Raw genomic sequence first — 72089 nt, 5'->3', positions numbered from 1 at the left:
AACCCTGTAGGGATAGGAACAGGGCATTAGGGCTGCCCGTCGGTTATTCCTTGTTGTTGCCACGTGACCAGCCCACCTTTTTCCCCATCCTACAGGTGTATCTGATGACATCCTTCATGTTGTGCCTCTTGCGAGATTCTTTGTTGGAACATGTCACAGCTTCCAACCACATATGACCTACTGAACTCTGGGTAATCTTTCCTTTAAATTCTTTGATGTGGAGTTCTCTGAGTCTCCATATAGCATCACTGGAAGGCAGGCAGGCAACAAATTGTGAGCATTTTTAAGCACTTACTGTATACCGGCATTGGGATTACAAAAATAGCCTCTGGCCTTAAGAAGCTTATGTACTAGTGGGAAAATATCACGTTATAAAATGGAGCTGAAGGGCCAGGAGATCATTATATACTTGAACAACAATACTATATGATGATCAATTCTGATGGACATGGCTCTCTTCAATAATGAAATGAACAAATCAGTTCCAATAGAGCAGTAATGAACTGAACCAGCTACATCCAGCGAAAGAACTCTGGGAGATGACTAAGAACCATTACATTGAATTCCCAATCCCTGTATTTTTGCCCGCCTGCATTTTTGATTTCCTTCTCAGGCTAATTGTACAATATTTCAGAGTCCGATTCTTTTTGTGCAGCAAAATAATGGTTTGGTCATGTATGCTTATTGTGTATTTAATTTATATTTTAATATATTTAACATGTATTGGTCATCCTGCCATCTAGGGGAGGGGGTGGGGGGAAGGAGGGAAAAAATTGGAACAAAAGGTTTGGCAATTGTCAATTATGTAAAATAACTTGTAAATAAAAAGCTATTAAAAATTAAAATTAAAATAAAAAAATAAAATAAAATGGAGCTGAAAGGGTTTGAGATTGGTGGTGGTGAAGTTTGGAGTGTCTGAAGGACAGTCCCCCTTGGTTTGGCCTCCAAGTGAATGCCTCTTTACAAACTCACCAATGGGAGAAGGAAGCAGGATGGCAGAGAGACCAAGTGGGGTGGGGAGGGGGAAGTCTGGGCTCTGAGGCAGGTTCCAAGATCATAAGGCAGCTGAGTCAGAGTGATGACATCCAGCTGTCAAATGGCCAGGAGGGAATGAACCATGGTTGTCTAGGAAGAATATTGTTGCTAAAAAAAAACCCCAACTTTTTTCCCCTTGGGAAAAGCTTGGAATCATTAAAAGCATTGTACAATTTTTCTAAAGGTAACCCGGTTCACCCTTGTCTTTTCTGGGTCTTTTCAGAAACAGAGACAGACACACATACAAAGAGAGAAACAGAGAGAAAGACAGAGAGACAGAAAGAGAAAGGAGAAGGGAGGGAGGAAGAGACAGAGAGAAAGAGATAGGTAGAAAGAGGGAGGGAAAAATAGAGCATTTATTAAGTGCTTACTTTGTTCCAATCTCTGTGCTAAGACTAACAATGGCTTTTTCTTTTTCCTCCATTTTGGAGCCCGGGAAGCCTGCCAGAAACAGGACTCTAGAATAACAAAATTCCTGGAAGACTATGGTCCAAAGCCATTTTTGCTTAGAGAGAGTAAGGGCTGACAATTTTGTGCAACTCTGCCTCACTTAAAACCAATTCACATTGGAGAAGGACAAACAATAACAATAATAAGTAATAATTTAAAAAGAACAATTTTAGGACCAGGGTTTAATGGTCCTAAATGATTTACTCATGAATATGAAATTCCCCAAGACAAAAACATTTCTCTCTCCAGATGTTCAAAGTGCCTGAAATTCATTCATAATCATGTCTTTCCTCTGAAATGTAGATACCATAAAGAAAAATAAAATAAATAAATAAAATAGGGTTGCCCAAAGAGAAAGACTCCTGGGAAGGCATCTAATGGACAGGAAGAGTCCAGTAAAGAAAAATGCTGATGAGGCACCCAGTGCCTCAATAGAGAAATAGAGGGAGTTGTGTAGAGATTTGGAGAAGACCATCCTTTCATGGACAAAGGGAGCAATAGGCTTCTTTCTGAGAATGCTTCTAAAAAGAGGTAAAGTGACATCATTCATTCAACAAGCATTTACTAAATACTAGTTGAAAGGCACTGCTTCAAGTGCTAGTGATGGGGCAAAACTCATAAAGATAGGGAGTCATCCAGAAAGAATTCATAGGCTCAGATCATCGAGTTGAGAGGGGCAAAAGCTATATTATGACACCTTATGGCAGACTAAGTTCCTTAGTGGAACTCACAATTTACAGGGGGAAAGATGGGCCACTTTATAGGAAAGGACTCAAAGCAAGGTACTCTAAACATCATAGTTGCTTACTTCTGAAATTCAATTGGTGAATTTATTCCAAATTGGTCAATTTATACCAAATAAGCTCGGGGTTGACAGAGACACTGGGTTGCTACCAGGGACATGGCCCTTCACTGGGGTCTGTTCACCCCATCACTAAGGATTCAGAGACAAAAACAAAACAGTCTCTGCTCAAGGGGTTTATATTCCATTGTGAAGAGACATATATATTATATATATGTGTATATATATAAACTGTGTACAAATTTGGGGTGGGGATGAAGTCCAAGCAACTGGGAGTGACAGATGTGGGGCTAAGGACACAGCTTTAAAGGCAGCCAAGGGTTCCAAGAGGCTGAGGGAAGCACTACCTTATGCTAAAGTCAGGAGCCTCTCCTACAGAAGTTCCCTGAGGGAGGGGATTGTTTCAAGCTTTTCTTTCTATCCCTGACACCTAGCATAATGACTTGTACATAATAGATGTTTAATAAATGCTTGTTGAATTGGACTGAGTTGCCCAGAGTCCCACAGCTAGTCAACAGAAAAAGCAAAATTAGAATCTGATGCCCCATCTTACATTTCACATGGCCTTGGGTTCCAAGGACTCTGGACATCTGAATACAACCCTGATTCTCATCACATTTTCAGACATTTTCCAATACATTTTTAAATTCTTTCTGAGTCTTTCTTTTAAGCTTCCCCCACTCAAGGTTGAGAGGTTGGGAGGACAGGACATACAGTTTGCTTATTATGTAAAACTCTCATCTTTATTAGCTTCCATGATACTATAGACATATTCTTGATTCTCCTCCTCCTCCTCTCTTTCTTCCAATGACTGATCTTCTCCCTCTTGTCCCCTGAATATGAGTATTTCACTAGATACTCTCAGCAGCCCTCTGCTCTCAGATAACTCATTTCTGATGTCAACTCATCTTTTTCCTTTGCCCTTACTCACCCCTAGTTTTTCTTTATTACTGACGTCATTGTTATTCCAGTCTTCCAGGTTGATGATTTAAGAGTCATCTTTGACTCATATCTCATCAAAAAACAAATAAACAAAATTTCCACCAATGTTTTCTTTAAATTTCTTTCTTAAATTCATATTTTTCATCCCAGTCTAATCTTCCTTTCCTCTCCCTCCCTCCATCCTCAAGTCCCGGTCCTGTGGCCATAGTCCATAGTTACTTGATGCAATTGGCTGCTAGATGGTCTCCCTGTTTCCAGCCTGATCCCCCTGTCTCCACATCATATTCCTGTTCAAGAGTCCACTAGGAGAGTGGAGGAGCAAAGCCAAGATAGTGGAGTAAAGGTCGGAATTTACCTAAGCTTTCCCAAATTTTCATCCAAACAACTCTAAAATAATGCCTCAAAATGAATTCTAGAGCAGCAGAGTCAATTAAAAGATGAGATGAAACCATTTTCTAGCCCAAAACAGCTTGGGTTGACAGGAAAGGTCTATATCATTGGGGTAAGAATAAAGCTCAATCTAGCCCAGATAGTATCTAAATAAACCTGCATCAAGACTATGTCCCAGTAAGTCAGTAAGTCCCAAATAATGTTTGGGAGGCCCAAGACCCTTTCAGGGGGGTCTGTGTGGTCTAAACTCTTTTCATACTTTCATAATAATGCTAAGATATTTTAATTTCTAATTTGGTAAATATCAATAGATAATTACTATATAGACAAAAACTCTTTTGGGGAGAGCTCAGTACTTAAGCAACTTTATCAACAACAGAACTTCCAGGGCTCTCTGCCCACAGATGGTAATAGGGCCAGGCAACTGGTTAGAAGGATATTACAGGAACACTTTGTTGGCACTGAATGTAGGACTCTGCTATATTACCCATATGGGAATTCAGACACAGGTCCAGATCATAGGCTCACGGTTAGAAAGAAGGAACATTAACAGGAGAATGGGGATCCTGGGCATAGTTCCCACAGTGTAAAAAAATGCTTATGGTTGCTCAAAGACCAGACTACGGTCAGGAGAACAGTGACCATAACTCACTTTAGATCATATCACCTTGAAAGGACTGAAAGCTTCCAGATTCCCAGTTAGCTCTGAAAATAGCATCATGAAAAACCTGAAAGTTGAATAGTGCTTCTTATGCCTCTGGAGCAGAGCCCAACTTTAACAACTTTATGTTAACTTTATGTTAAAATCATGAAATAGGTTAGAAAATGAGCAAAAGAAAAAACAAAAGAACTTACCCTAGAAAGTTACTATGATAATAGGGAAGCCTAAAACACAAACTCAGAAAGAGAACAATGTCAAAAAGGCTAAGGTAAAGCTCGAAGAAAAATGTAAATTGGTTTTAGACCCCAAAAAAGAATTCTAGAAGAGTTCAAAAAGGATTTTAAAAATTAAATAAGAGAGGTAGAAGAAAAATTGGGAAAAGAAATAAGAGTGATGCACAAGAATCATGAAAAAAGTTAGTAGTTTGGTAAAGGAAGCATAAAAAATGGAGAAATACAAAAATTCACCGAAGAAAATAATGCCTTAAAAATTAGAATTGGGCAAGTAGAAATTAATGACTCCATGTGACATCAAGAAGCAATAAAACAAAATTAAAATAATGAAAAAATAGAAGAAAATGTGAAATATCTCACTGGAAGAACCTACCATGTTTTCCTACTATATAGCTCAGCATTTTTATGTTTTATCCCTTCTGACTGGTTTTCAAGGCTCAGGCCCACTATTCAACCATTCATCAACAAACTAAATGAAACAAAAGTCCTCCTGTCTATTATATTTAAGGCCCTGTGAAAAAGTTTTACACATAATAGAAATTTAAACCTCACCTCTTCCCTAAAGCCTACCCTGTAGTTTCAGCAGACCCATATGGATTGAAAAATATCATTTCTGGATGATGCAACCGTGGGGGAAATAGAGGAAGAAGGCATCCATGACATAATAGAAGGAATGCTAAGCTGGAAGTCAAGAGACTGGGGTTAAATTTCAGTTCTGCTTCATACAAAATCAATGATGCTAGGCAAGTTGTTTTCTCTTTCACTACCTCTTTTCATTATTTATATAATGAGGGGATTGGATTAGATTAATGATTCTCAAAGTGTGTCTGAATAATGTTTGGGAGGCCCAAGACCCTTTCAGGGGGGTCTGTGTGGTCTAAACTCTTTTCATACTTTCATAATAATGCTAAGATATTTTAATTTCTAATTTGGTAAATAGCAATAGATAATTACTATATAGACAAAAACTCTTTCGGGGAGAGCTCAGTACTTTAAAAAAATAGCTTTTTATTTTCAAAATATATGCAAAGATAGTTTATAACATTCATCCTTGCAAAACCTTGTACTTCAGATTTTTTCTCCCTCCTTTCCTCCATCCCCTCCCCTAGAGAGTAATTCAATATATATCAAACATATGCGATTCCACGATACTTATTTCCACATTTATCATGCTGCATAAAAAAAAAAAAATCAGATCAAAAAGGGAAAAAATGAGAAAAGGAAAAAAAAAGCAAGCAAACAACAAAAATGGTGATAATACTATGTTGTGATCCACACTCAGTTCCCACAGGGCTCTCTTTGGATGCAGATGCTCTATTAGAATTGCCTGAATCACCTTTGTTGAAAAAAGCCACATACATTGAGTTGATCATCACATAATCTTATTGTTGCTGTGTACAATGTTCCCATGGTTCTACTCACTTCACTTAGCATTAGTTTGTGTTGGAATCTCCAGGTCATTCTGAAATCATCCTGCTTATTGTTTTTTATAGAGACCCCAATCATTTTTATGACTATAAAGAGATCCTACTAATGCATTGTTGGTGGAATTGTGGAATGATCCAATCATTCTGGAGAGCAATCTGGAACTATACCCAAAAGGCTATAAAACTGTGCATGTCCTTTGACCAAGCAGTGCCACAACTGGGGCTGTATCCCAAGGAAATCATAAAGCTGTGGTAAGTGAAGGTAATAGGATATTATCGTTCTATTAAAAAATGATGAACAAGCTGATTTTAGAAAGACATGGAAAGATTTACATGAATTGATGCTGAGCGAAACAAGCAGAACCAGGAATACTTGTTCACAATAACAACAAGAATGTGCGATGATCAACTATGAAAGACTTGGTTCTTCTCAGTGGTTCAGTGATCCAAGATAATCCCAATAGACTTTGGGTAGAAAATTCAATCTGCATCCACAAAAAGTACTATGAAGATTGAATGGAAATCAACACATGCTATGTTTACTTTTTTCTTTTTTTTTTCTCTCTCCCCTGATTTTTCCCTTTTGTTCTGATTTTTCTCTCCCAGCACAATTCATAAAGTAATGTGTATTAAAAATAAATATATTAATTTAAAAAATAAGAGTATAAAGGAGTCCTGAAACCAAAAAGTTTCACTAGGCTAGGTATCTATAATATTCCCTTCTAATCAAATATTGTTTATCTTTCTTACTTGAAGACATCATGATGTTGGAGTTAAGGTACAATATGTTCAATTGTGGCTGATCAGTCCACTGTGAGTGAACTCAGAAGGCTCTACCACAAGTCAGCTGCAAATACTCCATTTGGACATTTGAGGTGGAGATAATAAAATATTAAGTAAAAGAGTAAAATAGTGGATGATGGGTAATGCCTTGTCTTGAATGTGAATTGGATTTAAATGAGGCAGAATTACATGCAGCCTCACTCTTCCAGAGACATTGAAATCCAATGGCAAGACAAAAATTAAAAGGATTGGTGATGGCCCAGGATGTAAAAGTTGACCTTGATGCCTTCAAGGGACCAACCTCTAAGTGCTCCACAGTGCCTGCTTCTGTTCCCTTGGAATAAAGTTCTCTCATCTGCCCCTTTTTCTTGGGGAAGGTCTTCACATGTTTGGGGTAGATATCCCCCTAACTAGCCAATCGATTTGAGGCCCATTTGGCTCATTTGTTGAGATGGTTTTATTGCTGAACATGTTATGGCTTCTGGAGCCACAGGTAAGAATTAGATGATAGGTGGACGTTGAAGGTGGAAGAGCAGTCTTGACAAGACCTCAGTGAGTTTTTATACCAGATGTGCTATTTCTCTTTGAACATACCTACAAGCTTTAAAGCAAAATGATACGTAGGTGGCAAAATGGATAGGGTGCTGCACCTGGAATCAGGAAGCCCTGAGTTTAAACTTGGCTTCAGAAAGTTACTAGTTGCTTGACTATGGGCAAGTCATTGAACCCCTATTTGGCTTAAATTCCCAACTGTAAAATGGGGATAATTATAGCACTTACCTCCCAGGAATTGTGTGGATCAAATATTTGTAAAGTACCTAGCACATAGTAGCACAATGCTTAGTAAATGATTATTCCCTTCCCTTCTGTACCCCATCAAATCTGTAAGGGGCCAATGAACACTGAGGGAAAACCCTTCTATGATATAACTATCAGGGTTCTAGTCTTGTTTCTGCAGCTTACTAGCTTTGTGATCTGAATGTTTGTTTATCTGTTAAATGCAGATAAATAGAACCTACCTTATCTTCGAATGTTGGTATACTGTGTACTAGAGCCTTTGTATATAGCCCATGAAGTGTTATACCCATACTAATGAATTGGTATTACTGCTACTATATTGTAGTACTTAACTTAAAGGAATCTTCTTTCTTCCACTCTGCTTTACCCAGCCTTTCACATCCTAGCTCCCTTCTAGTTCTCATACCTCCCTTTCTATCTCTGCTCCCTGTTACTACAGCATTTGGTCTCTTAGCTCTCCAATTTCTATCATATCCTAATTTGTGTTTGATTGTGTGCATATCTTCACTTTCTTTATTAATCTGTAAGTTCTATGAGAGTAGGGACATATTTTATTTAATTTTTATATTCCCCATAGCACGAGGCACCTCACATCGTCTGATTCTTTGCTGAATCTTTGATCTCATTAGGTATGGATAATTCCTCTAACAATAAGCAGCTAATAGCCTTTCTCTCCCTTCATGATTTGTGAAACTTTTGTCCAGGTCTTTTTGGAAATCCTTCATAAGCAGAAGATCCTTCATAAATTCACCAGATATGCTGAGTGTCTTCCTCGATATCTCTCGACTTTTCAGGGAGCCTATCTATCATATGCTTCACTTTCACACTTTGATTGGTTCATCTCCTTTTCTAGTGGAATGCTTCTTGGGTGATAGCCTTAACACTGCTTCTTTTATACAATCCTTCATTACTAATATCTTCTTCGATACATGTCTTTTCGATACCCTTGGAACAACCTGCACTGAATCTTGTCACATTCTATGACTCAGCCATATTTCATCATTGGGAAAATATTTTGCTACAGGGCGAAACTTGGGATCATTAAAAATATCATGCGGTTTCCCTAAAACAATTTCGTCAGCATCCTGTTCTTAATTTTTTTTATAAGAGCCCGATTAATTAGCCATCTTTAGTTTCTGATTAAGGGATAGATAATAATGAGCCAGTTCTAAGGGCTATTTCTTCACTTATCATAGGGATAAGGACAATACTTAGTGTTTCAGTGATACAGAGAAATCTCAGGTGAGAAGTTTTTTTCCTCTCCTTGCACCTTATAGTCTTAGAGTTGCCTAGGGCATTGAGATGCTTGCAGTAACATATCCAACATATAAAGGACTGCTTGCCATCTAGGGGAGGGGGTGGAGGTAAGGAGGGAAAAAAAATTGGAACAGAAACGAGTGTCAATATAAAGTAATTATTAAATAAAAATTAAAAAAAAAAAAGAGATGCTTGCAGTACACAACTGAGGCAAAATTTGAACCCTTCTTTGTCACGGGAGCCACCTGCTAGTGGCTGCTGGGGATCTAATTCTAACCAGCAGCAGAATAGATTGTGTCCTGTGAGAGGACGGTAATGATACAAGAAGACTGAGAGGCAGTTGCATTCTCTGACTTCTAACCTCTTATCTCTGATTTATTTCATTCCCTATACAGAAAATATATTCTTCTGCAAACAACATCTGCGTCAGTAAATTTGTTTTATGACCTCCAGTGAGTATCTCATTTCTCTAAGTTATTTCAGTCTTTCCCTGAGCCTGTCAGCTCTATTCAAAGAGTAAAGATTGTATAACAAAACATTCCTTTAGTTTCTCTAGTGTGCTGGGATTCACAATGGTGGGGGCTTTGGAAGACAGAGCTGCCCTTGAGGTGCAATCCCCTTTAACCTTTTTATAGGTTTCTGGGTCAATACTTAAGCATGGTTCTCAACACTTCTTGGTACTATCTGGACAATGCCTCTAGAACATAGGGATCTAGACCAGTAGGGACTGGCTTTTATTTTTCCTCTGAGGGAACTGGGATTAAGTGACTTGCCCAGGGTCACTCAGCTGGGAAGTGTGAAGTGTCTGAGGTCACATTTGAACTCAGGTCCTCCCGACTTCAGGACTGGGGCTCTCTCCACTGCCCCATGTGCACCTAGTTGTCCCCCAGTAGGGATTGTTACGGGCCAGAACTCTGAAACTTGTTTGATGAGACAATGGTTATCTAGTTTAGCGTGGTGGTTAATAGTTCTCTAAGTTCAGTATGATGGAGTTAATCTTACAACAAATAATGGTTTCCTTGTGATATGATGATTGGTTTATACTCAGAGAATATAAGCTGGGAACTTCAGCCAGATTCAGGGGGCAGAGAAGGCAAAGGACTGGCAGCGGGAGCTCAAGCTCTCGGAGCCAAGGAGAGAGATTCGTTCCATCTTCAGTCAGGCTCCTGGGGGCTCTCCTGGGGGACCGAAAGACAGATTCATTCATCCCATCTCACACCCTGTGGCGGCTGGTCTGGCCTCTTGCATTTTCTCCACTGAAACCAAGTCCCCTCTGAAGGCCACAAGAAAGGCAAAGGAGATGATAAAGACTTTTGGACTTTAACAACTGGTAGTGATTAATCTACTGAAAAGAAGGCTGCTCCAAGACCCCAGAAAACCGAACTAAGAACACTACAGGGATTGTTTAGGAACTCCTGGATCTCAATGTCGCAAGCACAACGTCATCTGCTACCAGAAACACCTGAAGGATTTTGCCATCTCTAGGGAATTCCTCTTCCACCTGAACTCTGAACTCCTCCCTCAATTATAATGGCAAACATCTGCACCTCACTTTGTTATTAGCAAAACAGAGAGTTGTCAAACTGTTCATTCTACTGGTATAGCCTTTGAAAACCCAGAGTCCACTCCATACCCCAAGAAAGCTTAGAGGAGGAGTTTGTGGCAATAGTATCTCTTTTCCTCCAAAACATTGCTATTCTGTGTCCATGCCGGGATGTGATTGGGTTTTTATTCAATACATAGTAATTGCTTATATATTTATTTGCCTGTTGTCTTCTCCATTAAAGTATAAGCTCCTTGAGGAGAGGGACCATCTTTTTTTCTTTTTGTATCCCTGGCACTTAGCACAATGCCTGGTACATAGTAAATGTTTAATAAATGTTTATTGATTGATCGATTGTTGAATAAATGATTGAATAAATTTTGAACGAAACCTTTGCCCTACCTTCTCCATGAAATCTTTATTGATCTCTTCACCCTTCTATGGCATATAGTATTTATTACTATTAAGTGAGTTATAGATGATCATATTATTTGGGAATAGTTCATTAGTATTAACTGGATTTAAGATCCTTCAGCACAGTGTATCTGTGGGGGTGTGTATTATACATATGTACATGTACACACATACCCATATATGGTATATGGGAATATCTCCCTCTGTCTCTCTCTATATATATTTGCACACACACACACACACACACACACACGATAATTCCAGTTTATATAGCACTTTAAGGTTTACTAAGTATATTTCTGCTCAATAGCTTTATGAACTAATCATTTCAGCCATGTCCAAGTCTTCATGAGCACATTTGGAGTTTTCTTGGCAAAGATGCTGGAGCAATCTGCCATTTTCTTCTCCAGCTTGTTTTACAAATGAGCAAACTGAGGCAAACAGGGTGAAGTGACTCAGTATCACACAGCTTGATCTTGTCCTCAAGCCCTCATTCTGGCTCACACTGTATAGACAATCTGTTGTTGAATCTTGTTTTTATTTCTACATCTCTAGCATTTCCTGCTTGGAGCTCTTCTCATCTCTTGCCTGGAATATTGCATTTGTTTACTAATTAGTCTCCTTGCCTTATGCCTCTCCTCTCTTCCATCTATCTTACACATAGATGCCAAAGTAATTCTGCCTTTGTCACTTTGCTCAGTAAATACTGGTAGTTTCCTTTTACCTCTAGGATCAGATGGTACTTAAAGGCTCCAACCTGCCTTTCCCACCCTTATTTACACAGTACTCCCCTTCATGCATTCTATGATTTAGCCAAACTAGACTTATTAGTTGCATACAACACTTTGTCTCACTACCTTTGCACAAATATATTCCCTCCTTACCTCCTGTCTCTTAGAAGTCCTCATTTCTTTTAAGAGTCACTTCTAGGGACACTTTACATCTTTCCCCACCCTCACTGCTGCTAGTGCAGGGTCCCAGAACTACCTGGTGTCTATTCTGTTTCTAGTTTGAATATACACATCTTCATGTCTTCTTTGACTGGATCAAAAGATCTTTGGTAAAAGGGACTCTCATTTTTGTCTTGTATTCCCAGTACCAGAAACATAGTAAACACTTAAAAAATTTTTTTTATTGATTTATTGATTATTACAGTGGTTAGAGCACCAGCCCTGAAGTCAGGAGGACCTGAGTTCAAATCTGCTCTCAGACACTTAACACTTCCTGGCTGTGGGACCCTAGACAAGTCACTTAAGTCACTTAACCTCAATTGCCTCTTCAGCCAAAAAAAAAAAAAAAAAAAGATTGATTGGGCAAGCTTTTATCTCTATTTTGCAAATCAGGAAACTAAGGATCCAAGAGATTAGGTAGATTGCTCACAGGTGTGAAAAGCTAGGACTTGTACCCAGAATTTTCATATTTTCTGGTCCCATATCATATGGCTGATTTAGCAAATGCTATGGCATCAGGTGATGTGCTTTAAGAGAAGCACCAAATATTGAGGTTCTATTATGTCAAGAATTAACAATGGCCATTCTTTTTGGCAAAAGGTAGTTTTATTTAGAAGAGGTTACAGACAAAATGAAGGGATACAATAGACACCAGGAATAGTAAATATGAAATAGAGTTGGGAGAGCACATAGAGAGGAAAGAGTTTTAATAATTAATGATGGAAAAGGGCAGTTCTTTAGTGGAACTCACAATTACCCAAAAGATAGGGAATACCGGGTTGGGGCATGCCCTTAGATGGCAAACTAAATCCTAAAAAGGATTTAGTATTCTAAAAGAGTTAGTTATAAGGAGGAGAAATGGGGTTGAGAAAGAGAAACACCATAAAGCATAGTGGAAAAATACTACATGGCATGGGGGAGAATAAGGGGAAAGACACTATGAGACAGAGTATCCTGCTGGACTAATCCAAAGGAGTGCAGTAGGATGGCTGATTTATAGGGAAAATTTAGCCTCAGGGACATGACTGGGATTTCTGAGCAAGGTGACACTGCCCATAACCCCCACAGAAAATGGGAATTTGGAAATAAACTGATCTCTATCAGAACCTTTTTCCTTTCTGCCCCTGGGAATAACGTCATCAATTCTCAAGTTTCTGTCTACACCCAGTCATTCAGGACCTCATCACATATCCAGTCCTTTCCAATTGCTAGGTAGCTGTGCAGAATATATATGCTGTTAATATCTTTTTAAAAATAGTATTTTATTTTTCCAAATACATCTAAAGAGATGTTACGGAATCAATCTGCTAGTGGCTATTGGGTGTTGGGTGTTATGGGAGCCACCTACTAGTGGCTGTTGGGGATCTAATTCATGTGAGAAGATGATAACAGTACCAGGAGACTGAGACAGTTGCGTTCTCTGACCTCTCTCCTCTTTCCTCTTGCTTCCAATTTATTTCATTCCCAATCCACAAGCAACATCTGCGTCAGTAAAGACCGAGTTGCAATTCCTTTAGGGGGGTGTTATGATTCACAACTGTGGGGATTTTTGGAGAACCTGCCAAAGACTCCTCATGGAAGCCATTCAACATTTATACGCCCTTAAAAGAATTGGTTAACAAATGATGAGATAATGAATATAGAGTGAGGGGTGGACCAGTTCTAATAAGGGACTGGAAGATGTGACTGATTATGTCATTTACTTATAAATCATCCCCAGCCTTGGGCAATCTAATCAAAGGCTCTACCCTCACCCAAACCTGAGTAAAACACGATGGACTTCCCAATGTGAGATGTGAACAAGATTTAGGAGAAAGTTAATCCAATCTCATTATCTGAAATGTCCTTCAGATGCTGGCTTGGCTTAGTACTAGAGGGCTTCTTAAACTTTTCCCACTCCCAATCCCTTTTCTAAGAGAAATTTTCACACAATCCTGGGTATATAAGTATGCAAAATAGATATACAAACCAAACATTTACTGATAATAAATCATAATTTCATGGCTCCAGCATCCAGTAATGAGATCTCATATAGGGTTACAACCTAGTTAAAGATGCTGGGTTGTAGAGAAAAAGGATTTAAGAAAGCGGAACCTCGATCTCCTCTATAATTGGCTATTTAATAATCCTTTCTCTTAGGGGTTAGGATTAAGGTTAGCATTTCTATTTCATCTAATTTCCTCCAAAACCAAAGGGGCCTAGAAATCCTAAATATGACAATTTGTATAGTAAGATTTTCTTCTTTTAAAGGATCGAATATATGCCAGGCTCTATGCTAAGTGATTGGAATATAAAGAAAAAACAAAACCAACCCCTGTCTTCAAGAAACTTACATTCTAAAATCAGAGATAACACCTGTCCAACCTAGGTATGCAATTCAAATTAACATGTATAAGTCATAGTGTTGGGTACTGTTCCAGATGATGGAGATACAAAGATATAAAAACAAAACAATAAAAAGAAATGGATTCTGCACTCAAGGAGCTACGTAAATGAAAAGTAATTTAAGAGAGAAAGAGTGGGGATAGTTGGGAGTTGAACACGAACCAGTAACCCTGTTACATAGTGGGTAGCAGCTAAGTTGAGCCTTGAAGAGAGCTGAGGATTTTTTTCTCTTTTTTGTTTTGTTTTGTTTTCTTATTATAGTTTTTTATTTACAAGATATATGCATAGGTAATTTTTCAGCATTGACAGTTGCAAAACCTTTTGTTCCAATTTTTTCCCCTCCTTCCCCCCACTTTCTCCCCCAGATGGAAGGTAGACCAATACATGTTAAATATGTTAAAGTGTAAGTTAAATACAACATATGTATACATGTCCATTTAGTTATTTTATTGCACAAAAAGAATCGGATTTTGAAATAGTGTACAATTAACCTGTGAAGGAAATAAAAAATACAGGTGGACAAAAATAGAAAGGTTGGGAATTCTATGTAGTAGTTCATAGTCATCTCCCAGAGTTCTTTTGCTGGGTATAGCTGGTTCAATTCATTACTGCTCTATTGGAACTGATTTGTTTCATCTCATTGTTGAAGAGGGCCAGGTCCATCAGAATTGATCATCATATAGTATTGTTGTTGAAGTATATAATGATCTCCTGATCCTACTCATTTTACTCAGCATCAGTTCATGTAAGTCTCTTCAGGCCTTTCTGAAATCATCCTGCTGGTCATTTCTTACCGAACAATAATATTCCATAATATTCATATACCACAATTTATTCAGCTATTCTCCACCTGATGGGCATCCACTCAGTTTCCAGTTTCTGGCCACTACAAAGAGGGCTGCCACAAACATTTTTGAACATGTGGGTCCATTTCCCTTCTTTAAGATTCTTTGGGATATAAGCCCAGTAGTAACACTGCTGAGTCAAAGGGCATGCACAGTTTGATAACTTTTTGAGCATAGTTCCAAATCGGAGAGCTGAGGATTTTAAAAGGGCAGAGGTGGGCAGGAATTCTGGAGTGAGGACAGCCTGAGTAAAAAACTTGTACAAAGAGAGACAGTTTGCTGAGCTTGGGGAACACCATGTAGTACAGTTTGGAAGGTAGCAAGCTGGACAGAAAACCGTGCTGGTGTCAGGAAGACTCATCTGCTCAAATTAAAATCCAGTTTCAGATATTTACTAGCTATGTGATCTTAGGCAAGTCACTAACAATTATCTGCCTCCGTTTTCTCATTTGTAAAATGAACTGGAAAAGGAAATAGTAAATCACTCCAATATTTTCCAAAAAAACTCCAAATGGGGTCATGAAGAGTTGTACACATATGAAAATACTAAAAGTGTGAAAAGATTGAACAACAACAGCAACAAAAATGAACAAAAAGGAATATTGTACTAGAAATCTAGAATCCAGTAGTGGAGGACTTCAAATTCCAGGTTGAGGAGTTATTTTTCCTCAGGGGCAATAAGGAACTAATGGAGATTTTTAAGTAGAGAGGCAAGATGGTCAGCCCTAGGAAGATGATTTTGGCGGCTTTAAGGAAGCTACATAGATTGGGGGCCCTGAAAGCAGGAAGCTATTTTTAGAAAGGAGAGATCTGATGAGGGAGTGAACCCAGAGAAGTAGCTGAGCCAGTGGGGAGAAAGAATGGATAAGAGAGATAATGGAGATAGACATGATCTGTCTCAGCATCTGATTAGATCTATGATGGTTTCTACTGGGATTATATCCCAAAGAGATCTTAAAGGAGGGAAAGGGATCACGTGTACAAAAATGTTTGTGGCAACCCTCTTTGTAATGGTAAGAGACTGCAAACTGACTGGATGCCCATCGGTTGGGGAATGGCTGAATGAGTTATGATATATGAATGTTATGGAATACTATTGTTCTGTAAGAAATGACCAACAGGATGATATCAGGGAGGCCTGGAGAGATCAGTTCAGGAGAGTGGATTGAATAGGATGAGAGCTACAGATTTGGCAGACAGTTGAATAACTGATCCTGTGAAAGTCATGAGATGATTAAGAGACATAGCCTTGGGAAATATCCAAGATTAGGGAGTTGGAGAAGGATCAGTTTCAGAAGGACAGCTAGAGAAGAGATAGACGATAAAAGGAGAGAAAGAGTTGTTTTTTCTAAAAGCTTGCTGTAAAAGGAAGAAGAAATATAGGATGGTAATTTGAGAGTCAAGTAAAGACTTTTTTTTAATAGTACTTATTTTTTCCAATTATATGTAAAGACAATTTTAACATTTTCTTTTTTTTTTTAATTTAATTTTATTTAATAATAACTTTGTATTGACAGAATCCATGCCAGGGTAATTTTTTACAACATTATCCCTTGCACTCGCTTATGTTTCGATTTTTCCCCTCCCTCCCTCCACCCCCCCCCCCAAGATGGCAAGCAGTCCTATATATGTTAAATATGTTGCAGTATATCCTAGATACAATACATATTTGCAGAACCGAACAGTTCTCTTGTTGCACAGGGAGAATTGGATTCAGAAGGTAAAAATAACTCGGGAAGAAAATCAAAAATGCAAATAGTTCACATTCGTTTCCCAGTGTTCCTTCTTTGGGTGTAGCTGTTTCTGTCCATCATTTATCCATTGAAACTCAGGTCTCTTTGTCATAGAAATCAACTTCCATCAGAATACATCCTCATACAGTATCGTTGTCGAAGTGTATAATGATCTCCTGGTTCTGCTCATCTCACTTAGCATCAGTCCATGTAGGTCTCTCCAACCCTCTCTGTATTCATCCTGCTGGTCATTCCTTACTTAACATTTTCTTAAATAAAATTTTGAGTTCCTATGCCCCAAGGGCTATCAAACTGTTCATACCCTATGATCCTATATTGTCTCTACTGGGTCTGTAGCCCATTGAGATCATAAAAAAGGGAAGAGGATGCAGCTCTTTTTGTGATGGCAAGGAACTGGAAACTGAGTGAATGCCCATCAGTTGGGGAATGACTGAATAAATTATAATATATGAATGTTACAGAATCTTATTGTTCTAAAAGAAATCAGCAGGCTGATTTGAGAAAAGCCTGGAAAGACTTACATGAACTGATGCTAAGTGAAGTTGATGAGGTCCAGCTATGGGACACCTAAATGAAATAGGGTTTAATTGAGGTCTAGTGGCAGGTTCAGGGCACAGGGAGTCAAATAGAGTTCCCCTACAACCCCTTTGAATTGGCACAAGGATACAGAGTTAAATGAAGTCTAGTAGCAGTGCGAGAGTTCCCAATAAAGGAATTTATTGGCCTGAAAAGCTAGATTGATAAAAGAGGTTTATTATGGCATTTGGAAGTAAGGTTAAAGTATAGTTAAGGAAATAGGTGAAGGTAGACATAAGAAGGATATCGGAAACAGGATTTCAGTGGACAGAGATCCCTGCCATGCCAGGCGTAAGGCTGGCATGTTTGGAACCTCTGCAAAGAGAGGACTCCAGCTTAACTCTTTTACAAGGAGAGATTTAGCTGGAGGGCCTGTGGGTGGAGTGCCCAAATTGGCTCAGATCCAGGTGGCACTGGGACAGGCTCAGATCTTCTATTAGAATTCAAAGGGACCAGGATTTGTGAATCAAAAGGTCCTGGATTGATAATACATCACCTAGGAGGGACTGGGAATCAGAAATAAATCAATTCTTAAAGGGACACACCAAAGTGAGCACAGTAACAAGATTATGTGATGATCCATTGTGATGGACTTGGTTCTTCTCAACAATGCCACAATTCTAGGCAATTCCAAAAGGGCCAAGTCCATCACAATGGATCACCACATAATCTTGTTACTCTGTGCAATGTTCTCCTGGTTCTGCTCACTTCACTACAAAAAGAACTGTTACAAAGATTTTTGCACATGTGGGTCTTTTCCTTCTTTTATGATCTATTTATGTTACAGACCCAATAGAGACACAGCTGAATCAAACAATATGTACAATTTTATAGTCCTTTGGCATAGTTCCAAATTGCTTTCCAGAATGGTTGAATCATTTCACAGCTCCAAAAACGATATATTAGTGTCCCAGTTTTCCCACATTCCTTCCAACACTGAGGTGGTACCTCAGAGTTGTCTTAATTTGTATTTCTCTAATCAATAATGATTTAGAGCATTTTAAAATATGATTAGAGATAGCTTTAATGTCTTCATCTGAAAATTGTTCATATTCTTTGACCATTTATCAATTGTGGAATAACTTGTAAACTTATAAATTTGAGTCAGTTCTCTATGTATTTTAGAAATGAGGCCTTTATTAGAAATACTGGCTGCAAAATTTCCCCCCCAACTTTCTTCTTCTCTCCTCATCTTGGCTCATTGGCTTTGTTTGTGCAAACCCTTTTTAATTTGATATAATCAAAATTAGCCATTTTCATTTTATAATGTTGTCTAGTTCTTTTTTGGCCATCAAATAAAGGTTTCTTAAGGCCTGAGAGGACCTGAACATTTTGCTAGAATCAGTGGGTCAGTCAGTAAACATTTGCCTTAGTCAAACTGAGGCCTAGGAAATAGCTTAAAAAGGCCCAGGTCTCCCACTGCATCCAGAGCCATCTCCAGTTGTCCTGATCTATATCTGCCCATTAACACTGATGGCCCTGTAGGGGAAAGTGAGGCTGGTATTTTTGTACAGCTCCTCTCACTGAAATCTAATTTACTGGCATTATGGCATGACCTGCCCAATGTTAAGGTTATCTTCAGGAATAAAGACAAAAAAAAACCCCAAAGATTTATCATCTCCTGCCAGTCAGACACTGTGTTAAGCCCCAGGGATACAAAGAAAGGGAAAAGACAGAGTTCATAGTTTAATGAGAGAGATAATATGCAAACAATTATCTATAAACAAGTGAAAAGGTAAATTGGAATTAATTAAAGGAAGGAAGGCACTATCAAAGATGAAGGAGAGAAAACAAAACTAAGAAATCACATGAGTGAAAGATCCCTCCGTGGATTTTCTTCTCCATTTTAGGAGTCCTTGTAGGGGAACCTAGATTGTATCTCCCCCTGGAGCTGTGGACACACCTATGTAGCATATGTAGCTCCACTCTTACCTCATTTCTGAATAATTAATTAAGTCTAACCTATTAGGAATTGGCAAGCTTTTCCAGACTTTCTTTTTTTAGATAATCATTTTCTCTTTCATTATAAGTTTAACAAAAAAAAATTATATGTTTCAAAATACAAGAGGAACTGAAAAGAGGATTTTATATACAACTTTGAACTCTGGTTGTATATCATGTGGTTTGGGGTTTTTTGGTGCATATTAAAATGAAAACAGTAAGTAATAAAACTGACTTATCCTTTTGTGAATTTCCTTCTGTTCTTTTCTGTGCACTTTATGTTTGGCACCTTTTTTTTTTTTTTTTTTTTTTTTTTTAATATCACTCTTACCAACAAACAGATATAGGCAAGAAAACAATAATAGTTTGAGTTTACAAATATTATCTCGTTTCATCCTCATGATAGTCCTGGGAAGCAAAGTGCTATTATTTCCATTTGACAGATGAGGAAATTGAGGTAAATAGAAGTTAAATTGTTAAGTGTCTAAAGTGTTTTAGAGCAGCTAGATTGCACAGTATTTAGACTTTAATTCAAAACGGCTATGATGTTGGATAAATCAACTTTTGCTTGCCTCAATTTCCTCATGTGTCAAATGGCGATAATAGCATCTATCTCTAGAATTGTTCTGAGGATGAAATGAAATTATAATTGTAAAATGCTTAGCACAGTGCTTGGCATAGTGTTATATAAATATTAACTATTTTTATTATTAAACTAGATATAAAATCAAGTCTTATCTACTGCTACAGACTCAGCACTCTATACACTGCACCATTTAGTTGCCACATTGTCCACATCTGACATGTATCTCATCCTGCACTCTAGTCCAACACATTTCTTCCAAAGGGATGAGTATGTTTCATCAATTATCTTAGGAGTCTTCATTGATCAAATCCTGACTTTGAAGTTATCAGCTATCACCTATCACCATAGCTGATTTTGTGATATGTGCTTTAGAAGAGCAATTCTTAGTTCCAAATGATGTATTTGAGGTTCAGCGTCAAAGGGAGAGTGCTGGAGGCACCAAATGTTGGATCATGTGAAGAATTCACAATGGTCATTCTCTTTGGCAAAAGGTAGATTTATGTAGAAGAGGTTATAGACAAAATGAAGAGATACAATAGACATCAGGAATGGTAATTATGAAAGAGTTGGGAGAGTATATAGTTAGTAAGGAAAGGGGTTTTAAAATTAATGATTCCCATTATTGTTCTGTAAGGAATGACCAGCAGGATGAATACAGAGAGGACTGGCGAGACTTACATGAACTGATGCTAAGTGAAATGAGCAGAACCAGGAAATCATTATATACCTCAACAACGATACTGTATGAGGATGTATTCTGATGGAAGTGGATCTCTTCGATAAAGAGAGCTAATTCAGTTTCAATTGATCAAAGATGGGCAGAAGCAGCTACACCCAAAGAAAGAACACTGGGAAATGAATGTAAACTGCTTGCATTTTTGTTTTTCTTCCCGGGTTATTTTTCTGAATTCAGTTCTTCCTGTGCAACAAGAGAACTGTTCGGTTCTGCACACATATATTGTATCTAGGATATACTGTAACCTATTCAACATGTAAAGGACTGCTTGCCATCTAGGGGAGGGGGTGGAGGGAGGGAGGGGAAAAATCGGAACAGAAGTGAATGCAAGGGATAATGCTGTAAAAAATTACCCTGGCATGGGTTCTGTCAATAAAAAGTTATTTTTAAAAAAATAATAAAATTAATGATTCCCTAGTGGAACTCACAATTAAATAGGAGAAAGGGAATACCCCATGAGGCTGGAGTATGCCCTCAGCTAACAAGCAAAATCCTAAAAGGGATTAAGCACTTTAAAAGAGTTAGTTATAAGAAGGAGAAAGATGCCATGAAATATGATTAGGGTGATGATAGGAGAGATACCTTATGGCATAGAGGAAGGGGGAGAGGAAAGACACCATAAGGCGGCATGTTGTTCTGATATCAGCAAAAATGGTGTGGGCCGTGAACAGATTTATAGGGAAATTTAACCTCAGGATTTTGACATAACTCAGATTTCTGATATATATAGCTAGCTGCCCAAAATCTCCGATGAGATTATAAAGTTGAACTAATCACCATCATGCCCTTCCCTGAAGCAAACAGGGAGTAATCTGCCAACCCCACCTGTTACTCAAGGATCTCCTTTTCACTTCTTTGTAATGGGCCTTGGGTTACATATAATTCTCCAATAAAGCAAGATAACTAAAAGGTTCAATTCCAATCAATTGCAATGAATAATCTTGGTTACCGAGATTCTAGTTAGGGAGAATAGGAGTTAAGATAGATTCAGAATGTAACATAACATCAGACTTGTTTGATTGGCTATGTTTATGATATTCTACAAATTCTTTAAGGGCAGGGATTGTCTCCTTTTTTTGTCTTTGTATCTCCAGAACTGGCACATAGTAGGTACTCTATAAATGCTTGTGGTTATTGACTGATTCACTTTGTTACAATGGAGAGTTAATGGCAGCCCTGTTTGTAGTGGCTAGAAGCTGGAAAATGAAAGGATGCCCATCAATTGGAGAATGATTGAGTAAATTGTGGTATATGAATGTTATGGACTATTATTGTTCTGTAAGGAATGACCAGCAGGATGAATACAGAGAGGACTGGGGAGACTTACATGAACTGATGCTAAGTGAAATGAGCAGAACCAGGAGAACATTATATATCTCAACAATGATACTGTTTGAGGATATATTCTGATGGAAGCGGATCTCTTCGATAAAGAGAGCTAATTCAGTTTCAATTGATCAAGAATGGACAGAAGCAGCTACACCCAAAGAAAGAACACTGGGAAATGAATATAAACTGCTTGCATTTTTATTTTTCTTCCCGGGTTATTTCTACCTTCTGAATCCAATTCTCCCTGTGCAACAAGAGAACTGTTCGGTTCTGCACACGTATATTGTATCTAGATATACTGTAACCTATTCAACATGTAAAGGACTGCTTGCCATCTGGGGGAGGGGGTGGAGGGAGGGAGGGGAAAAATCGGAACAGAAGTGAATGCAAGGGATAATGCTGTAAAAAATTACCCTGGCAAGGGTTCTATCAATAAAAAGTTATTTAAAACAAAACAAAATAAAACAAAAAACAATGGAGGGTTAAGTACTTGATATGTTGGAAACAGCTAAGAGGTTAAAAGAAACCCAAAAGGCAGCAATTAAAAAAAAAATGAAAGCAAAAGCCTGCTCATAGAAAAAGTGATGAATTTGGGGTGGGAAGACCTGGAGTCAAATCCTGACTCTATGAGGTTATCACCTAGGACACCTGGGAAAAGTCACCTCTTTGAAAACTGATTTCCTGATCTTTGGGAATTATGTGGAATTCAGGAATTTTTTTAAAACTCTAAGTGTATGATACTGGGGCCTCTGGTTCCCCAATCTTTGTCCCAGCTGCTCTATGGCGATTTCTTCTCTAAACTTGGTTGTCACAAGTCTAAAGCTCTTGTCCTCATCTTCTTAGCATCATTATACAAAGGAACTAGAAACAAAATCTGGAAGGCATTAATTCCCAGTGAGACTCTCCCTTTCCATCAAATGCTATGTAAAAGGATATTGCATGCATATTATGTAATGAGCCTCTTGGGCTTCTTTCAAGTCCAGCTAAAATCCCGCCTTTTCCCAGAAATTCTTTCTCAGCTCCTCTTAATGCTGGTGTCTTCCCTCTAGTCACTATCTCCAATTTTTCCTTTCTATACTTTGTTCATGATTGTTTACATATTGTCTTTCCAATTAGACTGATAACTCCCTGAGAACAGGAAATATTTTTTTGCCATTCTTTGTATCCTTAGGGTTTAGCACAATACCTGGCTCATGTTTAGTTTAGTTATTTCAGTCCTGCCTGACTCTTTATGATCCCATTTGGGGTTTTCTGGGCAAATATACTGGAGTGGTTTGTCATTATTTTCTCCAACTCATTTTACAAAAGAGGAAACTGAGGTAAACATAGTTTACGTGATTTGTTCAGGGTCACATAGCTAGTAAGTGTCTGAGGCCAGATTTGAACTCAAGAAAATTTCTGACTTTAGGCCCAGTGAATAAAGTACTTTATTCACCTGATACATAGTTGGTGCCTAAGAAATATTTGTCAACTCTTACTCTACTCTCTCTCTTCCCTCTGGGAGTACCCAGTTTGACAGTGAGAAACATAATTTCCAACTCTCAGAAAGCCACTTGTTTAGGAGATGGGTAGGACACCTGACTACTTGGCAAGTTTTGATCTTAGGGTAAGGACCTGAGTTTCAGGATTGAGAAATTATTGCCTATAAGTTCCAAAGAGCAGGATGAGAAGGACTGGCTATACAGAGAATTCACCACCCGATAGGTGTGTCACTTTGTCATCAGTGAGTAATACTGACAAAATTTTTGCAGAGGGCTTTGTTCTACATTTTAGGAACTCCTGTCACAAAGGAGGACAGTTCCCAACCAGCAAATATCCCCATTCTTTTTTTTTTTTTTTTTTTTTGCCATTTATTTTATTTTATTTATTATAATTTTTTATTTACAAGATATATGCATAGGTAATTTTTCAGCATTGATAATTGCAAGATCTTTTGTTCTAATTTTTCCCCTCCTTCCCTTCCCCCTCCCCCAAATGGCATGTTGACCAATACATGTTAAATATGTTAAAGTATATGTTAAATACAATATATGTATACATGTCCAAGCAGTTATTTTTGTTGCACAAGAAGAATCGGACTTTGAAATAATGTACAATTAACCTGTGAAGGAAATCAAAAATGCAAGCAGACAAAAACAGAGAGATTGGAAACACTATGTAGTGGTTCACACTCATTTCCCAGAGTTCTTTTGCTGGATGTAGCTGAGTCTATTCATTATTGAGCAAATGGAATTGATTTGGTTCATTTCATTGTTGAAGAGAGCCATGTCCCTCAGAATTCATCATCATATAGTATTGTTGTTGAAGTATATAATGATCTCCTGGTTCTGCTCATTTCACTCAGCATCAATTCATTAAGTCTCTCCAGGCCTTTCTGAAATCTGCCTGCCAATCATTTCTTACAGAACAATAATATTCCAGAATATTCATATACTATAACTTATTCAGTCATTCTCCAATTGATGGGCATCCACTCCGTTTCCAGTTCCTTACCACTACAGAGAGGGCTGCCACAAACATTTTTGCACATGTGGGTCCCTTTCCCTTCCTTAAGATTTCTTTGGGAAAATATTCCCATTCTTCAAGAACAGCCCACTAAAGATTTTGCTGATCTTGTTTTAAGTTAACCACTGCTCTTCAAACTTAAGAGGACCCAAGAACAGGTTTTACACTTACTTATTCATTTGTCCATTAATTTATTCAACAAATATTTATTTAGTAGCTACCAAGCATTGGGTTAGGTGCTGGAAGTACAAAGATAATCTTGAAAAATGCCTCCCTTCAAGGTATGGATTCTATAGCTTTCCCTATCACCCCTCTTTCTCTTCAGTAAATTAGGAAAAGGAGGGCAAGTGAGCAATACAATATGTAATTAGACGACAATAGTGATGATGATGATTATGGTAGTCAGGGAGTATCACAAAAGAATGGGAATATAGAGTACAAGCTTCATTTTTCATCCCTCCCTACTTCCTCCACTAACATAATGGTGGGAGAAGAGCCCCAGCAGTATAATAGCAGACACCCTCCCATGCATCTCTCCTTAACCCCATGTCTCCTTCCTAGATCCTCTTCCTATCCCAACCCATTGCTCTCCATCCCCAGGTAGAACTCAGGTCTCTGCCTTCACTTCCTAAGGCACACAAGGTAACTTCCTCTGTTCCATAAACTGGCCATAAAAACCAGAGAATGGTATGGGTGGAAAGTAAAACACAGAACAGAAAGGACCTTGGAACAAAGAATTTCAGATTTGGAAAGTATTTTAAATGATCATCTATTTAGCCCAATCCCTCCCTTTTATAGACCAAGAAACTGAGGTTCCTTGGGTCTTTGATCTCAAATTCTCCGGTTTCTTCAGATACATGTCCAGGTTGGGCATATGTAGGCTGGAAATCTTACATAGTTTGGTATAATGCTGTGTGGCTCAGAATGGGGAGTGGTCACCATTTAATAAAAAGCTGGAGAGATCTCTAGGAGCAAAGCAAAAGTTTATTGTACGTTCTGGTGAGAAGCGGGCATCCCTCCTGTTGAGCAAGCAATCGAAAGAAGGCACCAAGTCTATGCTGTAAAATGGTCTCTCTCATTTGAGAAGCTTGGTCAGCCAAAAGATCTAGTGCCTCAGCCGTCTGATTGCTGATCATCTCTACAACTGCTTGAAGCCTAATTATCCTGTTCAACACACATACACACACACACACACACACATAGGGATTCTATATCCCAAACTTCCATCTTGAACCCAGGTGGCTAGCCCATACTCTTTAACTATTCTTTCTGGTATCACCCCAACCATTTGTACCCCCAGTCTGGGTAATGGAGGTATCTAAACCCCATTTCCCTCTTCCCAAATCATCATACAACTGAACCCTAAATATTTGTCTGCTTGTTCAGGAAGAAAGAAAAATTTTGGCCTTATTAGTGCAATAATCCAGTTAACAGTTAGGTGAGTACACTGTGAGGTTAAGGTGAAATTCCTAGGGGAAAATATATCAACTTCCAAACAGGCAAAGTAGTCCAAAATAATAATGAGTGATACATAGATAGTTACAATGCACTGGGTTCAGAATTTGTGTTCTCGTTCAGTAGAAGTTCCCTCCTCAAATGTAAGTTGAGGTCTCGCCATCTTCAACTGTACACCTGGATAAAAGTGGTTCCATAGGCCCTTTTGTTCTGGTGTGGTGTGTCCAGCCTCGTTCCTGGGTGCAAATTGCAGAGTCTGAGAGGTCAGTATCATCTATTTGGGTCCATCCCAGCAGAGTCAGCTTTTCATCCTTCCAGGAATGGACCCAATCTCCAACCTGGATTCTATGAACAGTGAAACCTAGCTCAGAATAGTCTGAGCTATTAACCCTTTTTGTTGTAGTTCTTGTAAATGTCCTAGCAATGATTTAATATCTCTTGAGAAAGACATCCTTTGTCCCTAAAATAGGGTCCTAGTTTCCTATATAAGGCTGGAAAAGATAATTCATAAGGTGAATAATTCATATGTGGCTTGGTTCTGATTCTGACCAGAGCGAGAGGGTCTCTAAAGATAATTTAGTCAGCTGCCGTTTTATTTCCTGATTCATCCTTTCTACTTTCCCAGAAGAGGGAGGATGCCAAGGGGTATGGAGATCCTGAGTGATTTCTAAGGACCCAATCACATTTTGCAATACTTGGGCAGAAAAATGTGTTCCCTGATCCGAGTCTGTCCTCTCTGTTCCCCATATCTGGGAACAATTTGTTCTAATAAGACCTTATTTACTGTTGAGGCAATTGCTTGGCCTGAGGGGAATGCCCCCACCCATGAGGTCAGATGCTCCACTATGACCAGCAAGTATCTGAGGTGACCCACTGGTGGCAGCTCAGTGAAGTCCACCCGGATGCTTTGGAATGGTCCGATTCCTGGAGCTTGTCCCCCTTTTGGGATCTGACGTTAAGCAGCCTTGTTAGTCCTTCAACAAATGAGACAGCCGTCCACCAGTTGTCGGGCCATAGTATATAGGCCAGGGGTAACATCCCTTGTCAGTACAGCATCACGCAGGTTTTGGACACCCCAGAGACTGCCCTGGGGCAGCTGCTGAAGGACCTGCCTCATACTTGTTTTGGTCAGTACCTCTCTGCCATCAGGTAAGAGCCATAGTCCTTCCGAGTTCCCAACTGCTCCGAGAGTCGAGGTCTTCTCTTTTTCCTTCGGGGTAGCAATCTCCTGGTCTCCAGCTCCTTTGGCCTCCTCATCTACTGATCTATTTCCCTTTGCCTCAAAAGAGCTTCCCATCTGATGCCCGTTTATATGTATTACTGCTACATTCCGAGGAGCCAGCATGTTTTCCATATCTCTCTGACTAGTGTATAATGGGCCAATTCTTTACCCTCACTATTCACAAACCTTCGTTCTTCCCAAATTTTTCCAAATACATGCACCATACCCCAAGCATATTTCGAATCAGTGTGTATTCTCATCTTGGTCCCTCAATAACTTCAACGCTTGATTTAAGGCATACAATTCACAAGTTTGAGCCGACCAATGGGCAGGTAGACTGCCCTTGGTAACAGTGGAAGTTTTATCTCCATCCACAATAGCAAACCCATTTTTCCTTTTCCCATCTGCCATCCTAGAAGAACCATCTATAAACCAATTCACTCCCTCAGGTTTTGGGGATTCTTGTAAATCCTATCTTACTTTTATTTGAAAATAATTAACTCTAAACAATCCCTTCTCCAAGGGATGATTCTGTTCCAAGGGACAAAAATGAGGCAGGATTAAGATTATGATCTTGGGTGATTACTAGATCATCCTTTCCTAACAGTATTGCCTCATATTTCAAAACTCTGGAATCTGTGAGCCATCTCCCAGCCCTCTGATTTAGTATTATCCCTTCTTGGTGTGGGACACTCACTAAAAGACTGCCTCGCAAGTGAGCTTCCTACTCTCGTCTACCAACAGAGCGATAGCGGCTACTGCTTGTACACAGATTGGCCATCCTTTGGCTACAGGATCTAATACTTTGGAAAGGAAAGCCACTGGTCTTCTCTGCCTCCTCTTATTTGAGCAAGAACTCCCCGAGCCACCCCGCCCTCAACATTGACAGACAGGTGGAAGTGTTTTTCCAAGGTGGGGAGAGCCAGTACAGGTGGTGAAATTAACAAACGCCTTAAGTCCTCAAACTTCTGATCACTCTCGCGATCCCACATGAGAGAATTGGGACTTTCCTCCACCAGGTGCTTACACACGGCTTTAACTATAGCAGCCTAAGAATCTATCCATCCCCGACAATATCCTACTAACCCCAGGAATTTGCATAGCTCTTTGTCTTAGGTTTGGGTGTGTGAAATATTCCCTCAATTCTGGCAGGGTCCAATCTCTTGCTGCCTTCACTAATAAAATGCCCTAAAAATTTTACCTCCCTCTCCACAAACTGCAATTTCTCTTGATACCCTAAACCCCAATTCTCCCAGGAAATTTAATAGATCAATGATATAACTACTGATGTGTTTCCTTGTATTCCCCACTAGGAGTAGATCATCTACGTACTGTAACACCCAAGTTCCCATTACTGGTTGGAAGTCTCCCATGCAATTTTCAAGGATTCGACCAAACAAATTCGGGGACTCACTGTAGCCTTGGGGCAAGACACACCACCTCATTTGCTGCTTCCTTCCAGTCTCTGGATCTTCCCATTGGAAGGCAAAGAGGTTTCTACTACTCTCCTCTAAAGGGCAGCTTTTAATGCATCTTTTAAATCCAATACGCTGAACAATTTTAGCAGAACTAGGAATCAGGCCCAGGATGGAACCAGAGGGTGGGAAGCTAACACGATTTTGTTAATCTCCCTTAGATCCTGAGCTAATTTATATTTCCCATCCTTCTTCTTGACAGGAAGTATGGGTGTACTGAAGGGTGAAGTACAGGGTTCTATTAGTCCTTTTGTCAATAAGCCTTGTATCACAAGCTATAAACCTCTCCTTCCTTGTAGTGAAATTGGGTATTGTTTGACTCTTACCACCCTCCAGGGTCTTTCAATGTGATTTTTATTTGCTCTGCCAGGATTGTCAGGTCCCATCCAAATCTCAGAGTTTATCCTAGTTTGCTCTTCTTCATTCATTAGTGCCATTCTATTGGAGTATATGCTGGGTCCATGTGGAATGAACACAATTTCTGGTTTAGTTATTAAATCTCTCCCCAAAAAGTTTACTCCTGCTTCTGAGATGAGCAGAAATCTGCCCAATGTTTCCCTTTTTCCCATATAAATTTTACAAGCATGGTCATAGGTACAAGAAAATTTTCTCCTTTAACCCCCAAAATCACCAGAGTCTCCTTAGATAATTTAACCCTTCAGGCAAACAGGTCACTGAAAATCTTGATGCCCCAGTGTCTACTAAGAACAGGAGTCTCCTGGTGAGATTCCACCCTTATCAAGAGTTCTGGGAGGGAGTCTTTCAAAAGCCACTAACTCCGCTAATCTTCATCAAGCTCAACAAGGGAACATATCTGCTGTTCCATCCTCTGCTGGGGGCAGTCTTTTTGTATATGCCCTACTTTTTGACATCCCCAATATCTCAAAGGCTTTCCACTGTCAGGAACAGCAAACTTCCTGTTCCTTCCTGAATATCTGTCTTCTTTCCTTGGGGCTTTGTCCTGTCAGCTTTTCTGCATCCTTTGCAATTCCCTGTACTGTCTGGCCTAAGATTTTGGCTTTGTGCTTTTGTTTCTCATCATCCCTCCTAACATACATCTTGGTGATCTCCTCCAATAGATTGGAAAGGCTCTTATTCCATCCTTCTACTCTCTGTAACTTTCTATTGATATCTGGCCATGCATTGGTCACAAAGTGCAATTTCAAGGTACTTTCTACTCCTGGGTCAGAGCCAAACCCAGAGTATTTCTTCATGTAACCTTTTCATCTATTCAGATATTCAGCTGGTGACTCATCCTTCCCTTGAATCACCCCAAAGACCTTTTTCACGTTCTGTGCCTTTGACATTGTATTTCGAATTCCTGTAATTATCAGTTCTCTAAGATATCTCACACTTCCCGCATGAGTGGGGGATGCCATTGTGATCCCAATTTGGATCTACTAAAGGATATTTCTGGTCAGCTGGGACCACTCCTGCCTCTGGAGGTGTCTCCGGTCCCACTCCATAGATGCTCCTTTAATTAGCCCCTCTCCTCTTGTGAGAAGAGAGAATTCAAATTAAGTTCTCCCCAAGTAAAAAGATTAGGACCCAGGAATTGATCAAATTGTTCTGCTAGCCTGATGGAATCTTCTATTTAGGACTTCATTTCCTTCTTAAAGGTCCTGACTTCTGTGGTGCTCAAGGGAGCGGTCACATATCCTACAACTCCCAGAGCCAAGGGAACTTCTTTTAAGGGATACAATTTAGGGCTTGGGTGGGATTAATTGAATTAAGTCCTGTCCTTCCCTTTCAGGTCTGGAGATCATGGCTTCCTGAGGTGGGGCTAAGTATGGAGGAGGGAGAGAACAATGGGTTCCATTGCTGTGTCTTTAAAGTCTTCTTAGACACCCTTTTCACTTTGATTCTTACTTAATATTATGGGGCTGGATAGCACATAAAGCCTCTTTTGGATTAACAGATTATTTACTATTAACATACAAATTTAGTTTTTGGCCCACCCAGTCTTCAAGGGAGCCATACTTGGGCCAAATGGTACCAGACAAAACAATAACTTATCATCTTTTTCTTGCTTTTTCCTTTATATTTTGTCAGTTTGTTCCAATTACTTAACTTATCTCCCAAGGGACTATTTTCTGATCATTTTTCTCCTCAAGGGATGGTTGAGACTGGGCCACACCCATTGAATTTGGATGGAATCTAAATTCCCAAAACGCCCAAACACATCAATTGTCACCAATTGACCTCAGTCACCCCAGAAGATCTATCCTATCCTGTCCAGAGCACCCCTCCAGATCTGTAACTCCACTCAAGAGGCCCACAGGGGGCTTACCTCTGGGTTGCCCCACAGCAAATTGCTTGACTGATCTGTCCTCACACGGAGGTGGGAATTATTGCCGCAGAGTTTTGTGCTTGTTTCCTGCCTTCATGTTCTTTGTTCCAGTGTCAACATACTATGTTTTCTTCTGGAAACACCCACGCTATTTTTTTCTACGTGGTATAAAAGGGAAATTGAGATTTGGGGTAAGCAGGAAGGCTGGAATTTTAGTTCCCAGCTCCTATTTTTTCTCTTTTATTCCTCCTCAGAGAATTACAAGATTATGGTTTGTATATGTAAACAGATATTGTAGAGATCATTTAGTCCCACTCCCCTCATTTTTAATTTTACAAAGAAGGGAACTGAAGTCCACAGTAAAATGCCTTGAAATAAAATGCGGAGGTCTGAAAAACAGACTTTATTTTATTAAGACCCACAATTTCACTGGTGTCAGGAACTCCCTCGATCAAACCGGACCGGCAAATTCTTGTAACTTCCAGAGCATTGCCTCGGCTTACAAGGCCCGTCCAGGTTCACCCGTCGCAGAGGTGGGGGTGGGGACTTGAATAGCTCTTGTCTCTTAAGGCCCACTCTCCCTTGCGCCCTCCTCCAAGTCCCAGCTGAGATCCCGCTCTTTACCAGAAGTCTTCCCCCTGCTGGTTATTCCCTATTAAGCCTGCACACAGCTTGCTTGCACACAGCCTAGTAGATGGTAAGCTCTTCCAGGGCTCGAGCCGTCTTTAGGCCCCAGAGCAGAGGGGCAAACTCCCGGCAGGACACGAAGAATCCGCGCCCCCTCCCCGGGTCGGGAGAGCAGACTAAGATGTCACAGGAAAGTAGTGAATAAAATTGTAAAAGTGCAAAACCACGAGGATGATGCTAAGTGACGGTTTTCTACGTCCGCGGGCGCCATCTGCGCTGGGGCCGGCACTTCAGAACCGCGTAGGGCCCTACGAGGTGCGTGCGGAGAATGGGCACGGCCCGTGCAGGCCGCGGGTACAAATTCCCCGAAAGGTTGGGCGTCCCCAGGGTTTCAGTGCCTCGCTGAGTCACAGAACTTAAAACTGCTGGGAAACGTGCCACAGATAAATGTCCGAAGGTGGTCCTGCGACCGCACGTCCCGGGCCAGGAGAGGCTTCGTGGGTCCGGTGTGCGGGGAAGGCCGGGATCCCCCTGGCGTCCCGGGGCTCGGGAGATAGGAGGGGCAAGGAGCCTCGATGCTCTCTGCACTCGACGCTTTCTGCCTGAACCTCCTCCCTCCCACAGCCCGGGGGCGGACCCGAGGGGCGGGCCGGGGGGCGTGTTTCCGACCACGGATTGGCTGCGTGGCTGCGGGCGGTGGGGTTAAGCGCGTCGCGGGGCCCGGGCCGGGGTCCCGCTAGAGCGGCTGCCGCTGAGTGTGGGGCCTCGAGCCCGAGGCGGAGGGAACCTTCCCGAGCCCCCCGAGCCCGCCAGCTAGCCTGCTATGAATCCCCAGAAGCCATTCCCGCCGCTGGGCACTCGCCCCGGTCCTGGTCGGCCTCTGGTCCTGCTGCTGCTGCTGCTGCTGCCGCTGCCGTCGGCCCAGGTGCCTCCTCCGCAGCCCTCCGCTCCGAGGAGACCCCCGGTGGTGATCGGTAAGGTCGGGGAGGAGGCGCCTCGAAGGCCCATCTGGGCCCAGACGACCCCCTCCCCCTCCCCCTCCCCCCTCCCGCCCGCCTTTTGGGCCCCGGTGCATCCCCATCCTCCCCCGTGCCTTCCCTTATCTCTGCAATCGGGAGCTTCTCCCTGTGCACCCCCTTCTCCCCATCCCCTCTTAGCCTTCGCTGCTCGGGGACTCCTTGGGGTCCCCCTCCTCCCTATGCGCCCCCATCCCCTCCCTTAACCTTCGCTGCTCGGGGACTCCCGGGTTCCCCCTCCTCCGTACGCACCACCCTCTCCCCATCCTCTCACATCGGTGCCGTCCCTTTTCTCCCCTTGAGACTTCGCGTGCTGCCGCTTAACCCTCCCTATTTACGACCTCCTTCGCCTCCCCCCTGTCCCCCGGTCTCCATCCTTCCCATGTTTCTTAACTCGGGACTCCACTTCCTGTGCATCCCTCCCTCACAAGCCCCTTCCCTAATCCTTGCTCGTGGTCCCTCCCCCGACTGTACCCCCCCCCATCCCTATGCATCCTCCATTCCTCCCCATCCTCTCCTCTACGCTCCGAGCCTCCCTTCTTCTCTAGGCCTCCTTCCCCATATACCCCCTCCCCTTCCTATATTCCCATAACCTTTCCGCTCAAGGTCTCCCTCCCTCCCAGTGTATCCTTCCTTCTTCCCATATCCTTTCCTCAGCTCTAACGCTCAGGGTCCCCCTTTTCCCCCAGGCCAGTCTCCCTCCCATCCCCACCCTGACTGTCCTCCCTAAATCCCTCCCTTGTCTCCATGCCCCCTCCTTGGCTCACGGTCCTCTTCACCAGTGCTCCCTGCCTTCGCCCACCCCTTCTGTAATTTTTTCCTCTCCTGTCTCCCTCTTTACCTCTCCCCCACCCAACCCCAGAGTCTCCCCACCCCGCTGTGCCGCTCTGGGACATTGGCTGTTCTTATCACCCCCTCCCCAGGGGGCTCCACCCAAGGCTCCTTTCCTCCCGATTACCTTCTTCGCTCCCTCCTGTGAAGTCCAGGCACGGGTTAATGCCCTTCTCCCCTCCGAGCCCCACTATCTCGATAGGCCACCCTGCCAAGCCCAGGATGGTGCTGCTTCCTCTTCCTTATCCTCCTCATTGCTTCCAGTGCCTCATAAGTGAGGGAATACTTAATATCCTCCCTTTCCTCCTTCTCCCATGTTTGCCCTAAGGCTTTTTGCCTCCATCCTTCCCTGTCCTTCCACCCAACTTAGCCCCTGCTTACGTGGGCTAATAGTAGTTAGCATTTGTGTAGCCAGCACCAGATCTTCATTTCCATGGGGTTGATGCTGTGTTATCCCATTTTGCAAATAAAGAAACTAAGGCTGATTGAGGTTTATGGACTTGCCTTGGGTCACATGATCCAAAGTAAGCCCCTTAACCTCAGTTTGCCTCAGTTTCCTCATTTGTAAAATGGGGATAATAAAAGCAATTATGGCCCATTTCACTAGGATACCTCTCCTTTCCCCACTGCCATGCTCCCACAGCAGCCCAAACTGAACCTGCATACTCACCATGTTCTGCCCCAGCTCCCTGTCTTTTTCCACACAAGGACCCCCTCTTCATTACGGCCTTTGGGTCCTGCTCCCCCCTTATCACGCAGCATGCTCTCCATTCTGTCTTGTGGGAGGGGATCATTCCACAACACCTGATAAGCCTTCTTCAATTTAGACCAAGAAGGGACCTTGGACATTGTCCCTCATCTACCACTGCCCCCTGTGCTTGCCCTAGACAGCCCTCCTTATCAGATCCCTTCATCCTCTCTGCCTTCCTCTTTTCCTTTTCTTTCTTTATTCCCCGTAAGAGGGTGGAAGCTGCTGTGGATTTTAAGTCGGAAGACTTGGGTTCAAATTCCAGTTCCCTCTGACCTTAAGCACTTTTCTCATGTGAAAATGAGGTGGGGCCCAGGGGGAGCCTGGCCAGTTCTCCAAGGTCCTGAGGGTTGTTTGATGCTTAGTAGCTCTCATTGCCTGTCTGCTTTTTGACCCTTGGGGGCCAGCCAAAGGACATGAGAGGGCTTAAGCCCTGCCTTATCTCCCTTTTCTGTGACTTGTCCCTATGATCTATTGCATAGTATGGCTGCTGTGACCGGGACTGGGGCTGGGAGGTCAGAAGGGGAAGAAAAGGTTCAGAAACTGCTGTGTGACCAGATAATGATTATGGTGAGGAGGAAGGACAGTGCCATTCCCTCCCCTTTGCCCTCACAGCCCATGGATGATCTCTGTCACAGTAGTTCTCTTTTCCATTCTCCTGAGCACCGAGTATGGGGCTCATTATTTTTCTGTGTTGAGCTTGCTTTTACTTTGCAGGGTCTGCTGAACAAAATCTAACCATGTTTGGTTCCTTTGCTTTCTCACAACTGTGCTTGTTACCTGAGACAGGATCCCAGTGTCCTTGGCCAAAAAGGCCATGGGGTTGTGGCTGAGTCTATGGTCAGGGACAAGAGAGGAAAAAATAGGGCCATAGGTTTGTAATTAGAAGGGACCTTGATGGTCAAGGCTAATCAACTTCCTTAACAAAATTGTGTTGCTGTCATTGTTCAGTCATGTCCGACTCTTCCATGATCCTGTTTGGGGTTTTCTTGGTAGAGATTTTGGAGTGTTTTGCCATTTCTTTCTCCAACTCATTTTACAGGTGAGGAAAGTGAGGCAAACAAGGTGAAGTGATTTGCCCTGGGTCACACAGCTAATAAAAGGCTGGATTTGAACTCTTGACCTGGCACTTTATCTACCTAGGTACCCTAACAAGCAGAAGCAGGCCCAGGTCACACAGTGGTGTAGCTAGGATCACGCTGCACCGACCCACCCATCTCACTACACTGGGATCATGAATCTTTTGTGGCACCATTAATCCCAACAAAGGGTCCCTTCTGCAGCATTCCCAGCCTCAGATGAAGGATGAACTGGCCACAGAAGTGTTGATGGTTTAGGGAGAACTGACAATGAGAAATCTCCCTGTTCCTTAATGACCCCTCTATATAACTGGGTAGCTCTGTGTGTCTTAATGAGAATTCTGGGGGTTTTGCTCCTTCTGTTCATTTTCCATTCCTGTTCAGTCTTGATAATGTCACTCTGAGAACTGGCCATTAGCTGCAGTGCAGTCTGTTTGCTTGGCCCTGGGGCTTTCAGCAGAAGCCCCCAATCATTATTACCTGAAATACTTCTTCCTGTGGTTAAAAAAAAAAATTGCAGGGTTATTCATCAATCACTAACACTTGAGCGTGAAGGAATCTTTTTAGAAAGGGAATTGCTTGAGAATATTGGAGTTTGAAGTGATGGTGATTGTTTTAGAGAGAGATAAGCTCATTTGTTCATCCCTCTCCCCTCCTCCTCTCTCCCCATAGAGGGCTAGGGTCTGATTCTACCACATCCTACAAAAATCTAATTTTCTTCCTTGGACTTATGCTGAGGGAAAGGTGCTGGCTAATCCAAAAAAAAAAAAAGGAAACGGGAAAGTTATCCATGTTATTTATCTTTCTCCACTTGAGCCTGGGAAAAGACTGTTGAACCAAGAAGGGAGAAGTGAGCTATGTGTGATAAGCATATTTATTCTGTGAAATACAGGCTTACTTACAGACTCTTGTGACCTATATAATCTTAAAAAAATCATTGATATGTTTTGTTTTTACATCACCTACATTTATTTCCCTATATATGCCTCTCCCTCCCATAGAACCATTAACAAAGAAAAAGAAAGAAGTAAGTTACTATTTTTTTCAGTCATTTCAGACTCTTGTCATCTCAGTTTTCTTAAAAGATACTGGAGTGGTTTGCCATCTCCTCCTCCAGTTCATTTTACAATAAGGAAACTGAGGCAGACAGACTTGGTTAGGTGACTTTCCCAGAGTCACAACCAGAAAGACTCTAATCTTCCTAACTCCAGCCTTGGGCCTCTAGTCACTGTTGCCCAACATATTCTATTATTTGTGGTTTCACAGAATTCACTTCATCCTGTGGTGGTAACTCTTTCATTTATGTTCTTGAGTTACTTTTCTCTTGTCATAAGGTTTCCTATATTTTATTTTGTATTCATCATGTAACTCATTGTTTCTTATAGTGTAACAGCATTCCGTTGTATTCATGTCTCCTTGTTACTACAAAAAGTGCTGCTATAAATATTTTAGTATATATGGGCCTTTCTGTCATTGATTTTCTTGAGCTTAGGAGTTGCATCTAGGCTCTTATCCCATGGAACTTCTTCAGGCCCCTGGCTGGATTTCACTTCAGAAGACATGGATCATTAGGCTCTCTGTGAATGAGGAGCGCAACCTACTTGGGTGACAGAGAAAACGAGTTGTTAGGCCAGGGAACTATGGAAGTGGTCTGAGATCATGTTCTCTGTAGATGAGGAAAGGAGAGACCTAGAAGTGCTAGATAAGTGACTAGTACAAGGTCCTACAGCAGGGAGTCAAACTCTCATCCTGTGGACCCAGATCCTATACTCTCTCCTGTGTCATCTTCCTCAAGGGTGGCTAAGCCTGCTGTCCGGGTGAGTGTTCTAGTGACCTCAGGTCAAGGTAGATGAATGCATTGGGGAGACTCCTAAAGTTAGAGGAGACTCTTACAGTTATGGAAATTTAGTGGGCCAGCCCCACTGCTCTGTAATGCAAAAGAACTGACAATGTATCCTTGGAATATATAGTAATTGTTCTGAGGTGGGACAGAGGAGGAGGAAAATGTGACTTTACTGATCTTTTTCCTGCTTGTAATTGTACTTTCCTGTTGACTGTATACTCTAGTCCTGTGTAGGCTGTGCTTGTGACCTTAGTGATTGAAGCTTATAGGGAAGTCAGTCAGAAAGCACAGATAAGGCCTCTTTGAATGAGTAGTACAACCTGCCCTGACTATAAAAAAAAACTCTGGAAGGAGTCCAGAGATATTTTTATTTTACAGGTTGAGGGAGATGCTAGATTAGGGGCTAGGCCAAGATCACACTGGGATTCAAACTGTGGGCCTACACTTGGTCCTCCTGTGTGCAATGGCTCAGCATGGAATCAGGGCTCTTTACGCCATGATTGTTCACTGGCTGCTGCCATTAAAATTCAAGCCTTCTCATCATCCTTTGTGCAGTATCCCCTCTTCACTTGTCTCCAAGTGACAGATTCTCATTCATGGTGGTTGCTGGGGAAAACTCATAAGCTTGATATAAAGTCTTAAGACTCTTTTAGCATATTAAGAAAATAAAAGATGTGCTATGGGTGGGGAGTGTGTATATGTGGAGTATGCTGGAGAGTGGACATTTATGCTGGTGGTTCTTTTTAAAGAGCAAAAGCTGCAAATTAATTCACTTTTCATTTGCCTCAGTTTCCTGATCTGTAAAATGAGCTGACAAAGGAAATGGCAAACTACTCTATCTCTGCCAAGAAAACCCAAAATGGGGTCACTAAGAGTTTAAACAACAAGGCATTGTTTAAACACCTTGCAGTATAAGCTGGTATGGCCTGTAGCTTAACATTCTGTCGCAGGTTGTCATTTGCTGACTAACTCATTGTCATTTGCCAACTGATTCAGTAATTGACTCATTTGTAAATAGAGGAGTTAAAAATTTAAATGAATCTGGGACATCTTAGATTAGGTGCCATGCAGATCATTCCTCTAGGACCATCTGGTGGTCCCTCTGTCCAGTACTTTGGGAATGGGGGGAGCTAGCCACTTCTTATCCTTTGCTCTTGTTAGAAGACTAGCCAATCTTTGCTCCATAATTAAAGGGTGTCAACTTGATAATTTCTTTATTTTTTAAAATTTTATTTACTTTTTAATAAATTGCAACCTGCTCCCAGGGCAGCTAGGTGGCCCAGTGGATAAAGTGCCAAGTAGAATTGAGTTCAAATCCAGCCTCAGATATTTCCACCTGCTAGTCTCAGTTTCCTTATCGTAAAAAAAGCTGGAGAAGAAAATGGCAGACCTCTCTAGTATCTTTGCCAAGAAGAGTCGGGCACCACTAAGCAACAACAGCTTGCTCCTACCTGTCGATCAGTTCTCCCGTTGCTCAATTTCAAGATTATTGTTTTACCATATCTCCAAGACAATATGATAGTGGAAAGAATAAGATTATTAAAGGATGAGCCTTTGATTCTGGAAGAAGTTGGGGAGGACAGGGAGAAAGGGGTCGTAAAAGAATTTGGTAATTAGTCCAATCTTATGCCTAACCTTCAACTTAATTCTGGACCGATTTGCTTTCCTTTTGCTTTTTTCCATCCCCCAGTATATATGGATGAATGAACTTGGTAGCAGTCCAGATCTCAGCCATTCTTGTGGACAAAGGCAAAACTTGGTATTCCTAGAAAGTTCAGCCCTACCAATGTTCAGAGAACAGCCTGCTAATTATCTAGGATACTTTGTATGTTATTTTCTTGTGGAGGAATTTTCAGCCATTTATTAAGGATTTATTAGGATAGAAAGAATCTTTTTCTTTGGGTTTGTTTTCTTAAAATTGCAATGATGTCTTATTTCCTGTATGTCCTTACTCCCTACGCCCAATGGCTCTTTCCTCCAAACCATTTGTATACACTAGAAAGGATCTTGTAATCGATTATTCCAACTAGAGTTGAAAAAACAGGCCCAGAAAGGAGAAATGTTGTTAGAGTCATGTGGCAGAACTTGTTGGAGAACCAGGGATCCTTCCTGGATTTAGAAATCATTTTTAGTGCCACATAGTGAGAAGTCAAGTTTGGCTACATGTTGACAATTCATTCAGGCCTCCTGTGGAAAAACCTAGAAAATGATGGTTATCATAAGGGTGTTAGATTATAGTTCTAAATTACTCTTCCTAGAAGTTAAGTTGTGGCTTCCCCTCAGTGTGAGTATAGCATAGCCGGGAACTCCTGATGCAGTGACAGCTAACTTGTCCATTTCATGTACTTATTTTCACCCCTTCCCTTAAGACTGACATAGTTTCCCGTTCTTAGAAGGGATGTGTTCCAAGCTGACAGGTGGGAAGTAAAAGAAATGTTAGTTACTCTTCATATTCCTTCTAAGCTTTCTTCAGAAATTGGTTCTGGACCACAGTTACTGTAATAGTGTGCTAATTGTAAAAGCTGCTTTACAGCCCCCTTCTCCCCGGCCCCCCCCCCTCTCCCCCCGTCCCCCCTTCTTGTCCCCTTTCTGGCCCATTTCCACCCTGCTTCCTGCTTACCACCCTACTAGGGCTGAATTTATTGCTGACATGTGACTATATGAAGCTGTGAATGGGAAGCTCTACCTTGAATCAGCACCACTTCTAAACCTTTCCCCTCTGGCTATCTGTTGTGGATAGGAGTATTTTTTTTTTTTTAAATCAATAGTATCTTATTTTTCCAAATACATAGTTTTCAGCTAGTCTATGTTTTGCCTCCCCTTCCCCAAGAGAATAGGCAGTCTGATATAGGTTAAACATGTGCAATCCTTTTAAACATTTCCATATTAAGGTAAGGTTTTTAACAGATCTCAGTTTGAGAGACAATACCCAAGAGGCAGAGAATGGTCTCTTACTTAGATTAAATAGATTAAATAATAGATTTAAATAAATCTATTAAATTTATTTAATAAATAGATTAAAAAGAAATTTATATACAATATATCCCATATACATGTATATGTATTCATGTGTGTATATTCACATATATATATATATATATATATATATACATATATATATATATATACACACACACATATATATATATAATATATGTAAATCTTGCAGGGGAAGACTTTCAGTTTCTGGGCAAAACAGAAACAATTGCTATTTACATTCACTTCCAAGTCAACCCAGGCCCCCAAAATGGCCAGGTGAGTTTAGCCTGAGATCTTTTGTTTCCAGTATAGGAGAGTCAGTGATTTGGATTAAAGGCCTAATCTTTAAGAAAAATGGATTTACTGAGATTTGGGGGAGGAGGGGTGGGAGTGGGGAGGGAAGAAAAGAGGAATGAAGAGTGAAATTGGTCCTGTCCTTAAAGAGCTTGCTTTTTTTGCAGCAGGCTTTGAATGGTGTGAACGGAAGGCTTACAGAATTGATTGCCTTTGGAGGGGAAGGCTGTTACCAGAGTATGTAGGGAGAGGCCAGGCAGGAAAGGATCTTGAACTCAGCTTTGAAGGACTGATAAGGGAGAACATTTTAGACAGGGGACATGGCCTGTATGAAGGTATGCAGATGGATGATGGAGCCTTAAATGTAAATGTAAAAAACAGCAAGAAAACCAGTTTAGTTAGTGTATAGCATCAATCTCAATAAACTCGACAACTATTTCAAAAATAAGGAAGTTGTGGTTCTACCGAAAATGTGGGCAAGATTGATGATTTATTATCATTTTGCAAGTTGGGTGGAGGATAAATTGGAATAAGGAGAAAGCAAGATCTGGGAAGCCCAGTTTTTGGAACATGGGAGATTTTTGGAAATAGATCAGGTGAGGACTCTCTTATGTGCTATTCATTAATAAATAACTAAGGATTAGATTGTAATTATTAGAGGATCTAGGAAAGTTTAGATTGCAAGGTGTTTGAAGGCAGAGTGTTTGCCTGGTAATTTTCAGAGCCAAGACTCTGTCTCCGTGTTCAGCTGTCTCCAGGCTCTGTCATAATGTAGACATTGCTGAAATCCTAGACAAAAGTGGAGGTATTGTGTATGTATTGTGCAGGTAGAATTGATAAGATTTGGAAAATAATGTGTGGGGTAAGTGAAAGTCTCAGAATTTATATTTTGGCTTGCTATTAGTTATTTTTTCTTATGTATATATTTTATTTTAGGGAACCTAGGTAGTGCAGTAGATAGAGCACCTCACCTGTATTTGGAATATCTAAGTTCAAATTCTGCTCCAGACACTTATTAACTGTGTAACCCGGACAAGTTACTTTATCCTGGTTGCCTCAGTTTCCTCTCCTGTAAAATGAACTGGAAAAGGAAATTGCAAACTACTCCAGTATTTTCATCAAGAAAACTGCTAATGGAGTCACAACTGAAAAATGGCTGAACAACAATTCTTGTTTCATCAGCAAGATTACTAGCTCTTTAAGGGTCAAAGACTATGCCATCTTTATTTTGTGCTGTCTACCCTAAAGTCTTAGTGATCGTAATATCTACTACTCTTAAGTATGAAATAGGACTCCGTGCTTGTTTGATACTATAATTGAAGACCTTTAAGAAGAGTAAGGAATATGCAGGTGAGCTGAACAGTTCTATTGTTTAACTTTGAAAGTAACTTTGAAAATGTTAATAAGAGTTGAACAGAATCTTAAATCATTGAATCTCATCCTATTTCACAGAAGGAGGAATTGAGGCTTATTGAAGGGAAGTCCAAAGTATGTATGGCAAGCAAAGCAATTTGAAATCTTCTGAGTCCATGTTCCTGATCTCTTATTTTTACAGATGAGAAACCTGAATGGCCTGTCTGAGGTCAGCATTGATGATCACTGGCAGAACTGAGATAAGGGCCGGCTATGGTTGGTGGATACAGATAGTGTGCCACTATCCTAAACCTGGCCAGCGGTCCCCTATCTCTCCTGAGATAGCTTTTGATCTCATAGACTCTGATTTAGCTCTCTTGCCCTTGTCTCTATCTCAAAGGCTGAAGGCCACTGGGAGGGGGATATGAAGAAAGAATTACATTAGAAAAAAATTTCTGGTCTACCTTTCTTCCAAATACAGTAGTAGCTTTTGACTTCCTGCTGGAACTTTGCTTAGATTAGACCATCCCTCTTGGGTAGGAAAATGAACAATGAAACTCTTTGTCCTAAGGAGATAATGAAACTGTACTCTGCCTATTGAGTAACAATAGGTAAGACATTGGCCCCGTTTAAACCACTATCTCTTCTGTAAAATGGGGATGTTTAATATTATTATGAGGAAAGTACTTTGTAAAAACATAAAGCTCTAAAATTCTAATGTATTATAAACTGTTTAAATGTGTTTATTATAGTAGTCAGAATAAAGGCTGAGTATTCTTTTAGCTTGTATAGCAATAGTGATTTGGAAACTGGTTTTCCTTTAATCATAACTCTGACTCCTTTGTTCATATTCAATATATATATAAAGCCTTCAAAACTATATTTAAAAAGAATTGAAATACTGTGAAAAAGGGATTGACCTCAGTGTCAAAGCATCTGGATTCAGACTTGCCTCTGATACAACCTGTAGACAAGACATTTAAGACATAGAAGCCTCAGTTTCTTTAATTTGTGAAATTAAGATGTTGGACTAGATGGACTAACTCTCTGAGCTTATGAATAAAGAAATGTTTATTAAGCATCTCCTGTGATCATAGAATTGTGAACTGAAGTGTGTGAGTGGATATGAGTATGAATTAGTTTATGAATTATGTGTGAGTAAAGTAGATGGGCTCCAAGGTATTCTAGAAAGAGCACTGGTCCATGGAAGAATAGCCTCCTAATATCCAAGATAGTTTAGTAACAGAGTTGGAGTTCATCTGACTCCAAAGTTGGTGCCCTTAAGGGAAACTTTGGTCAATTATGTTGCCTTTCAGGTAAAAACCTTCAGTATTCCCAGGAGAAATAAATCCCTATTCATAAGTAGATTATTGCAACCTTATGTTTAAGGCTGGGTTTCCATGCTACTAAAAATAAAAAGAAGCAAAAATGTGCATATGATTCAGCCATTGATGAATTTCTAGCCATGGAAAACTGGATATTGCTGAAAATATAGCCAAAAATAAGCTGCAGTTTTTTATAATGTTCAGTTGTTTCAGTTCAGTTTATCACTTGGGTTTTTCTTGGCAAAGATAATAGAGTGGTTTGCCAGTTCCTTTTATAACTCATTTTACAAATGAGTAAGCAGGGTTGAATGACTTGCCCACGGTCATACAGGTTAGGAAGTGTTGGAAGTGTCCCTGACTCCAGACTTGGTCCTCTATCCACTGTGCTACCTTCATTCATCTCAGTTCAGGATACCAGGGTCTAGAGATGATGGGAGTGAATTGTTGGAGGTGGCTAGTATGATTGAATCACAGAGCACTGGGGGAAAGTAAGTTGTCAGAGGACTGCAAAGAGGAAATGGGAAGGGAACAGGTTATGAAGGGTCCAGAATGATTTTATATTTGACCCTCATGGTAATAGGAGATTCATTAGAATTTGACTTGGGATGAAGGTAACTCTGCTTGAGGATGTTGGAATAATAGTTGAGGAATGAGGTAATGAGGGCCTGTAAGTTCGTGGTAGCAGTGCTGGAAGAGAGAAGGGAACTTACTTGAAAGATGATAAAAGGTAGAAATGGTTCATTGGATATAGGAGAGGGGTTGGATGTAGGGGGAGAGATTGTGAGAATAAAAAGTTGAATGACAAGTTTTTCGCCTGGGGAACAGGAAATTGAAGGAGTTGGGCAGAAAGATTGTGTGTTCACTTTTGGATGTGGTGAGTTTAACATGATGATGGAATGACCAGTTCAAGATGCCTAATGAAGATTGGAAGTCAGCAGAGTTAGGGCTGGACAATTAGATCTACGAATCATCTTCATAGAGATGATTATTGAATCCTTGGAAGCTGATGAGACATTTTCAAGAGGAGAGGAGAGGAGAAACCAGCCTTGGGAAACAGTGGGCATAACCAGGATGAAGATCCAAAAAAGGAGACTGAAAAGGAGCAGAACCTTAGAAAGTCACAGTATCACACCCCAGAGAGGTTCAAAAGAATGAAAAATGAGGAAAGACCATTAGATTTGGCAATTAAGAGATATTCGTAAGTTTAGAGAGAAGTTTCAGTTGAAGCCAGACTACAAAGAGTTAAAAGAATGAGAAAAATTAATCAGGAGGCATCAGTTATAAAAGGGCTTTTCACAAAGAATTAGCTACAAAAGAAAATAGTTTGGATGATACCAGTGGAGATCAAGTGATCTTTCTTTTTTAAGATAGGGATCATGTGAGTGTGCTTATAGGAGATAAGGGGAGGAGCAAGTAGGGAGATCTGAGTAATAGAGAAGGAAGAGAGGAGAAAAGGGAATTCATGACATGGCTTCAGTTTTTCAGTAGGAATAATATTATAATAATATCTAATAATAATTGAGAATCTCTTTGTGCTTAGTATGAAGGCAGGAGTTGGGCAGGGGAGAGACTGAGGCAGAAACTTGATTTCATTGAGGTAAGGAGGGGTGAGATTTGAATGTTGGTGGAAAGAAGCCTCTTGAATCTTGATTGGGTGATAAATGAATCTCAAAGGACAGGATACAGAGCAGTGTGGTCGGGGAAAATGCCTGGAAGGAGCAAAACTTGGGAGCAAGCAATATTCTCTATCACTGAGTAAAAAGATGACCTGCCACAAAATAGGTCTTGGGAGAAAAGCAACGAGCATTTATTAAGCACCTGGTTATTTTACAAATAGCTCATTTGATCCTCACAACAATTCTTTCTGGAAGATAAAAGTCTATTCATATACCCATTTTACAGTTGGAGAAACTGAAATCAAGAGGTTACTTGCCCAGGATCTAGTGTCTGAGGCTATATTTGAGCTCAGATTTTCCTGACTTCACTCCTGGCACAATGTTCTGTTTGTGTGCCACCAAGCTGCCCCATACCATGAGTTCTTAACCTTACTTATGAGGACTTTGGCAACCACTTTGGACCACTCTGACAACAGTCTATAGAAGATTCCACTTATTTTACTCTGCAGGATGGTAAGCATGGGCGATCACCGTCCTTTATGTGGCATAGAAGAGGGCACACTCCAGGGCAACTTGAAGATTTTTTTCGTTAAGTTAGGGGAGACTAAGAATGTGTTAGATCATAATTGCTGGCTACTGTAGAGCCACGGCCTGCATGCTTGTCATTTCTTACCTAGTATAGTTTGGGGTAGATGGCTCTAGATTGTGCAACATCCAGCGTGCTCTGCAGCAGGGTGAAGTGAGTGCCTTCCCATCTGATTAGTTAGCTTAGTTGGTTTAATCTTGAATAGTTTATTTGTTCAGTTAGCCTTTGCCTTCTTTCTCAATGACCAAATACAAGTCTCAGATCAAGGCAACCACCTCACCTAATCTCTACAGTTAGTCTTGTCATTCTTGTTTAAGTCTTGGGACTGTCATTTCCTTCTCCAGCTCATTTGACAGATGAAGAACTGAGGCAAATAGGGTTAAGTGATTTGCACAAGGTCATACAACTAGTGTCTGGGATCAGATTTAAAATATGGTAGATGAATCTGGCAATCTTGTGGGTGATTGTATAGCATAACAAATACCAAGAGTGCCAGACTCATCTTCCATATTTTTCCATATAGTTTTTTGATTACCGAGTAAATCATTTAAACTTGCTCAGCCTCAATTTATTCAATGGCATTATTATTATTATGGAGATAATAATAGCTATCTCCTAAGATTATGAGCATCAAAGGTTCAGACTTAATGATTTTTATGGGGGAAGCAAAGAATAGTTAATTAGACAGAAGCCAGAATACTGCCACTTTACTGTGACCATGGGCAATTTCTCTGAACCTTTGTTCCTTATCCATTAATAGAAATGTTAACTTGACTTAACCTAAAAAGTAGGGTTGTTGAGAATGAAATGTTATCCTACCTTCATTTTTATATTGTATGGTAAAGGACATTTTCTTATATATGATAACTTTCTATAACACTTTATATACATGTATACACAAGCCTATAGCACATTCAGAGCAGGTGTTAACTTCTGAGCCCTAATTTCCTTATCTTTAAATTTGGGATAAATTAAGGTAGGCTGAACTACTTCAAATGATTGCTCTAAGGCTAGGTAGTTCTTTTTGACTCCAGCCTCTACCCTTTTCTACACAATTAGTCTCTGTTTAGAAGAAAGTAGTTGACCACGTTATAAATATTATTGAAATATCTTGTTTCCTTCTCAAATTGGGCAGACTGAAGTTTCTGTTTCCTGTTGGTGGTTTTGCTCCACTTTATTGGGTAAGACTGTCAACTTGAAGTAGCCTTTTGACTTGCTTAAAGCTTGGAAATTCTATTTTTGGTGTTATTTTGGCCATTAGAGAAAGTTGGAGTAGAGCCCTTCCTGTGCAGGTTTGGACAAGTCAGGCTTAAATCCAGGGAGACAGCTGTTCCTCTTCCCTCTCTTCTGCCAAAGAGGATGATTGCACATTCACAAAATTCATGATCAATGTGTGTATAAGATTTTTGGATGTTGAGAAACAGATCAGTAATTCTTCATAGACACTGGTAAGGAGAAGCCAAGCTGTTCTGCTTGATCATCTCATTACTCATTGGATAGAGAGCCTTTACCTCAATAGCTTTTTTGCGGTGACTTTGAGCATGATACTTTTTGGGCCTTTGTTTTTTCATTTGTAAAGTATGGTGATGTTGGCTAGATTTGCTAGAAGGGCCTTTTCCCCTTTTAAATATCACATTGATGCTTTAAAAAAATGTCATTTATTTCCCAATGATTTCCATCATCCATAATAAACCCTGTCTTGTAACGGGTAGAATCTTCTTCTTTTTTTTTTTTTTAAACATTTTTTTTAAATTTTTATTTAATAATTACTTTATATTGACACTTGTTTCTGTTCCAATTTTTTTTCCCTCCCTCCCTCCACCCCCTCCCCTAGATGGCAAGCAGTCCTTTAAATGTTGGATATGTTGCAGTATATCCTAGATACAATATATGTTTGCAGAACCGAACAGTTCTCTTGTTGCATAGGGAGAATTGGATTCAGAAGGTATAAATAACCCGGGAAGAAAAACAAAAATGCAGATAGTTCACATTCGTTTCCCAGTGTTCTTTCTTTGGGTGTAGCTGCTTTTGTACGGGTAGAATCTTCAAAAAAAATCTGGACGTTAGTCATGTCTGAAAATACATGTTCCCACTAATGCCTTTGCCAAGAGGAAGAAAATTGTTTCACTTTTGGTCACTACCTTGATATGTAGTGCTGGATGATCTTTCATGGCACTGAGGATTGATTGTAAGAAACTATAATGAAATATCCTAGATACTGGGGGCACATCCTTTTAGTGATGGGAATTTGAATAAATTTGGCCCTACTTTGTTTCAGGGAGAGAACTGGGGAGACATAATTCTCTTCTCTCTTGCCCTCTGTTTTCCTTGTTGCTTTGAGGAGGTTTCTGGCAGGAGCTTATCAAGAAAGGATTGTGAAAAAGCTTCAGTAAACAAAAGAATATGGTCCCAGAGTTGGAACCCAAATGTAGGCAAACGTAGGCCATCAAACTTCAAATAAATTATATAAGGAGTGGAGGGAGTAAATAGAACTTTCTGTCTGCCAGGCACTATGTGCTAAGTATTGTTTATAAATATATATAAATGATCTTTGTGTAGTCACAATAAATGACTTGCCTCAGTTCACACTACTAGGAAGTGTGATGCAAAATTTGAATTCTCACCTTTCTGATTTCTATCTCTTTTATCCTCTGGTTTCTCCTTTGCAAAATGACTTTTTTTTTTTTTTTTGCTGAGACAATTGGGGTTAAGTGACTTGCCCAGGGTCACACAGCTAGGAAATGTTAAGTGTCTGAGATCAGATTTGAACTCCTGACTTTAGGGGCTGGTGCTCTATCCACTGCACCACCTAGCAGCCTTGATGAAATGATCTTTTAAAAATTTTTAAAAAGCTAAATTGTATTATTTTAATAATAATATAATTATCTAATTTTATTATCTAATATATCTAAAAAATAAGTTTTCTATTTAAAGGTTTTATTCTAAGTTTTCAATATTCATTTTTCTAAGATTTTGTGTTCCATTTTTTTCTCCCTTTTCTTCCCTCCCCTTTACCCAAGGCAGCAAGCAATCTGATATGGGTTATACATGTACAATCGCGTTGAACATATTTCTACATTAATCATGTTGTGAAAGAAGAATCAGAACACAATGTTCTGCAAAATGATCTGCTTTCTTTGGATGTGAATAACATTTTCCATTTGAGCCTTTTAGAATTGTCTGAGATCATTTCTGAGAAGAGCTAAGACTATCGTAGTTGATCATCACATAATGTTGCTGTTGCTGTGTACAACATTATGATTTTGCTCACTTCACTCAGCATCAGTTTGTGTATGTCTTTCCAGGTTTTTCTGAAAATCTTCTAGCTCATCTTACATAGCCTAATAATACTGCATTGTATTCCTATAATGTAGCTTGTTGAGCCATTTCCCAATTGATGGGCTTTTCCTCAATTCTCAATTCTTTGTCACCACAAAATGAACTACTAAATTTTTGTATATGTAGGTTTCTTTTTCCTTTCTTATCTCTTTGGAGTATAGACCTCATAGTAGTATTTAGCTGGATTGAAGGGTATGCCATCTAATCTTCTCCAACATTCATTTTTTTCCTTTTCTGTCATATTAGCCAATCTGATAAGTATGAGGATAGTTCCTCAGATTTGCATTTTTCTAATCAATAGTGATTTAGGAGTTTTTGAAACTTAAAGACTATAGATAGCTTTGCTTTCTTCATCTAAAATTGCCTATTCATATCCTTTCACCATTTGTCAGTTGGGGAAGGTTATTGATAGATTAAAATTACAGTGATTCATGCACATAGATTCTGATGGCCCTTGCAATAAAGGGACTGCTAGCCAGGTAGATTTTCTAAGCTTCAATTCTGTTATCCTCTAAGTGAGCTTTTAGTAAGATTTTATCTATCAACTTCTCCATTACTCGTAAGCTTAAGTGTCTAAAGAGCTTGGGTCTTTTGCATTAGTAAAATGCTTTTCTTGGTTTGGATTTTAAAATCTCTTCTCATCCTTTAAAATTGACATCTAGCCCAGGGCAGGAGAAGGCAGCTGCAAAGCAAACCTGTCTTTTTTTTTGACAATCTCTTAGAGCTATGTCTGGAGCTATGTGAAGTTCAATTATTCTGACATTGAAGATAGGGAGAAAGGTGATTTGGGGGTTTAAGTTGGTAGTAAAAAGAAGACCCTTCCCAGAAGTACAGGCCTCTGCACTGATCGAGAAGGAAAGAGCTTTTCTTGATCTGTAAACACTATGTTTGTCAAACTTGAATACCCAGTGTACTATTTGTCAAAAATTATAATTTGGTTGATCTTGTGATTCCCTTTGCTAGCTGTCTCTTGGGATTCTGTTGGACATTGAAGAAGGCTTAGTAAATGCTCTCTATTCACAGGTTAAAGGTCAGATTAGGTGGGGTCTTATTTTGAGTCTGCTGCTTTTAAATTGTTAGTTGAAAGAAACCTTGAAGGGAAGTTGCCAGTCATTGAGCTGTATTTTCTCCCAGATCACTCTGATGGTGCTGTTGCAGAATTCTGACCTCTTGCTCATCATGGCTGTAGCTGGCCCATCTCATTTACCAGAGAACATCTGCTGCAAGAAAGTGTGAGGTGGCTGCTGCATCAGATAACTTGATAACCACAACTTTCTTAGAGGGACTAAGAACATGTAGGAACAATTATCCTATGGGCAACTAGTACACGGTGAACACTAAGAGTTGAAGAGTTCCTGTCAAGTTATTAGTAGCTACTTGACCTTTATTTTTTGATTTTAAAAGATGACTTAAAAATAAATAAGAGCTTAAATAAAGGTTTTCCACTGTATCTCAGGTCATCTCCAGGCGTGTCCTAATCTACATCTCGCCACTATACTCAGATGGTTCCAGAGGAGAAAGGGTGGCACAGTCCTCCCTCCCTCAAGTCCATGTCATCCATGTCATGGCAACATCTCCCTGATATCGAGAAAGAGGGACTAGCAACAATAAATCACAATGTAGCATGTGCTGATTCATCCTAAATGGAGCAGCATCAGTTGGTGTATGTCTTCCCAGGTTTTTCTGAAGTCTTCCAGCCATTGATATTGGGCTGGATTTATGTTCTGTGATCTTTAGGCAGTATTTAATGGTATCAGAATGACCATAAGCTAAGTGTCCTTACATAAGTCACTTCCTCTCAAACTTTTTTCTCCTCTGTAAAATGAGAGGATGGTCCATCAGTTCTAAGCCCTGATCCCTCTACCTTTGGATTTTGTCCCATGAAGTAACAAGTATCTTACGCAGATCATGGCATGGGAAGAGAGTTCAATTAATCAGAAACTCTGAATGGGAATTTCAGTAATTGTCCTGTTGCATCAGATAGCACCACCATTCTCATGTTACTGGGCCCTCACACTGCGCCTTTTTCTTTCTTGCAGTACCTGGTGATTTGGGAAACCAGCTGGAAGCCAAGCTAGACAAGCCTACGGTGGTCCATTACCTTTGCTCCAAGAAGACGGACAGTTATTTTACCCTCTGGTTGAATTTAGAACTGCTCCTTCCCGTCATCATCGACTGTTGGATCGATAACATCAAGTAGGCCTTATTCGAATCTATGGTTGGCACAGCAGACAAGCCAGTTACTACAGGAGTCGCCTCTATTAGGGAACAACCTCCTGACTGTTAGGGCAACCTCCTGGAGTCTCTTTGTAGGCCTTTGATAGTTCTACACTAGAGCAAGCAAGGGGGGAGCAGGGTGGCTCCAGATGGGCACCATGGGCAGCTTGCTCTGAGCTTTTTTTTCTTCTCTTTCCTTCACTTCCTCTTCCTTCCCTCCATTCATTTCTTCTTTTCTTTTTCCCTCCTTCCTTTCCCTTTTGGATTTGTACATTTTATTTTCTATCCTGAATTGAACTACTATCAAGTAAGATGAATGTTTCTGTCCCCACTCCCTCCTGTACTCAAAAAAATGACATTATATGAATTAACTTTGGGATTTTCAAATTGTTAGTGTGGACCTCAGTTTCCTATAGAGTGGTCTCCAGAGGGATGTAGGTATGTTGGATGTCAAAGGGCTCTCCCACCCCTACTCTGGCTCTGCCTCACAAAGGGATGAAGGAGCAGGGTAATCCCAGACTTTGGTATGGGAAAACCAGAGAATACAAAGAAAGTCATGTTTCTCAGAGGCCAGTAAAAATATGGGAAGAGCTCTTGGGGTTCTGTATCATATACCAGATTAGGTGCCTCTCAGTAGTCAAGTCTCTGAATTTGTTCAGCCAATACTGAGACAGGTGGAGACTTCTGACTTCCTTGGGGAGTTTGATGCTCCTGCACAGAAGTCCTCGGTGGAATATCTCATTTTGGAAGTGGTGGTGCTATCTGATGCAATCCTTGGTCTCAGAAGGCAAGTTAACACTAAGCCTCCTCTTCATTCAGCACAAGTTCACGGGAGAAAATGGCACAGTCTTTGCCAATAAGGAGCTTAAATGGACAGACTGTTTGCAGTTAAGGGTCTCTTGGGACTGAGCTATCAATTTTTGTTGATGGCTGATGAGAATTAAATTTAAATAATTAGAATTAAGTTCTAAGTCACTTTCAGAAATAAAAATATTTCTATTTTGTCTTCAAAAAAAGTGATAATTTTTTGTGTTCTAAGCTGTGCCTTCAACCACAACCAAAGTCTTTATGAATGTTCTTTCCAAGCCTTCAACTAGATGGTTTCTAGTGCAGCCAAGGGGAAGGAAAATGTATAGAGCTTAGTGTCGGTAGAATAGAATTTTAGTCACACTTAGTAACTGTGTAAGTTTTTGTCTGCAATATCATTGCCTTTCAAGTGGAAAATTTTATGACTTTGGACAGAATTGGTTCCTTTCATTATAGACAAGGATAAGGGAATATCTTAGCTTTGGATTCGAGCTTCAAGGCTCGTGGTATTATGAAGTCTAAGGACAAGGAATATTTATCTTCACCCCCATCCCCCAACTATTTCTTTCTCAATTATACAGCCAGCATGGATGGTACTACCCGTTTCACAGAATTTCTGTAATTCTGCCAAAATGCAAAATATCCTCTGCTGGGACTCGCACACTTGTAGTTCAGACTAATGATGTATCTCTTCTTGGTGGCCATCAGTTTTGGTTACAGCTTCTTTAGTTCAGTAAAAACACAGCGTCACAGGGCTCTTGTCAATACCTTTTGGATGTTTCTCCCACTATTCTGCTGGGATCATTTCCAACAACTGTTGTCTTTCTTTGGGCTAAATCCTCCAGTTGAGGTTATTGTGACTTTGTATGGAAGGTGATAAAAAAAAACCCTCTGTTAGGTTAGGGCAGTTCTCTATAAATATCCATCTGAGATCTTGTTGATAATAGCAATGCAAAAGAAAGCTTAAATGAATCGGAAGTTAATTTATCTATAAATGAGAGTGAAGGATCCCTTCCAAGTTTGATTTTAGGAAATGATAAAACTTTAAACTCGATTCTACTTCACACTTATTACAGACATCTTTTGATGTGAAGTAGGGAAGGTAGATATTAGAATCATGTACTCATAGAATTGGAAAAGATTTCAATTCATTTAAAATAAACAATCATACAAAATAATAAATAAAATAACATGAGAAATTAGGACCCTTAGAGTGGAAACAATAGCTTTACTGGAATATAAAACATGTAAATATTAACTACACAAAGTTGGGAGAAAGGATTGGATTTCTAGGTTCTTCAAATGTGTTCTACTTGTCTATGAGAGCAGTGGTTGGTGGCAAAGGTGGTTCCTAGGAGGTGGATCTCCTCATTGTGGCATTTTATTGACATTATTTACAGTTGCAGTTCCTTAAGGAAATGCTGATTCTTGCTTTCAGAAAGGGAAAAAACAAAACAAAACATTTCCCATTTTTCAGTATGAATAGCTTATATAGGCAGTTAAGTTCTTGATGGTTTGTCATAATGGCCTTTCATTTTTATTTTTCTACTTTGGTAGTAGTTTTGATGTTTGTTCTAACAAGACACCTAATTGAAAATGAGATTATTTCACATTTAGATTTAGTTAAGGTTTATATGTGTGTAGACAGCTTAAATACTACCCTCTGCTACTGTTGGTTGAGACTGATGGCCATTTTGTGTTTTGGCGGGTTTTTTCTGGCTTTCTATGGCCAAAAGAATCATCTGGTACGGGCAACCCACTTCATTTTGTTTTGTTTCTTTTGTTTCCACCTAGATTTCTCTGTATCCATGCCATTCAATTTCTAATTACTTCATAACATTATGCTGGGGTCAATGGGGTATCCACTTGATTCACCTAACTCTCATCTGTGGCTCCAAGAAGCAGTCATACACAGAAGCCATAATCATCTTTAGTAGATGGCCCAAAACACGTTGAGGGTAACTAAAAAGCCTCAAACTAGCTGTTGAAGCACACACTATGGAGCTTGGTCTGAAGATATCCATATCCACTGCATCCCAGACCATCATATTTCTGTCACTGTCTAGGTCATAATTTGGGGGCTCCTACACCTAGAAGAGGCCATAGAATCCAGCCCTCTTGTGTCCAAGATCCCAGAGAAAGATGGGAAGAAGCAGAAATGAGACTTGAAATCAGGACTTGCCTCACATAACTTTAACTTCACTTTTCTTTGCACATTCATGTCCCATATTCTCTCCTGCTCAGGGTCTTTGTTCAGTTTCTTTTAGGCTGTTTCCTTTTGAGCAACCTCCTTCTGACTAAAGAGAAATTAGTTCCTTTTCATCATCTCAGTGTGGCAAAGGGGAACTAGTTTATGGATTGGTTTGGCCATGAGTCCTCTTCAGAATGGCTATTTGAATGTATACTGATATTGTATTTAACTTATACTTTAACATAATTAACATGTATTGGTCAATCTGCCATCTAGGGGAGGGGGGTAGGGGAGAGGAAAAATTGGAACAAAAAGTTTGCAATTGTCAATGCTGAAATTACCCATGCATATATCTTGTAAAGGAAGCTATTAAAAGTGGCTGTTTGATTTGGATATATTGTCATTTTAATATGAGATCATTCAGATGCTTTATGGACTTTTGAATATATACATGTTCTGAAGAACATAATTCTATTATACATTTGACTCTGCTTACCCATGAGCAATTAATATTTTTCTTACTCCTTAGATCTACCTTTATTTGTGTGAAAATGTTTTCTAATTGTGATCTACTTTTTTTTTGCTGAGGCAATTGGGGTTAAGTGACTTAGCTATGTGTCCCTGGGCAAGTCACTTAACTCCAATTGCCACCACAAAAAGAGCTGCTATATCTTTGCACATGTGAATCCTTTCCCCTTTTTTTTATTATCTCCTTGGGAAACAGACCCAGTAGTGAGACTGCTGGGTCAAAAGCCTATGCACAATCTCAATTATGTCAGGATTAAGGAATGGATAACATTTTACATTTGCTTCAAAACTTCCCTCCCCATTGTTTTCTGTATTTCAATATTCTGTGTTTCAGTATTATTGGGCATTTTCAGGGAGTTGATTGTGTCTGATGTTTTGACTTCCAACAGGTTGATATACAATAGAACCACCAGGACTACTCATTCCCCAGATGGTGTGGATGTGAGGATTCCTGGCTTTGGAGACACCTTTTCTGTGGAATACCTAGATCCTAGCAAAGTTGCTGTTGGTAGGTAGTATCCTGTCTCTCTGGTACCTTTCTCAAGCATCTAAATAGAAACTGCTCGTTTTTATTCTTGTGAGAAAAAAATTTCTGGGATTGAAATCCATGCATTTATAGTTTATATAAAAAACATTTCCTCATTCATTTTCATTTGATCCTCACAATGGGTTCTGCAAAGTAAGAAGGCCAGCTTTTATTATCCCTGGTTTCCACATGAGGAAACAAGGTAATTTGCTCAACTTCACAGTTGACAAGATTTTAGGCTTGAATTCCACCTTTCCCTTTATAAAATGCTGTTATGTACCTGATTAAATCTCGATAATGACAACAATAATATAATAATAATGCTGCCTACCAAAACAAGATAGCTGTGGGGAAATTCAAAGATCTATAAACTTGAGTTATGGTTTGGGGGTTTGGTTGTTATGTAAGCAACATGCCTAACTGTATAAGGCATTGTTTTAGTTTCTCTGGGGATACTTTGTCTCGATCCTGAGGGAGCTATATAGTCTCAACACATTGAGAGATTGGGTGCTAACACGTGTCACTTGGGTGATAGATGAGGATGACTAAGACAGAGGTCCTAAAGTACTATCAAGTTTGGAGCTTGAAGGCATGGATATGGCCCCCCCAAGTATTCTGGGAGGTGACAAACCTTAAGGAAGGAGGAAGAAAAACCAATTTTCCATCCTGTTAGTGAATGGAAGGAGGAGATTCTTGGGCTTGACAAGAGTTGGCAGGAGTCAAAGGGAAACAGGGTCAGGAACACAGGATCGAGAACTCCAGGCTTGGCTCACGGGCTGGGTGACCATGTTGTTGCCAAAGTCCAAATCCAGTGCTCTTACAAGTTGTGACTTTCAAAGGTGCCACAGATACTTGGGAGCCTGGACTGGAAGTCAATGTGGGTGATCTCTGGCAAATTACTTTTGAAGGTTTTCTCTGGGTTGGGCTAGCCGGCCCCTGAGGTCCTTCCTTGATCTCAGTCAGTGAACTCCTGTTTCTTGGAAGATGCTGTGTTTTTTTTTTTTTTTTTTGAGAAGTGCTGTGAAGCCTTGCTTTTGGGTAAAGGTTAATTGATGCTCTGCTAGTATCATGCAGGAGAGGATTCTCCCTCCCCCCGTTCAGAAAGCTGAATGTGAAAAGGAGATTTAAAATTTTTCTTCTATCTTAAAAGTCAACTTCTCAAAACAAAACTTTTAATTTTGAAAAATGGAAAAAAAAGTGAGAAGGATAAAGTGCTCATGAAGCTAGATTATAACTTATTCTGTCATCAAGGCCAACATCTGAGACTTAGATTGGTTGGAGTCATCGCTAATGGTTGTTGAGGGCAAAAGAGAATGAGATTTAATCAGAAAATCTGGATTCTCATCCTTTTGGCTGTCGCACTTATTGCCTGTGTGATCTTGGGCAAACCATTTCATCTTTTAACATGACATGGTTGGCTTAATTTCCCTTTAAGATTTATTTTTTATATTATAATTTTATTTTATATTAACCTTTTCTGTGTGTGCAAAACCAAGGTTTCCTGACTCCTTCAATCAGGGGATCTTTCCATTAGGACACTATATACCTCCCCAGCTGGTTTTGAAATTGGGTAATAAGGCAGTGTGTAATAGTTATTAGGTGATATTTATAACAGAATAATTTTTGACACTCTGCCTTATAATTAGAAATAATTTGATTTCCTTGGACTTTCTGGGATTAATTTCTAATTATGTTTGCAGAACATGGCAGCCCAATCTGACATAGTTTCATGGCACAAGAAGATTGTGATGGGCCACAGACTGGCATGTTCATGCCAGCTCTGAGGATTCATAGACTGGCATTACCACAAATTTCTAGTTAGAAGGCCCTGTCGGAATAATCTGTGGTCCATCCTCTTCATCCTATAGATGAAGGAATGGAAGATTCTTACTCGTGTGCTGTTTCCCATTTCTCCTCCCAGGATGATAGCTGTTGGATCAAATGAGAGTAGTCAGCATTTTCATGTTTGGCATCAAATCCAATTTTCCATTGGACCGTTGACAGTGAGCCATGTTATAGAACAGAGATGGTCCCAGGAGCCGCTCACTGATCATTTTTGTGCTTTCTGTCATTCACAGGAGCTTATTTCTTTACTCTGGTAGAGAGTCTTGCAGGCTGGGGTTACAAGAGAGGACATGATGTCCGAGCAGCTCCCTATGACTGGCGAAGAGCCCCAAGTAAGTTCCATTGACTTGGATGCCCAGATTTTGTGTGTGACAGAGGAATATGTCTTGTGTTACCCTTCCTCTAAGTCACTAAGGAGGTGATCTTTACATTCCCCTGAACCTGGATCGTTCTGTTTTATGTTCTATTAGAAGGATGAGACTTTTGCAGGGAAAGCTAAAAAAATTTGATTATTCACCCCCGCTTTTCTCATGTCCTACCCCCCAAAAAAGGCAGAAATATAGGCCCTATCTGTCATTTCCTTATTTTGTCCAGATCCCTCCAGTTCTTAGAGCTAGTTCAATGGATGACATTTGGGGAGATTTTTAAATCTGTACCTACCTTACTTTCTCTCATAGATGAAAATAAATACTATTTCCAAGCCCTCCGTGAGATGATTGAGAAGATGTATGAGGAGTACGGAAGCCCCATTGTCCTTGTTGCCCATAGCATGGGCAACATGTATACACTCTACTTCCTCAACCATCAGTCACAGGACTGGAAAGACAAGTACATTCATTCCTTTGTGTCATTGGGCGCTCCCTGGGGAGGAGTGGCCAAGACCCTGCGTGTCCTAGCTTCAGGTAGGTTCCTCCTGGGAAGGGGCGAGTGGAAATGGAGGTGAAAGGCTAAGGTCATGAGGTGGGAGGCTGTCATCCCTAATTTATAGAATTAGGATATTAGGGCCTTCTTGCCAGCTTAACTAACCCTGGGAGTTCATTGAGGTGTCGCTTCTTGGTTGCCTTTCTAAAGGGAGCTCTTGCTTTCAAACGCGCTGCCAGCCTCTGCTCTTGGGAACAAAAGCCAGATTCTGCTCTTTCCTTGTGAATATGGCACGTGGCTAGTCATTCATGGCTAGTTGTTGTCTGCTGCTTTGTCAGCTCTTTTGCCTTTCCTACTTTGTATCGGAGTAACTGATTCAACTAGAAACTGTGGTCATATGTGTGAATAGAGGGTTTTTAGCATTTCCGAATTGGAGTGTGATTCTCTCCTAGCTTGAGTAAATGTTCAGGTGTGACTTGGATCTGGACAGATTTTTCCTGATCCTTTGGCTCTCTTTTTTCCTCGTAGCGAATTTATTTTTTATATACATTGCTTTACGAATTGTAAATTCGTAGAGAATTTGGAGCAAAAGGGAAAAATGATGGGAGAAATTAAAAAACATGTGAATATAGCATTTGTTGATTTACATTCAAACTTCACAATTCTTTTTCTGGATGCGGATAGCATTTTCTGTCCCCAGTCTATTAGGATTGTTTTGGATCACTGAACCAATGAGAAGAATCTTATTGCAGTTTAAGATAGCATTTGTCTTGACACCCCAGCCAAGCCAAGGAGGGAGTTAATGAATTCACAGTTCACTGAAGCTGCTGATCATTTGGTGGGAGGCAACATAGCAGAAAGCTTGTTCGGATACAGAACTGATAGTAGTTTATGATTTTTTTTGCTTTCCTACTCTAAGCTTTAATATTCACATCTATAAAGGAGATAATAGCAGTCTTGCCTTATACGGTTGCTGCCAGGCTCCAGTTAGATAATGTTTGGCGTAGTAGGTAGAGTTCAGGAAGACCTGGATCCTGCTTCAGAATCCCTGGTACCTGAGGGGTTCTCAGTTCCTTCTATCAAATGAAGAAGTTGAACTTATAGGCTCCTCAGGGCACTTTACAGGTGTTGTAATGCCAGTTATTTAAAGTGCTCTGCAAACTTTCAAACACCGTATTCTTTGTCCTTTCCTGAGCAGAAAGTCACAAGTCCAGTTAGTGATTTTCCATTTGCTATTATTGCTCCAGAGATGTCGGGGCTCATCTTCAGAGTTAAGGAATGTACTTTTGAGATCAAAGAGATTAACTTCATTTCACTTTGAAATGATCTGGAGCAAAGGGGTATATTTATGACGCCAGTAAGTGATAAGAGCTCAGACCTGGATGTGGGTCTGGACCTCCCCCTACATTTCTCATTGACACTTATGCAGAGAAAGGGACATAAAGCATTCACAGTAGTTTATCTCGCTGGGTTCTGGAGTGGGAATGTATGAGAATTTCCCAGACCAGCATGTGTTTGTTCCACATCTCCCAGGAGATCTTCAGATCGTAGTTGTCAGAGCTGTCCCCATCTTTAAATGAAGGGGTTGTAGATAGGCTCTGTTGTGTTAGGGCTTAAGGATTTTTTTCTCCTCCTCCTGGACAGTTATTTAGGAAGAGTTTTCTTTGCTCTTTCTGAGCTTGGATATCGATGATGTTATGATGTTATTCTGTAGTAATGCAGCCAAGAGTAGCTCAGCAGAGAGGCTGTTGGGAGTTTGGTTCTCAAAGCCAGGTGTGGGCCTTTTGCCAAGTCAGTTCACCATCCTGTGCAATTGTATTCTTATTGATAAAATACATATAAAATCTGGGTTCCTTTTGAGCTCTAAGCAGTGAACTTGGGATTCCCTTGGCTTCTGCTTTGTGGATCAGTGCTGACACCTGGTGGCTCCTAGCTCTAAATTTTTTCATGGATACTGGATGGAGAGAGGTGGATAGTTTTCAATTAATTCATCCTTGAGCTTGCCTCCTTTTGGACCCTTTGGAGCTCAGTCCAGTCCTGGAATCCTACTCTATACCTGAAGTAGCACCTCAGTGAGAGCTCTTGTCCTGGTTACCTTGTAGGGGTGCCTAAGCCAGAATGGTCAGAGGAATGGCCAATGGGAAGCAAACCCTTCTTGACCCTTCCCTGCAAAGTGAAAGGACTCCTATTATAGTACAAACCTGAGCCTTCACATACCCAGACTCTGGATGGGTCCATAGATGTTTACTCGCCCCCCTCTCTCCCCAATAGCCCATTTCTGGTTCTTAGTGACCTGAGAGATGCTAGAAAGCTTGCTTAGTGGGCAGGAAGGGACAGTCAGATGGCAAGCCATACGTGAATAACCAAAACCTTTACCCTACTACAGGAGATAACAACAGAATTTCTGTCATCAGTCCTATAAAAATCAGAGAGCAACAGAGATCGGCTGTCTCGACCAGTTGGCTGCTTCCCTACAATTATACCTGGTCCTCAGAGAAGGTCTTTGTGAGAACCCCCAAAGCCAACTACACCCTCCGGGACTACCAGAAGTTCTATAAGGATATTGACTTTGAGGATGGCTGGTTCATGAGACAAGACACAGAGCCCCTGGTCTACCAGATGACGCCTCCTGGGGTACGGCTACATTGCCTCTATGGTACTGGGGTGCCGACCCCAGACTCTTTCTATTATGAAAGCTTTTCAGAACGAGAACCTAAAATCTTCTCTGGCGACGGTGACGGCACAGTGAACCTGGAGAGCTCCCTGCACTGTCAGACGTGGGTGCACCAGCAGCAGCAGGAGGTGACCCTGCTAGAGCTCAAGGGCAACGAGCACATCCAGATGCTCTCCAATGAGACTGTTCTTGCCTACCTGAAAAGTGTTCTCTTCGGTTTGTGATGCTGTGTCCTGCAGCCTCCGCACTCCGTCACCCTGGATGCCTTCCCTTCCATCCCGATGAGGGGGAAATGCTGCTTCACTGTCTCAAAGGTGTTTGTGTGTTAATTTATTTTTAATTTTTGAACTTTTTAAAGTTTTGAACTGGGCCTCGCCCTGCAGCCCATGATTACTTTTATCATTTTAATGTGAATGAGATCTCGGCTCTGCATCAGTGATAAAGTACATTCTCTTTCCTGGCCTTACCGTCCCGTTTGGTCGGCTTTTGGGTCGAATCCACACAGTGAGCCCGTTTTTCTCAAGGGAACAAGTGTGATTTTTGGTAGCGTGTTTGTAGAGTGGACATGAAGAGATCGGTCTCAGATCACTAGAAAGGCTTCACGCATCTTTTTTGCCTTTTGGGTTCTAGTTTTATTTTAAATTCTCCTTGTTTGGGGAATCCTGAGTGTGGGCAGTAACACACTCAGCTGACCTTACTTCAAGAAAGAAATCCAGTCCAATCATCGTTGTTTGTTGCTGGTGCTGCCACAGGCTTTGGCCTCTCCAGAGTGAGAGGGAGGGAGGGATATATCAATACTGCCAAAACCAGTCTCCGGGCCGGGGCCTTTTTACGCAATATAACACGAGTGGTCATTCAAAGCTGGCTGTAACAATACTTCCCTTCCTTTCCTGCCCCACTCCCCAAACTTTGGATTGGGTAAAGCAATCACATGATCTGTTTTTCTGCTCCCCTGCACATGTGGGTTGCTTTTGGCCTAGCAGTTTCCTGTGCTCTCTGCCCTTCATTCTACCCTTTCCTCAAGTGGTAGGTGGAGGATCCACTCGCTGCTGTGGCTTTTTGTGCATGAGACTTTGGTTTGGATCCCTCCCCACCTTTCTATTTTTGAAGGCTTTATTAACAGTGCGTAACTGCCAGACTCCTTTCCTCAGCACAATGGAAGAGAGAATTGTAGCCCTCATCAACTTCACATAGTGTAGTTTAAAAAAAAAAAAAACTTCTCTGGGAAGCATCCCGTCCCCTGGTGCTATTGTTTTATAGATTGGGGATCAAGGGAAAGAGTTTTATGTTCATACCAAAGTAGTTAATCATCCATGTGTGTTTCTGAGTCGTTCTGCACAGGAGACAAACGGGCAGGTCACTGGTTTGGTCCCTCAACTATTTACTGGCTAAGGGGTCCTGCCAACATGGCTGGAAGAAATGTGGATGAGATAGTAGGTCTTACAATTCTGAAATACGGAATCCTCTTCAGCCCATGAGTCTTAGATAAACTGTACTGTCACTTTCAAGTTCCTTTAATTCTTTCTCCCATGACAAGTGACCATGTTGCTTGTATTGCTCATAAGAAATGATGATTCCTCTCCCTCCCCCCCATCCCTATGCCCTATGTATTTATATAACTTAATCATTGTTTAACTTGTGTAATGAGAAATCCTATTGGATCTTGGTCTTCAGGGTGTTTCTGGATCCCAGGGACAGGATCAAGCAGAAAACCACTTTTAAAAGTTCAAGGACCAGTGGACCTAGAAAACACCATTTCTGAAAGATCTAGGACTCGTGTTTACTCCCTAAAAAGGGCATTTGGAGTTTAGCTTATAAACAGGATCAGGTTTTCTTACTACTTAAGCTGGATCCTATCCCACTTTCTTAAGTTGGATCTTATGAAAGAAGAAATGGGGTCAGCGTTGGTTTTATGGTAAACATAACCTTAAGTAATTTTCAATCCCCAGATTGATATGAGGGAGCTGACAGATGAAGCAAGGTTAAGGTTTCTGCTTATCCCTGTTTGTGCTCCAAGGGAAGGAATCTAGAGTTCCAAGGACATAGGGACTAGAAACCTAAAGCTCTAACTTTTGAAAAATGCATAGGGGCTTACCCCTTTCTGGTGTGTATCTCTTGTAACTTCCACTTCTGTCTAACTGTGGCCACCTCCTCAGATTGCCAGCCTTCATAATCTAGAACCTGTTCCAAGTATTTGCATTGACTTGCCAGGAGTCGATGATTTGAGACCCTCCTAACCTGATCTGACCTCTAGGTGCTTCCTGATTTTGTGGGTCAGGAGACCTAAAGACTCATGAATTGGTTAATAACTGACAAAGGCCATTTCCTGAGAACTTCCTGTGTACTTGTTGCACTGACAGGAGTTTACTTGGTGTGCCATCCAGAGGGACCTCAAGGGCTACCTTTGTAAGCCCTATGTGGGTAATGAAGGGGATTTTTCAAATCTCTGATAATTTCGACAAGTTTTTCTACAAATCATAACTTAGAATCACAAAGCAGATCATGTTTTTGAAGTAAATATTGTAACATTTTCAAAAAGAGGACTGAGATATCGACATTTCATGACCACCGAGCTTGAGTTGAAGTAAAAAGAAGTTGCTCACTCCATCACAAACAGCTTAGTTTTATGTTTTTGTGGGTTGACTTTTTCTTACCAAGGAGGGAAAAATGCAACTTTCTTAAAAAACCAAACTCTACAAAAAACTATGTTTTTGAGGACCAAATGTATTCTCTGACAATAAGATTGAAGAGAAAATGTCCAGCTCTCATCCTAAGAAGGTTAATAATACACTTGCTGGGAACTCTGTAGGAAACAGTGCCTATCGTTAGCTGTGACCTCAGATGCTGCAGTCAGTGAAATGGCCTCTGGAGGGAGCGGGGCCACCAAGGATGCAGAAGATGCCCTGGAGTGGATCCAGGGTCTGCTCCAAAAAAAATCAGGGAATGTTTTGCCAGGACTGTGCTGCTCTATATTTTAACAGTATTTTATATGGAAGCTATTGAATTTTATTGTATATCATATGCTCTATAAATATGTGTGTGTATGTGAGTGCTTATGTGCATATATCTTTTGGTCTGAATGACTGACTTCACTGAGAAATTTTGCACATGTGTACTTTGAGACACTTCATGTATAGTAATAAAAGTAAATCTGATAAATCTAGGCATTTCTTGGTCAAATTCAAATCTATCTCAAGCACGGGTTACATGTAAGCTCAGGGCTGGGCGTGATTGGGTGGAAGAAGGGGTCTTCATCCTTACACTCTGGTGTCCCCACTATGTCTCACATGTTAACTACCAGGATGTTTTCTAAGGGGATGAACCTCACTTGTTCTAATATCTTTCTATTAGCACATTATCATAGGTCAATAAGATGAATTGTTTGAAAGGAGAGAACTGGTCTGAAACCTCAACATTTTTGGGGTCCCCTTGAACTCTAATAGGATTAGGTATAAAAGCTGACAATTTATTGTCAGTTTTATACTCAAAGCCCTTCACATCCTGAGCCCTTCCTTTCTGGTTTTCTATGAACTTTCCTCCATGCACTCTATGAGCCAATGACACAGACTTCTCCACACTCTGGGCAAGAACTGGATACAGTACAGATGGGCTTCAGTAGAGAGGGCAGTATTGGTAAGCAATATTTGGGGATGTGGGGGAGTACAGTTGAGTTGAAAACAAGCCCCTAAACTAGGAGACCTTTCATTTGCCTTCCATAATGGTGCTGTATAGAGAAACAGTCCTGGTAAGGGATAGATGCAAAGGCGAGCAGAACAGATTTCCCCCATTTGTGTTCTCTGAATCTTTGCTCACACTGCCATAGCAAATAACTGCAAGTAAGTCATGAGATAAAAAGGAAATGATCAACAGAGGGAAGACTTTAGAATTTCAGAGGGATTGGAGAAGACTTAAAAAAATAAAGGCAAGGAAACCGGAAGGTGAGATGGAGAGTGTTCCAGGCATGGGGACAACCCTTGAGTATGCCTGGAGAGGGAGTTCTGTTCAAGGAGTGGCATTGAAGCCAGTGTCACTGAATGGAAGAGTGTGTGGAGGAGATAAAGGTTTATAAAAACTAGAAAGGTGGTGGTTGGGGGAGCGAGACTCAGTTTTTTAAGGATTTTCTTAGATCGGGGAAGTGATAGGGAGCTCTGGAATTTATTGAACAGGCGTGATGTGGACCAACTTAGCTACCACCTTCTCCGGGAAGCAAGATACATTTATACTCAGTTCTCCCTAAAATCTGTCCATAGCTGATCTGGTGCTCTCCATTATTATCACATGGTTCTTCTATCATAGTCCTAGCTTGATTGATAGTGGTACATTGTAAATTTCTCTGTACAGAAGGAGGTAAGTCCTATGGTTCTGCCAGTAGAAGGAGGAATATTTAAAGTCAGAATAGGTTGCTGATAAGCGAAACTAAGGACAAAATTTTTTAAATAAAAATTTTAAAAAATATTTAGATAATTTAAATAAAAAATTATTTTAAAAAATCCATGTATAGAGGAAAAACTCTCAACCTTTGCTTGAGGTCCAAGGAAAATAAAGAAAAGGCAGAGCTGCTTAATTTTCATTTTGTTTGCAAAGAAGAATGACCTTTTACATTGTAAATGGCCACAAGAAATGACTTACAGGAGACTGGACCAACCTAAGTAATGTGATAATAAGAGTTCCTAACTGCATTTCATGAATTCAAGTCATCCTGGAGCACATGAACTGCAAAGTATTGGTTGTGTGTTGCTAAAAATAGGACTGGTGAACCACAAGATTGGAAAAAGAAAAAAATGTCGGCCCAAATTTCATAAAAAGAGAAGGGAACTTGAAAATTATATAGACCAATAAACTTGACTTTTCCCAGGAAAATTCTGGAATAATCACAGAATTCTCACTTTTCCCTATGTTTCCCTTGCTATATTGCTTCTTTGCTAAATCCTTTTGGAACTTAGTCTGCTTTAATTGGCATTACAATTATAATAAACTGCCCCTTGACTTGAGATGGGGTCTGAATCTAGATTTTTTTTTGAAACATCACAACACTGGTCTGAAACCCCAAGATTTTTGGGGTCCCCTTGAACCCCAATAGGATCAGATATAAAAGCCTTTGGCACTCAAATCCCTTCACATCCTAATCCCTTTTTACCTTTCTGGTTTTCTTTTAGCTTACTTCTCTCCATGCATGCTATGAGCTAATGACAGGGACTTCCATGCTGTTCCTTTCACAAGACACTCCATCTCCAGACTCTGGGCCTTTTTACTGGCTGCTCCCATATCTGGATCTTTGCCTGCTATTTTCCCCGTTTCCCTCTGAGTCTTGGCTGCAATTTTACTGCCAGAAACCTTTCCCAGTCCTCATTAATCTCAATATCGACCCTCTGTGACCACTCCCAGTTCATCCTGTATCTGCTTTGTCTGTACAGAGTTGCTTCCATGGTTTTTCCCCTATTAGATGCCTTGTGGACTCTTTGAGAACAAGGATCATCTTTGGCCTTTGTACCTCCAGGCTTAACCCTGTGCCTAGTACGTAACAAATGATCACTTTATGCTTGTTGACTTGCATCTTCCTGGTTAGATGGGCCTGCGTGTTCCAGAATTAGAAACGCAAGGTGATCACAGCATCGATGGGGCTCAGATATCCAAATATTCTTGCTGCAGTTAAATCGTGTCACTTCTGATCCGTGTGTGGGATAGTTCCTTCTTCTCCCCTTTCCCCCAAGGCAAAAAGAACCTATTTAATCTGCAGCCCGAGGCAGGTCAGTGGTTCAGTAGATAGAATGTCTGACTTAGGCTCAGGAGAACCTAAATTCAAGATATTTGTTATCTCTATGAGGCTGGCAAGGCACACGATCCGTTTGTCTCAGTTTCTTCGATTGTAAATTAAGGATAATAACACCATCTATCTCAGGATTATTATATGAGATATCTCTAAAGTTCTGGCTTAGAGAAGTGCTTATTTTCTTTCTAACCTTTTCTGGGCCACGGACCTGGGAACAAGACAATTCCTGGCTCAGGTTTTTGCTGCCACCTTGATGGGAAAGAAACTTTGGCTCAGCTTCTTGTCACTACTAAGATAAGAAGTCTACCCTAGGTCCTCTTTTGAACTTAGACATTGTTCTTCGAAGCTTTGTTGTTGTCCAGTCCTCTCAGTCTTGTCTGACTCTTCATGATCCCATTGGGAATTTTCTTGGCAAAGTTGCTGGAGCAGCTGGGCGTTTCCTTTTCCTGCTCTTTCACAGATGAGGAAATTGAGGGAAACAATGTTAAGTGACTTGGTCAGGACCACACAGCCTGTCAGAATCTGAGGCCAGATTTGAAGATGAAACTTCCTGGGGCTAGTCCCGGCACTACCCAACCCTCTAGCTGCCCTTCCTGGGCATTGAGGCCCCTAGAATCAGAGCTGGGAAAGAAGCCATATCTCTTTTAACCAGCTGGAAGGTGTCCTTATCTTGCCCCTTTGGTTACTTTTTCTAGACATGTATATATGCTTTTTCTCTCTCTGTGTTCCTCCCTCTCTCTGTCTCTCCTTCCCTCTCTCCTTCCTCCTCCTCTCCCTCTCCCTCTTTTCCTCCCTCCTTCCCTCTCTCCTCTTCCTGTCCCTCTTCCTCTCTCTTTCTCTCTCCTTTCCTCTCTCCTTCTCTCCTCCCTCTGTCTCTCCTCTGTCTCTGTCTCTCTTCCTTTCTTCTGCTTTCTGTCAAATTCTCTTTTTCTATGCTACTTATGTATTCACATTCTATATAAGGCTTCTGAGGCAGATGCTCTGAGCTCTGATTTTATCATTGATGAGCCTCTCTTTGAGAATAATAAAACAGTTCAGATCACCATCTCTGCATCATCGCTTTGGTTATTGATAGCAATACTCAATCACTGGGCACTCAGATAATTTTTATCTCAGACCTTCCGGCAGCCTGGTAAAGCCTATGAAGCCCAGAATAGTGGCTTTATAGTTGTACACAAAAATAGGATGACACAGAAAACCAGTTATATTGGAATACCATTGGTCTGAGAACATTTGAGTGAGGTTTCCCCGGATCCATGTCCAGGGCTATTTGCTCTTGGTCATGCTGACACATTCAGCATGTAATGCAAAGGACTGCAAGGGAAAGCAATTGTTTTGAAAGACAATTTTTATTATGAATTATTAAAACCTACAAGCTTGTTGACCCCAGGTTAAGAACTCCTATGCTATTTTTGTTTTTCTTCCTGGGTTATTTTTTACCTTCTGAATTCAATTCTTCCTGTGCAACAAGAGAACTGTTCGGTTCTGCACACGTATATTGTATCTGGGATATACTGCGACATATTTAACATATATAGGACTGCTTGCCATCTGGGGGAGGGGGTGGAGGGAGGGAGAGGAAAAGTAGGAACAGAAGTGAGTATAAGGCATAATGTTGTAAAAAATTACCCAGGCATGGGTTCTGTCAATAAAAAGTTATTAAAAAAAAAAAAAACTCCTATGCTAGACATTTTACCATTATCTCCAGAAGCCTTGATCAGTCCCTTTCTGGTGACCCTTTAGAACGCCAAGCCCTTCCTTAAGCAAATTCTGTGGCTGTGCTAAGGAATACAGAGATAGTGGATTTGAGACGGAGAAGGGAGAACTTGTTTTGGAAGAGATGACTTAATTTGTGATCTCATTTAATCGGCTTCTGAATATGCAATCTCCTATTTCTCTGCTCTTCCTCCTTCGACCTTAGAAGAGAGTGGAAGTCAGCTGAGAGAGGGAATAAGGAGTGCTTCTGGGTGGAGCCAGTATGTCTAAAGTCTATGTTGACCTTCCTACCCCATCTGTTTCCTGAATCCTCCTAGGGAAATTCCCCCAGAGATATTTTCAGAGAACCAAAGACACACTCACAAGAGAGTTGCTTTCCCCCCCTCCCCCCATGCCCCCATCCCAAGTTGGTGGGCTCAGTCTAGTGAATTGTGGGATCAGGGACTGTCAGTACAATTAATCTGATTCTAACTCTGATATCTCTCTCTCCCTCTCTCCCTCTCCCTTTCTCTCAGTCTGCCTCCCTCTCCCTCCTCCCTCCTTTCTTCTTCCCCTCCCTCCCTCCTTCTCTCTCTGTCTCTCCCCTCCCTTCCTCCCTCTTTCTTTTTCCATCCCTCCCTTGCTCTCTCTCTGTTTTTCTTGTTCTCCAACCCCTGGCTAAAACTGGAATAATAAAGATCCCTTTGGAGTAACCTGACGCTCCCCCCGCCAGGCTGCCCAGGGATTGTCTGGGGAATTTCCCCATCCCAGTCTCCCTCCCCTGGGACCAGCAGGGTGGGTGGAGGAGGAGAAAAAGACCAACCCAGTCCAACTTTATTCTCCACCTCACCCTTCCACCTCCACTCACGTGATTCGCTTTATTGATCCTAGCTACTCAGCTTCTTTCTTTTAAAGACTGGGAGCCATAGTGGAAATCAGGGAGAAAATGGAAACTGAGTTCTCAGGCAAGGAGTGGGGAGGGGCAGGGGAAGGGAGGAATATTTAGGAGATGCTTCCTCTGGGGAAGAGTGGGTCCTTCTGGTGGCCCAGAGGAAGTTTCAGTGGACAGCTGAGCCATTTCCTCTGGGACCAGGAAGCAGGGGGCAGGTGTTTTGCCAACCTCTCTCCCTGGTTGATTTTAGGAGGGGCCAACAGAGAGGCAGGGAAACCAACCATGAGCATGGCAGGTTTACCATCCTTGCACAGAGTCCATCGGATTGATGGAGCAGAGCTGAAAGGGACAGGGAAGGCTGCATCCTCCCTCTGGCTGCCCCCAATAGAATAGACTTTGCTACTTTAGAGTGGACAAAAGGCTCCCTTCATTGTGGGGGGGGGGGGCTCCTTTATTTCAGGTTCCCCTGTGACATATGGGGAGTTCCAGGGATTTAGATAGACGGTTTAAATAGCAGACCCTTCCAATAACAGTCTGTGAGAATCACACTTTCTCTCACTGTTTTGGCTCTACCCGAGAGGAAACTGGCCCCTTCAAGGGAAATGAGTCATAGTGCCGGATCATGGGGTAGGAGGGGAGGGGCAGGCTAGGCTCCCACTTTCACGCCTCACTCCTTCTCCAGCTCTTTCTGGATGCCAGCCTGGTCCCCCTGTCTCCAGTCACACAAGGAGGTGAGTCCGTTACCTTCCCTGGATTGGGAGACAGGTGAGTTGGTATTGATCATTTATTCTTTCATTTCAAGTCTCAGAACTTTGTGTTCCTCCTTTAAAGGAAACACTTGTAATACATATTCCCCTTCCCACCCTTCCTTCCTTTTACTAACTCTGGTCCCTTTAAAAAAATTATTGATATCTTGCTTTTAATATCTTTTGCCTTTTCATCCCTAGAGAGCTATCTCTTGTAACAATGCATTAAAAAAGGGGCGGGGGAGGGGGGGAGAAAGCAACTCAAAATTAACCATTAGTTGAGTTTGATCACATATTCAGTGTTCCATACTCATAGTCCCCCAGCGCTGCAAAGGAGGGGAGAAGGTGCATTTTCTCCTTTGCGACCAAAATTAGACAATTTTGATTTATTTTTTGTTCTCGCTAATTATATTGTAATTGTATTTATTATATTCCTAGTTTTACTACTTTACTGGGCATCAGTTTAGATGTCTTTTCCCATCCTTCTCTGTGTTCTTCATGTTTATTGATACTTAGGGCACAGCAATATTCCATTATATTTATGTTACCACATATTGGTTAATCATTCCCCAATGGATGGACATTTTCTTTGTTTTCATTTCTTTGCTACTACAAAAGGTTCTGTTATAAATACTTTGGGCAGATAACTCTCTTCCTATTTTGGACCTCCATGGGGCAGAGTCTGGCTGTAAGATCTCCAGGATGTGGACATTTTAGTCTATTTCTTTAACATAATTCTAAATTTACTGCTCCACCAGTGGTATATTAGCATGCCTGCCAAGCTTTACTGTTACAATTAGACAATTTATATATATATATATTATTCTTACCATTTATATTGAGTGAGAAAGCACTGACTTGGAGTCCTGTATTCTGTCTCTGTCACTTAATATCTCTATAAGGGTAAGGGAATAAACATTTATATAGCACCTACTATATGCCAGGTATTCTGTTAAGCACTCTTGCAAACATTATCTCATTTGATTCTTACAACAACCCTGGGAGGCATTATTCTCATTTTTTTTCCTTAGTGGTTTTTTTTCTTATAATTTTTTATTGACAGAACATATGCCTGGGTAATTTTTTACACCATTATCCCTTGTACTCACTTCTGTTCCAGCTTTTCCCTTCCCTCCCTCAACACCCACCCCTAGATGGCAGGCAATTTTATACATGTTAAATATGTTATAGTGTATCCTAGATACAATATACGTGTGCAGAACGGAACAGTTCTCTTGTTGCACAGGGAGAATTGGATTCAGAAGGTATAAATAACTCGGGAAGAAAAAAACAAAAATGCAAGTAGTCCACATTCATTTCCCAGTGTTCCTTCTCTGGGTGTAGCTGATTCTGTCCATGCTTGATCAATTGTATTCCCATTTTATAGATGAGGAAACAGGCAAACAGAAGTTAAATGTTAACCAAAAGTTAAACACAGCTAGTAAGTATCTAAGGTAGGATTTGAATTCAGATCTTCTTGACTCCTGGCTCACCTCTCTACTGCTCCATCAGCTGCCACTCTCTGGGCTTCAGATTTCTGATAATTAAAATTTAGGGATTGGAATAGATGATCTCTTAAGCCTTTCTCACAATATTGAATATTGAAATAGTAATGTAGTGTTTTGGAAGGAAAATTTGGACTTGAAAGCCCAGGAAGGGGAGTTTGAATTTCAGCTCTGTCACTCACTAGCTGTGTGATAGTGAGCAAGTCATTTGTCTTGAGACCCATTTATCTAATCTGTAAAATGAAGGCATTGAATTAAATAGTTCCCTCCAGCTCTGATATCCTGTGCATGAAAGTGTCTGTCAGTATTAATGTTCTGTGAGTCTACGACCTTATAAATAAGACTTGATAGTAGTTCTTTTTATCTGGCTCTGAGCTTTATGGAGTAAAAGCAATCTGTGACTGGGGCAGGGACGTCTTAGCAAATATTTAACATCTGACTCCCTGGGGAAAATTTTTAAGTTCACTCTGCACTTCTCCATCAGTTTCTTAAGTCTAGACAGCCAACATAACAAAAAAAAAAAAATTAGGTTCTAATCGATAGTATTTGCTTATTTCTCAGGTGTAAATTTAACAATTAGCTCTCCCTAGCCATTATGAGTTGGCTCTACCACACACTTGGGGCTGATTATTCTGTGATCTCTGATGAGCTGATAAAAAGTTTAGAACACAAAGGTTCCTCAGACATCTTCTAGTATAGGACTTCTTAAGCTGGAGTCCATGAATTTGTCTTTCAAAAATATTTTAATAACTCTTATTCAAAGTAGTTATGTTTCCTATTGTTGGGGTTCTGGAGCATTGTGGTCTTGTTTCTGAAAGAATTCAGGCTCAGACAATTTCCATCCCAAGCAAGGGCATTTATTTGGACATTTAGAGGGATCCTGCAGACTTTCTTTAAAGGAGAGAGCAGCAATCCAGCAGAGTTACACAAGAATTTATATAGAGAAGAAAAGCTAGGAGAATTGGACTGAGCAGGACCATTGGACTCTGGGCAATCTTAGATAAGGATATACTTAGGAAAAGTCCTGCCACTGGATTTATTTCAAGTAAGATATGCAGGGACAAAAGTAAAAGGTCCTTTTGTTTGGATAGAGTGTGTGTGGAAAAGTACTTTTGTTGTGGTGAGAATGAGAGACAGAGACAGAAAGAGAAAGAGAGAGACAGAGACAGAGAGAAGAGAGTCAAAGAATGAGAGAGCAAGAGAAGAGACAGGACAGAGAAGAGAGAGAGCAGAGAGATAGAAGAGACACAGAAAAGAGAGACAAAGCGAGAAGAGGCAGAAGAGACAGATTGAAGAAAAGAGAGAGAGATACACAGAGAGTGAGAAAATTAAAATTATTGGGATAAGGCAGCAGCTAAGATTCCATCATTATCTATTTTATTTTATTTTTTCATTTAAAAGTATCATTCTGA

General features: G+C 40.7%; 1 protein-coding gene across 1 annotated transcript; it reads left to right on the top strand.

The window, feature by feature from the left end:
* The first annotated feature begins 29931 nt into the window (after positions 1 to 29931).
* PLA2G15 (phospholipase A2 group XV) lies at positions 29932 to 63228 on the top strand. The gene is made up of 6 exons (XM_051974946.1): positions 29932 to 32385; positions 50460 to 50616; positions 54553 to 54671; positions 56768 to 56866; positions 57212 to 57436; positions 59782 to 63228. The coding sequence occupies exons 1-6, from the start codon at positions 32235 to 32237 to the stop codon at positions 60291 to 60293; spliced, it is 1263 nt and encodes a 420-aa protein (XP_051830906.1). The 5' UTR covers positions 29932 to 32234; the 3' UTR covers positions 60294 to 63228.
* The last annotated feature ends 8861 nt before the right edge of the window (positions 63229 to 72089 follow it).

Source organism: Antechinus flavipes, chromosome 2 (assembly GCF_016432865.1).
Source record: "Antechinus flavipes isolate AdamAnt ecotype Samford, QLD, Australia chromosome 2, AdamAnt_v2, whole genome shotgun sequence".
Classification (NCBI taxonomy): Eukaryota; Metazoa; Chordata; class Mammalia; order Dasyuromorphia; family Dasyuridae; genus Antechinus; species Antechinus flavipes.
Note: the sequence above shows the minus strand (reverse complement) of the source record. Positions and strands in the feature narration are given on the sequence as shown.

What these genes read in the sequence shown, in the direction of transcription:
- PLA2G15 (XM_051974946.1), top strand. Translation starts at nt 32,235, where the DNA reads ATGAATCCCCAGAAGCCATTCCCGCCGCTGGGCACTCGCCCCGGTCCT. An exon ending in GAGACCCCCGGTGGTGATCG is followed by an intron (nt 32,386 to 50,459) that starts GTAAGGTCGGGG and finishes TCTTTCTTGCAG; the next exon opens with TACCTGGTGATTTGGGAAAC. An exon ending in TGTTGGATCGATAACATCAA is followed by an intron (nt 50,617 to 54,552) that starts GTAGGCCTTATT and finishes GACTTCCAACAG; the next exon opens with GTTGATATACAATAGAACCA.